General features: G+C 36.2%; 3 protein-coding genes across 4 annotated transcripts in view; 2 read left to right on the top strand and 1 right to left on the bottom strand.

The window, feature by feature from the left end:
• The window catches only part of LOC110458034 (SCO-spondin-like), a 16,628-nt gene extending 4,165 nt beyond the window's left edge, over nucleotides 1–12,463 (bottom strand). Inside the window, exons 1-12 of the mRNA XM_021509577.1 lie at nucleotides 12,438–12,463; nucleotides 10,479–10,535; nucleotides 8,306–9,576; nucleotides 7,545–7,644; nucleotides 5,317–5,367; nucleotides 4,844–5,038; nucleotides 3,256–3,426; nucleotides 2,430–2,600; nucleotides 1,446–1,616; nucleotides 811–1,002; nucleotides 457–627; nucleotides 1–143 (exon numbers count right to left, since the gene is read on the bottom strand). The exon at nucleotides 1–143 is cut by the window's left edge and continues 28 nt beyond it. Coding sequence (XP_021365252.1) covers nucleotides 1–143; nucleotides 457–627; nucleotides 811–1,002; nucleotides 1,446–1,616; nucleotides 2,430–2,600; nucleotides 3,256–3,426; nucleotides 4,844–5,038; nucleotides 5,317–5,367; nucleotides 7,545–7,644; nucleotides 8,306–9,576; nucleotides 10,479–10,535; nucleotides 12,438–12,441 — 2,697 coding nt within the window. The 5' untranslated portion in view covers nucleotides 12,442–12,463. The remainder of the gene's footprint in view (nucleotides 144–456; nucleotides 628–810; nucleotides 1,003–1,445; nucleotides 1,617–2,429; nucleotides 2,601–3,255; nucleotides 3,427–4,843; nucleotides 5,039–5,316; nucleotides 5,368–7,544; nucleotides 7,645–8,305; nucleotides 9,577–10,478; nucleotides 10,536–12,437) is intronic.
• Nucleotides 12,464–18,659: 6,196 nt separating this feature from the next.
• Nucleotides 18,660–47,334, top strand: LOC110458032. Its single transcript, XM_021509575.1, is given in 26 exon segments — nucleotides 18,660–18,678; nucleotides 19,607–19,654; nucleotides 20,092–21,362; nucleotides 22,187–22,286; nucleotides 23,347–23,397; nucleotides 23,900–24,094; nucleotides 24,576–24,746; nucleotides 25,943–26,113; nucleotides 26,369–26,565; nucleotides 29,001–29,166; nucleotides 33,285–33,406; nucleotides 33,524–34,555; nucleotides 35,172–35,271; nucleotides 35,471–35,521; nucleotides 36,234–36,428; nucleotides 38,265–38,435; nucleotides 40,035–40,205; nucleotides 40,785–40,955; nucleotides 42,716–42,886; nucleotides 43,907–44,054; nucleotides 44,056–44,102; nucleotides 44,520–44,690; nucleotides 45,158–45,328; nucleotides 45,803–45,999; nucleotides 46,112–46,277; nucleotides 46,642–47,334. Coding segments are annotated over 26 exon segments (5,541 nt in total). The 3' UTR covers nucleotides 46,710–47,334.
• A 12,959-nt stretch (nucleotides 47,335–60,293) lies between these two features.
• Nucleotides 60,294–70,823, top strand: LOC110458039 (amine sulfotransferase-like). 2 transcript variants are annotated; one of them, XM_021509584.1, is made up of 5 exons: nucleotides 60,294–60,505; nucleotides 65,773–66,084; nucleotides 68,236–68,339; nucleotides 69,191–69,377; nucleotides 70,346–70,823. In XM_021509584.1, the coding sequence occupies exons 1-5, from the start codon at nucleotides 60,331–60,333 to the stop codon at nucleotides 70,453–70,455; spliced, it is 888 nt and encodes a 295-aa protein (XP_021365259.1). In that variant the 5' UTR covers nucleotides 60,294–60,330; the 3' UTR covers nucleotides 70,456–70,823. The 2 variants fall into 2 exon arrangements, with proteins under 2 accessions (XP_021365259.1, XP_021365258.1); XM_021509583.1 differs by lacking the exon at nucleotides 60,294–60,505 and adding an exon at nucleotides 62,413–62,700.
• The last annotated feature ends 1,266 nt before the right edge of the window (nucleotides 70,824–72,089 follow it).

Here is a 72,089-nt window from a genome sequence, read left to right as displayed (position 1 = left end):
TGTATCCGAGCCTGTACTCGGACAGTTAGCCCCGCCATACTGTGGGGAGGGGTTGGTACACGTGCGTGTCCTGGTGGAGGTTCCACCACCACAGGTAACGGTACACGTGCCCCAGCTTGCCCAAGAAGTCCACTCGCCGTCAACTAAGAATAAGTAGTTGTAATCGTTTTAATGTAAGAAATTATAATTTATTTTTCAGGAAGAGTTACCATTATTTGTAACGTGCTTATTGAAGCACGCATTAAATAATTCACAGAGGCAATATAGTAGAAACGAAAACAAAGTTGAAGTCTAGAAATCTGCAGGAACCGAGTGATATCAACGTAGTTAATATTTGAAAGATATCGAAATTTCCAATAGAAATGCAACAGCTTATATACGGAATAAAACGCAAATAGAGCCTAGAGGAAATGTTGCAACGTTTTAAAGTCTTACAAATACGTATTTCAAACATACTTGGACAGGGAGAAAGTGTACATCCTTTTGTCTGGTCCACAGCTCCGGTACAGGCACTTCCACCAAACTGGGGTGTTGGGCTCGTACAGGTTCTGCTTCTCTCCTGTGTACCGGAAGCACACGTCACGGAACACGTCGTCCATGTTGTCCATGAAGTAAATCCACCATTAACTACAATTCAAAACAATATTAGAAAACAAAAGAGAGTTTTTTTTCTAATGTCAGGCAATTAAAAACGGCTAAAATGGTAAAAAACAATCAGCACACGTACATGTTTTTAAATAACTTCGTATGTTATTATAAAAAACGAAAAAAATCAATTCCACCGAGTTTACATTTGGTACTTTTACTTACTCGGGCAGTAGGTTGAGGTAGTGCAAGATGCAGAGTCAGAGGCCGATCCCGGACAATTGGCGCCATTGTACTGCGGGCTAGGGTTATTACAAGAACGGGTTCTGCTCTTTGTTCCGGTCTGTGTCGTTCCATAGTCCTTACAAGTAAGTGAGCAAGATGTGTAGCTACTCCAAGACCCCCACGCTCCGTCAACTAAAATGTTCATATCATTTAGTTATATTAGAAGTAAACGTGTTTTTTGAGCAAGAACCGTAACTACCCCAGCTGGACCATTCACCATCGACTACAAGGGAGCAGGAATTTACCGATGTACGTTATCATTAATATGACTTACAGTAAGGGTGTATTACTTTGTTTAGGTAGTAGGGTACTGGTTGTGTGTGCGTGCGTGTAACAGCATACAACTGTTATATGGTCGCGGAATTTGTCACAAAACAGAAATGTGTGTTGTTGTTACTGTATAATAGCAAACAAAAAATCCTGCACTGCATTGAAATAGTTGGATATTTGATAGGATAAAAATATACAAATTCATCAGTTTATATTGGAAATATTATTAATACAAAAAAATGGACATATGGACATATATATTTTTTCTAAAGATTAACATTTAAAGTATAAACAGGGAAACTAACTTGGACAGGCATTTGTGTTGCATGATTCGCTATCTAGGTTGGAGTTTGGACAGCTGTTTCCACCGTGGGCTGGGGCTGGGTTAGTACATGTGCGATATCGATTTTTCAAGCCTCCTCCGCAGGTGGTCGAACACGTGCCAAAGCTTCCCCAGCTTGACCATTGGCCGTGAACTAGAAACGTAAACACATCATAAAAACAATGAAGAAAATAGACCCACATCGGCTTTAACTCGCCAACAATTCAAAAAGATAACAGATAACATTGTATATTTTATATGCATGATGAGTGTCTGACCAAGTAAAGATATAACCACTCAGATAGCATAGTTTTAAGATAAATACTCTTAGTAATACGCATCCGACGGACATTTGTTTGTTCGTATCCAGTGTCCATATTGGATAAAACTGTCGTTATCACCTATGAGACCTTTATATATACATATAATTTTTAACGGGTCATATATCTTACTGATAAGGACAGCCTCCCAAAAACATATTTTCGATGTTTGCTTCATGCAATGGCGATCTTAAAACTGACTATCATCATTATCCAATAATATGTTCTGCAGAAATTATATTTTTACATTATCTATTAATTGTTTGTTCCAGTCAAGTGTTGAAAGATAGAAAAGCTATCATTTTAGGAATGTTTTAAAACATGAAGGTTATCATGAATTGTTACCCTCTATATTCTCAAATATATTTGATTTTTATTCTGTCTTTCCGTTCTGAATCGCTAACGACAATTTGTAGAAAGAATCTTATTTCTTGAAATAGGCAAAACAGTGTAAACATGTTTTAAAATGTGCTTTTTAAAGCAAAAACCAACCATTGAAAAATATCAAAATACTTCCTTTATATCTGAACCTCTTCCGCTATATTTTCTTTCAAAATCCCCTTTGTCTTATTTTGACATGACGCACAGGGGTATTTCAAAATGCTAGTGAAAAAATAATTGTCTGTAAGTTTGGTTTGTTAAATTACCTGCGCAACTTTGCGTGTTACATGATGTTTGGTCGCTTCCGCTTCCAGCACAGTCTGCCCCGCCATTAGCCCTTGCCGGGTTGGAACATGTCCTCGTTCTCGTCTTTGTTCCACCGCCACAGGTGTTTGTACAGGACGTCCATGAACCCCAACTAGCCCAATTACCATCAACTACATCACAAAATGCAAATCATGAAACATTTATCGGTAAACAGAAGGGAATGTTGCTAACTACCGAAACAAGATCAAAAATGATGTTGTCGGGGTATTTTCATGGAACACATTCGTGAGTTTAAAATACCTCATAACATCATGACTAATTGATTACATGTAGTTCCTGCTAACTTTTTAGTGTAAATCAATATATTCAAAGACTTGTTTTTTTTTTCTGGTTGCACTGAGATCAAAACGAACCCCAATGATACATAAGCTGTTTGCAAAGAAATTTAAATAAAATGTTCAAGACTTTAACTTTTGTAATTGTGACGCACAATGTAAATGAGTTATTCAGAGGAAGTTTAACGAAATGTTCATAAACAGTAACACAGCCGTTATATTACTTAAAGTGTATGAGCATTTCTTCCTTCTTTTGTTCTTCCATTGCTTTTGGAATGTACATTGTAGTAGATATATGCAGTTTTGATATAAAATCTAATGCCATAAGGTATAGAAATTAGAATATGTCATAATACTTTACTGCATCGTTTCATTGCATTCCTCACTTCTGATTTAACAAATCGTGAAATGGTAAAAAAGCAAAAATCATGAATTTCCAATATATATAAATTATTCATGTTTTATTTTCTATTCGTTTTTTATCTATTACCTGGACATGCGCTCTTCGTGCAAGACTTCGTTACAGAACTACTTCCGGAACAACTTTGTCCGCCATGTTGAGGTGTTGGGTTGTCACATGCGCGGGTCCTGGTCTGGCTACCGCTGGCACAAGTTACGGAACACGCACCCCAACTTCCCCAGCTGGAGTAGCCACCATCAACTAGTAACAATGATTAAATATTTATAATGATCAGTGATCAACCATAATAAAGTTTAGTTAGGGATTATCATAATATTAAAATGATTGATTTTCATATTCAATGTTCAATTTCGCCTTTCATTTCTTCATCCGTTCGTCATTATAATCCATAAAGCTATTTATGTGGTAATTATATATGGCCCTTGATTAATTCTTTAAAGAATTTATATCGCGATATTTACCATCGTATGGTATTGCCACTATCTAACCCTACCAAATTCAGTTGGCATTCATTAAGGTAATAAATGCCATGGGCCGATTGTTAACGTCATCATTATTATGACGTCATAATTGTTAAGTTGGATACCACTGACCCTCCCCGGGCGATGGCTGTTCTATTCATTGAACAAGCATGCACGATACATACAGTATTTGAACTAAATGATGAATAATAATAAGAGATATTTTATTAGATGAAAAGATTCAAAAAAAGGTCAATATATGTATTGAACTGCTTTAAGTTGGCATTTATATGCAATATGAATTCCAACTGGGCAAAGGCAACTCCAACATGCTTCATTGATTTTGCCTTTGACTAGTTGGCATTTATATTGGCTATGAATGCCAACTGAAAGCAGCTCAATACTTAAATGTAAATTTTCTAAAGGATAAGACTAATCGAGTCCAAAACAGAAAACGCTATATATTAAAAAAATAAATCTTTTTTGGATTTCTTGTAATGTAATTTTTTAAAGGATTTCTTGTGATAATATTATTCAGTAGGGTAATGTACTACATGCTGTGCTCATTACGGCACCTCATAGGTTCAGTAACTTCTAGCTCAACTTAAAGAAAATAATAATGAATAGTTTGATGGGATAGATTCATTAAAACACTACTCACTCTTTAAGCCAACTCCTCTGAGGTTTGGATTATCTGCCTAAATCAAATCATGTTTTGCACAATAGACATTTATCTTTTACATTATCATGACAAAGAGAATTATAAGCTTATTTAAGGAATGACCAATATTTTGTTTTGGTATATACGGTATATACCAAAACAAAATCTTGGGCATTATTTATAATTTAATTTTAAAAACTAGACAAACACGTTGTAAATGCACAGTTAAAGATTTATCTAATTTTTACGTAAACTAAACAATTGCGCTAAAAAAAAAGCTGCGTTGTAATTTTGCATTCTGAAGTGTAAAAAGTAGTTCCGTCATCAGTTGTTTTTCTTTTTAGGTATATACGATATATACTAAAAAAAATGTTATTGGGGAGATGGGCAAAATTAAATTATTTAAAAATCTATATCATCTGCACTGAAGCTTGATGAGCAAATAAGTCATATTCTCATTTAATAAGCTATCACACTTGACTGATAGTTTAGTGGACTAAACTCTGGCTATGAAGTAATACACTGTATGTCTTACCCGGACAATAGTTTGTGGGAGTGCATGATTTGGACTCTGTTCCAGTACCGTCACATTGCTTTCCATCATACTTTGGTTCCGGGTTGTTACACGACCTCGTTTTGGTAGTTGTTCCGCTTGTAGTGCCCCCTGTTGACGACTTGCAGGATACTGAACATGTGGCGTATGATCCCCACGATCCCCAGTTACCGTCAACTGAAGGGAGATATATGAGTGTATCTTAAGAAGAGTAACTAACTAGCCAAGCACTAAGGACCAAATTCCAAATGATAAAAGGTTATTTCATTATTGGAAGAACATTATTTTATCTAATGATTAACAGTATACATATGATAGTAACAGCGAACATATATCGAATTTTATTATCATTGTAAAAGTACTACTAAAATAGTTATTTGTGTAAATCGCAATATTTGGAATAAATTATTCTTCTATAATGCTATTAATAATCATTTTTTTACATCAATACTTACTCGGTGGAGGAGTCGCACAGTCTTCTTCCGACTGTCCATCGCCATCGTCATCTGCAGAAACAAGTGTTTTCATAAATATATAAGTTTAGAAAAAATATCTCACAAAAACAAAATACAAATAAAATAACTCATTTAAAATGCTGCGACAATATATGTCTAGGATGTGAACTTGTTTCCTACAGTACAAGGATGTATCCCATTTATATAAAGGTAGAATGTAAGTCACCGAAGACAGAACCTCATGACCACGTAAGTATTAAAATTTGAATGCCGCCCTGCATATATTTCTTAAACAATACAATGTTTGCATTCTTGGATGTGCTTACTTTATCTTCGTCACGTTCTCAATATCAGAAAAATATTAGAAGAGAATAAAGCAATTATGCGTTCGTCATTTTACTCTTCTATGAGTTGACAAAACACAAAAAGGTATGTGAAATGTAGCTAAGTGGCTATTTTCAAAAGAATGCGTATTTCAGAATAGTATGGTCAGAGGAAACTTCCTCAAACATTTCCTTTCGATCGTGTCTCTGCTGGGTAGTCTCATGCCCCTCTCGGTACATCTGATTCTGAACAGATTATGTTCCTCTGCCGTGGCTGATGTATAAAATTCGGCATTACTTGTGTTGTATAAATACCATTGTTTACTTATTTATTGAAATACGTGCCTTTACACTGAATCCCTGTAGTACATAACCCCTCATCTTACTGACTGTTACAATCAGTCATACATACCTTTACCATACTTCCCCGTGGTAGACAACCCCTCATCTTACTGACTGTTACAATCAGTCATTCATACCTTTACCCTGGTTCTCTATGGAAGACCCCCCCCCACCCCCCCACCCCCCCTTCCATCTTACAGACTGTTACAATCAGTCATACATACCTTAACCATGCTTCCCCGTGGCAGACAACTCCTCATCTTACAGACTGTTACAATCAGTCATACATACCTTCACCATGGTTCCCCGTGGTAGACACCTCCTCATCTTACTGACTGTTACAATCAGTTATACATACCTTAACCATGCTTCCCCGTGGTAGACAACTCCTCATCTTACTGACTGTTACAATCAGTCATACCCTCTCGGTACATCTGATTCTGAACAGATTATGTTCCTCTGCCGTGGCTGATGTATAAAATTCGGCATTACTTATGTTGTATAAATACATTGTTTACTTATTTATTGAAATACGTGCCTTTACACTGAATCCCTGTACTACATAACCCCTCATCTTACTGACTGTTACAATCAGTTATACATACATTTACCATGCTTCCCCGTGGTAGACAACCCCTCATCTTACTGACTGTAACAATCAGTCATACATACCTTAACCATGCTTCCCCGTGGTAGACAACTCCTCATCTTACAGACTGTAACAATCAGTCATACAGACCTTTACCATGCTTCCCCGTGGTAGACAACCCCTCATCTTACTGACTGTTACAATCAGTCATTCATACCTTTACCCTGGTTCTCTATGGAAGACCCCCCCCCACCCCCCCACCCCCCCTTCCATCTTACAGACTGTTACAATCAGTCATACATACCTTCACCATGGTTCACCGTGGTAGACACCTCCTCATCTTACTGACTGTTACAATCAGTTATACATACATTTACCATGCTTCCCCGTGGTAGACATCCCCTCATCTTACTGACTGTAACAATCAGTCATACATACCTTAACCATGCTTCCCCGTGGTAGACAACTCCTCATCTTACAGACTGTAACAATCAGTCATACAGACCTTTACCATGCTTCCCCGTGGTAGACAACTCCTCATCTTACTGACTGTTACGATCAGTCATACATACCTTTACCATGCTTCCCTGTGGTAGAAAACTCCTCATCATGCAGACTGTTACAATCATTCATACATACCTTCACCATGGTTCCCCGTGGTAGACACCTCCTCATCTTACTGACTGTTACAATCAGTCATACATACCTTTACCATGCTTCCCTGTGGTAGACAACTCCTCATCTTACAGACTGTTACAATCAGTCATACATACCTTAACCATGCTTCCCCGTGGTAGACACCTCCTCATCTTACTGACTGTTACAATCAGTTATACATACCTTAACCATGCTTCCCCGTGGTAGACAACCCCTCATCTTACTGACTGTTACAATCAGTTATTTATACCTTTACCATGCTTCTCCGTGGTAGACAACTCCTCATCTTACAGACTGTTACAATCAGTTATACATACCTCTACCCTGATTTTCTGTAGTACACAACTCCTCGTCGATCAGGCCATCACAGTCATTGTCCACACCGTCACCAACCACAGTAGCTGTCGGCACACAAATCTTTCGGAAAACGTAAGAAATATTTCTTAAACAAGACACACTTTTTTATTCTTATCGATAGCTTTAAATGAGAAAATGTCATGTTAAAATAAACAGATGTTTATTCAAAATTGCAATTGGCTGTTTATATACAAATATAGACATTATTGTTATCTGCAAAGAACATTATAGTCTATAACAACTGATAAACGGCTTAATGTGTATATACGACTGCAACAAACGGCGTTCGTTATTGACACAAAACATTCAGTTAAGCCTGAATTATGCTAATTGCTTTTTTAATTTAATTTTTTACACCAGAACAAGTTAGTCCCGGGAAAAATACAGTGTGTCCATTTAAATAAGTTTATATTGATCACCGACTGGGACGACACGACGTCACTATGTCATAAGACATGGTACATTATCTGTCATTTATATGTCCTGTGAAAAAAACACCGAAACAGTGGCTCTCCATCAATAACCGTATTTAATGGAATCAGTGTTTCTGGTTAAGTAGAATTTTTATCACACTGGTATTACATACCAATAACCAGCATAATGCTCTTTCGAACTTATCACCGCTTCGGCATTCCTCATGGATATGTTCACATTAGTACAGGAACAAAATGACAGAGATTTGTTTTATTAACTAATTTGAAACTGTTGGTTTGATACTTACAGTATTGATGCCAGCCATACGCATTCCTGTAGTAAAGCCGTACGTCTCGTATCTGGCTTGACCGTACAGGTACCCACCGAAGACGGAGATGGGAGATGTGTGACGTACAGAGTGGGACCCCTCGGACACGCTGATGTAACCACCTACATAGTCTGTACCGCTGATTCTGTTATATACAGTATTGGATGGAAAGGCATTGCCATCGACTCGGAGTCCAGACTTATCAGATTCCTTGATGATAAACATGAAGTAGTTGCTATAAGATCCAAGAGAGTACTTTGGTGTGGCAAATGTATAATCGGCTCCAAACTGTTCCACTGGTGGAATGATCATCATCATAGGATCAGATTCTTCATTTGAAGACTGCTGGCTGAGACAGAACTGTACTACAAGGATTGGTTTGTCCGACACAACAAGACAATGTGCATTGGAAGAGATTGACTTCTGTACCATGTTCCCTTCTTTTGTAAGGGTGAATGAGGTGGAATATCCGCCACTTATTGTAACCCTGGTGTTACTTTCGCTAGCAATAAACTTAAAGTAGTCTCCGACTGATCTCTTTGGAACAGGAACAGTAACAAATCGCTTACCCCATGTATCAACATTTGTCAGATGTTCAACTAAATGATCAGAACTGCCTCCGCTGCCAATATTTGTTTTCATATTTCCACTAAAGGCGGATACCGGCTTAGATGATTCAATGTATGTTCCTGTGAGGTCTCCGTAAGTGACAAGTTGGAATGTATCAAATCTGTTCATAGTGACAGTGAGCGTGTTTCCTTTATAGTAGTTTTGTCCTCCCCAAGTGATGTACCGACTACCAATGGCCTCCCCTACTTTGATATTGACGGTAGTACTATCGTTCACACCAACAATTAAAAGCTCGCACTGTCTGGACGGCGGATAGTACGTCACGGCGTAGTACTCGGTTCCCATAACATCTGTCGGTAGTCCAAGGAAGGCATCGCATGAGTATGTCTCCTTGTTTACACCGTAGATAACCACTTCATCGTCAGCAGTTACCAGGACAGCCTTAGAACTCATCTCGTTGCTATACAGACGGATGCTAGGGTCAAAGAACAGTTGTTTAACAGTTCCTGCTGTTACAGTGAAGGCCTCGTTGATACCTGCGGCGCTGTATCTAGGAGCGGTTACTTTTACATTTACTGTTGTTGTTCTCATTGTCGTGACAAAAAGCTCGACATCGTAGCTCGCAGCAATATTCTGCATAAAGCCGATGATGAACTCTGTACCTCGATTATCCGGAGCCCCTAGTGTGACAGAAGAGAAGTAATTCATATTCAGAAAATAAATTTAAATCTACCGGTGGAGTTATATCTGCTTCCAATCTGATTTCTGCTGTCATTGGCTGTCTAGTTCTATTTGATGACTAATTGTTTATCAAGCGCGCGCCTCATTTCTTCAACGAGCACATTAAAAGGTGTGGTATACTCACTTATTACTTAAAAAGAATATATCTTGTTTGATTTAGTTAGAAGATTTATCGACTAATATGTGAAATTATGTATTATTAGAGTCCATCCCTGATGTGAGGTATGGATAAGGTGATTCAAACCCAAGGGATACAATATTGCTCAATTTTTGATCCCGAGAGTTTAAATTACCTTATCCATACCTAACATCAGGAATTGATTCTATTTTCTGCTTTTACCTAAAACCCGTGAAAAACAGCTGCTCTTCTAGTGAAGTTGTAAACTGTCCGCACATTTCTCATTTTCATATTAATCCTGGATGGCAATTTGCTTATGACGTCTTCGACCCTGATTGTCCCCAAGACTCATAAAATGACGTCACGAACAATAGCATGACCCCGAAAGGTCACTAAAGTTCCCCCGTCAATCTAAGCGTGTAGGCGATCCAGACCCGTTGGTCGGATAGAATTTTCCAGCACTGCCAGAAATGTGGATATCTCGGTCTAGTATGCAAGAAAACCTAACCGATATATAATTATTTTTGTAATTTCGTAAACGCAATTTAATGACCGATTTTGTGATTCTGTCACAAAGGGAGCAGAATATATTGAATTGAAGTTTAAGTGATTTGTAGCGAATACTAAAGGGTTATAGTTGAGCGTGTTTCATCAAAAACCGACTATCACATTTGTAACCACAGAAACTATCGATAAAAGGTTGGAACGTGATGTTAGACTTACCTTCGATACCGGGGGCCTTTAAACAGGCCAGGGCCAACAGCACTACAGCCACACTTTCTGTAACCAATCAAATTCTAGTGAATAGTGATTCATACTATTTCAATGGATATTAAAACTTCATAAAAAGATCAATATAATTACAAACATAAATCAAATCGAACTTAAAATAAGTAGCTTCCTCCAGTATACACTTTAGGTAGGTCTAAAATTTTGTATTTCGTAAATATCGCAGCCAAACCTTAACGGTAAGGCTGATGTCAATTAACTGATTGTTTTTGTTTTTCGTTTTCGTGTTTTCTATAAATTCTAATTGCATTTTTATCAAATGATTGCAGAGATAATATATTCTTTTTAGAGTATCACTACCAAATGTGTTTAATCAAATCCTGTATGAGGTAAACGAATGTGAACTTTGTCTTTCGGTTGTTTTTTTTAAATATTTATTCTTTTTTGTCGCTTATGATCAGTAATTGAATAATTTAAGGTGAACTTTAGATCCACACATGTAATTGCATCTATTAGATTTATTAGTAAATACATTATGCCAAAACTGAATCAATTTCTTTGCACCATACCCATGTTTCGTCCTTATATAGTAGTATAAAAAATGAAGATTCTCACCGTTATCTCTTTGTTAACGGGAGAACCGGATGTTGAGTTGTTTATTTTCCTTGTCTAGTGACGACCGGTTTTAAAAAAAATGCATTTTTATTTTTGATCCTATTTGCAGAAAATAGGCATATCAGACATACTGTTTTAACTTGAAGATAATTAAACCGTTGCTATACATGTATGTTAAAAGCAATGCAATTTGGTAACGAGGTATGACTAATAACTCTGGGTCTATGTGTTATGTTCCATATATGTATAGATTACCAATATCAGGAACATCAATGATGTGAGATATCACTCTCAACTTCTAAGCAACAATCAATGTTTGTTTCAAGTATGATTCAATAACACAATAGTACATACAACGCATTCAAACATTCTAACTTGTCATTTGGTTTGCTTTGTTCTTAAAACAAGCAAAACACTGGGAGTTTCAGGATGCATGTTATTTTTCAATTTTGAATACAATTATCAATTCATTCAACGTATATTTGGCTTCTCTTTTTTTAACGTTTCCGGAATGTTGTCCTATTACTAGACGGCCTGTTTGGTATCAAGAAATTCTACGAAAATCTTCATCTGCGTAATTTCCTTATATATATGCATTTTCAAAAAATGATATGATGTTAACTGTTGTACCTTAGAGGAGAATTATGTAAGGTTGAAATGATTGTATTACTTGAAAGAATAATCTGTTAATTTTCAATTAAATTTTAAGGTGTTTTTTCTCGGAAATCCCGCGACTGATGTAGCATACAAAAGATTCATTTATGCTATACAGTAAATTCGGAGGGCACTAAGACGCGGAATTCAATAACGTTGTATTCGAACGGCGGGTAATTTCAATATAAACAAGTTAAATGTATGAGGATAGTTTGAGGAATTTATTATGAAAATGCCATTGACATTCGGACAAATAAACATACAAAAACAATTTGAGTACAAACTAGTTGAACAATGGAAAAATCATCCGCAAAAAATATGTTTTAAAGAAACAAAATTGAGTTTTAACGTTAATATTTCAACTTAATTCATGTATCTTTATATTACGAACTGACCATTTTAGACCTGTTAATCCTACACATATCTTGCGCACATTGTCGGAATAAATGTGCGTATAGTACTGGTTCTATCATTCTAGAAATAAATATTGCACATAAAATGATTTTCCGTCAATAAATACATTAAAAGTATTTTTCTTTATATAGGAAAAAGACTGCAAAAACAATATCGTTTCCAGAATACATGTATTATAAATACATTTTCTATACTTGTTCATTCATAAGAGCATAAATGAAAATGAAACATTAAATATGAAAAAACATTGATAATAAGTATTATACGAACTCATGATGGCAGCAGGTTAATGGTCCTATGGCTCGGTCAGAATGTCGCTGCTATGGTGTTATTAGGTCCTTATAATAGAGGTTTAGATACCAAGTTGGCACTCCTCTAGACCCATACAAAGTAGATTAAGGTAAGCGGATGCACATAATTACAGCGATTATGTGTTTGTAGTTCTAGGTCATGCATATATAAAGATCACAATCAATACGTCGGAAGTAAAAACGAGATTTGCTAAATATTGTAAATAATAATATTTTGATGAAAGCTTTTCCTCGTTAAGTATATTATTAAAAAGGAACAAGCTATTTTGCTTCATAGTAAAGTAAATGTACAGAACAGTAAGGCTATGATTTAAAAGGAAACTTTTCTTTCGTTCGTGTAAAATGATGATAAGTAATATTTTTAATTTGTCAGATATTTCAATTGATTAATTTGTTCGTTTAGATTAGGTCGAGTTATTAACTCCGCGGTCTTTACCACAGGCCGCTGGGACCCAGATGGGATTTACGTAATACACACACAGGTGATTGCAGTTGAAGTCATTTTTAATAGATAGAGTGTGACTTACACTGCACAATACAGCTGTTTCATTCTTAAGGACTCATTGTTGATGGCAGAGTATAAAAAGGTAGAATACCAAATCGAAGTTAACCTACTGCTGACACAGGTTGGGAGATCGGTAAATCCCTTTAATCTTATCATTTTTAACAATTAAAGAAGAACTGGTTAACTTCAAGTTAAAAGTGAGTACAGTCAGTATTTAATGTTTATTGCGTTTTTATTTAAAAAAAAATGTTTTGGAAGTAACCCAGCTGGAATACAGAGGTGACACTAAGGGACACATTTCGATAGACGTACGGACTAACAGACGGACGGACTAACAGACGTACGAACTAACAGACTCTCCTATCAAACACACATACACACAATCATAGGGAGTATCAGGTCAAGATACCTATTTCAGAAGACGAACACATGTGGCACTTCTTCAAAATAGCCGATACCAAAGACAACATTTTATGATGTCGTCATGATCTTATTTGGGTATGAAGGTTGTCAGTGATGGTTGTTGTCACGGCTCCGGTTATCTCCCTTTAAGGACGTTACATGTTTTACGTTCAGCATTTTGGGTATTCGCAACATCTTGTTTTCTCATTGTCTGTATAATGTGACCGGGTGGAATGCTATGTTGGTTGCCTTCGTGATGGCATTTTAGTGAGGTAACACTATAAAGCTAGCATCAGATACGCCCTATCACATACCCCCTTTAGCACACATACACACATGAACTTACGTGACATACAGATGCACGTCCTTGAATTACCTTAGCTGATATTAGAACGTTAAACAAAATAAACCAAACCATACCAAACATGGCGACGAAGCAGAAGACGTTCCTGGTCTTATTCTGCTTCAACTAAGGTACCATGTTAATCTTTCCTGAGATGATATGTTAAAATTAAACCTAGTTTAATCGGGTTTGGGTTCGAATTAATCATAAACGTACGACAAATATTAACATGTAATTAAGGTATCGGTCAGATAACGCTAGTATGTCAGCCAATAATCATGCAAAATATATATTACTTAAGGAATGAATTTTGCTTTGGTCGATTTCTTAGGGTGATGAATTGAGTTAGTCTTGAAATAAATTCAACATGTCTACGTATTGACGTAATAAAAAAATATAGTCCGTCAGTTTTGTTTCAAGACCAACTCAATTCATCACCCCAAAACAGTTCATCTTGAATTTGTTTCATGACCAACTCAATTCATCACCCCATTAAATCGCCCGAAGCAAGATTGAATCCTTAAATGAATGCTATAAAACTCAAATAGCTCTACCCGTAGCTTAAGAAGATTACTTATGACATTAACAATGTTCGTGAGCAAATATATATTTATTACTAGTCGTTCTAAGGCTTACATCATGTCTTTGTTTTATCGGTTATGAATATGAATTACACAGAACAATTACTTAAGAACAAAATAGGAACAAAACACCATGGGCAAAACATGGAAGAAACCTGATGTTTCAGGAGAAATTTGAAAGTTTAAGATATTAAACGAGTTAAACCAATAATATATTACAGAATTGAACAAAAATACACCCAAGTATATGACAAACAATTGTGTATATAATCTCAACTATTTATAACTTTCTTGTGTATAGAAGGACATCGAGGGTCAGTATTACTCGGTCGACGGTAACCTACAGTTTAATTTCATAACTTAGTTGTAAGACTAATCCCATACTGATCGACCGTTAATTTATTTTAATCGGATCAGGTCACCTTCTCTGTACTTAATCACATATAGCTAAGCTAAGGTCATAGACATTATTAAATAAACCGACAAATATTGAAAATTATTTATAAAATATGTAACAAACACTTTGATGCTGATTCAAACATATGACATATCCACAAATTATTAAAAGAAAATCAATTCTTATATACGCATATTTTGTCTAAGTGCACACCTTTTATAAGACTTTGACCATATGTTGCATAATAAAATGATCTGTTTTATATCTGTATATGCTTTACCTTATACATAAATAAATTATAACAAACGGAACCCATAAAAACATTTTGTTCTTTAATGATCACAAAACGTGAAATAATGCACGATGTTGAAAACGAACAAAATGAACAAAAAATAACAAGTAGGTATCCAGGTAACATTTTTTAAATATGGTAAATGATAACAAAACATTGGAAAAGTATATTCACTTGAAAACAAATCACATCACATATCTACTCATTAAATACATGTATCTATTTGTAGGTTACCATTGCATGGCACAGTTGGCAGTGTCTGATTCAGGTATGAAAAGGTATTTGGTTATTTGCCCAGCCACCTGTTTGTTCTCCGGGCAATACGGATTTCCTATCTCATTAAAACACCGCTGCGTTCTATCATATATATGCTTTTAGTTAATATTAGTTGGTAAAACTTGTTTCATAATTGTTCTTGTAAGATATAGTTTAGTTATAAAAGCTGCTTCGTTTATCCATATTATGTCTGGATACACTGCACTGGGTATTCAGTGTCTTAGAGTGACGTTGATATTAGAAAAAAAATGTGATCGTATGCTCCATAATATTCAGGGTTCGGGATTAGAAATGTCAATCGATAAGAAACATGCACATCACGTTAACATTTTTCAGCAAATTTGAACATGGCGTCATTTCTTACTTTGGTTTCGTGCTCAAATATCTTTAAGTCTGATAGTTACTTGTATCAATCGGTATTCTAATACATTTGATTGAGAAATGTATAAATGTGAATCAGAAAAGAGTTAAATTAGTTGTTTTTATCATACAAAACAATGCACTAGTCCAACATTACACCCAGAAACTTTAAGAGTAGCCTAATTCAAGACGTGTATACATGTACATAATTTAGTTCAACGATTAAAGTATGGCCATTCTGGGGTCAATCTGTGGTACAATTTCGTCATCAGGGTGCAACATGTGGCATAGCCAACTAAGGTTCAAGGAACCCAGTTTATTATACATTGCAGGTCAAATTCGGAATCCTTATTTAAATTCAATTGTATATGAAAAATTAATATGAGAAATCTCTTTAATGATATATTTCTAGTATTATTTAGGCCTCATGATGGTTTCAGTTTACTTATATACTTTCCAATTGTTGTGACATCGTGTCGACATTGACCGAGTTCCAACTTAAATCTTGTCTTTTAAGACTGTGTTATATATGTCTTATGTTTACACTAGCTAAGTAACGTTTATGAATACATTTAGGAACAAAGAAGTCAGTTAAGTTATTTATAAATTGAAATTTACATTTTGTCATTTTTCGTGTATGTAATACTTTCAATATGTGCAACTAAACAAAAGTATGCACATGCAGTTCATAAAACACTCAAACACTGAAAAAAATAAAAAGGAATCGTTGAACAATAACGTGGGGACTAATAGTATTAATTATTATAAAGGCGATGTCTATCTGTGTTTTACCATTATTGCATGACATGCATTTTTTGTTTATTATTTATATACGATGAAATAATAAAAAAAAGTTGATAGAGACTGTTTGGAGAACGCTAGTGTTCTAACAAATTTTCCCAGAAGAATGACATACACAAACAACAATAAAAATCAAAGGTTTGATTTTATAATGTTACGTACAATATTGGCTGACGTTCCGAAAAGTGATGTCATTTTAATGAGATATATGACGTCATTCAATTAACGTTTAGTATGTGAACAGTCGGCAACTGATTTAACCTTGATCAATTAAAACAATACGAAATGTTTTTACTGTTTTTTTCGAACAACCCCTTTTTGTAGTACATACCGGTTTGCCATACTTTTTCTTACTCTCTCCAAACATATGCTTTGGTTTACTTGTATGTTTTATAGAACAACTATGTCTTTGGTTGCATTTGCAGTGTTATTATCGATATTTACCGATCTCCCTTGTAAGAAGTTAGAAAAAAAGTGACCATTACCATGTAGATATGGGCATTTGGAACCTTTCTCGTGTGTAGCATTTGGGCTTAAAACCTTGGCTCAAAATCTACACCTTCAGAGAATTACATAATCCCTCTGCCTACATATGATAGGCTTTATTAAGTAACTGATTGAGGGGTCGGCTATTTTTAGTAGATATCATATTTCTGATAGTATGCTCAATTTTAAGACTAAAAAAAAAATCCTCTGGACACCTAAGTTTTAATATTCCTTCGTCAATCTATATCTTAAACATGATGTTGAATATCTAAACTACTAGTTTAATCTGTATCTGTCTTCCTTTGATAAATTATTTATGCATCAGGGTTTTGCCCTTGCTCAAATCAAAGTGTTGGATTCTCGATCTTGCGTATCAGGAATACCAGACAACGTATATTTTGCGGTACTCTGTCAAAAAATACCGGATATTTATGTTGTATACAGTGCGATTTTTGTTGGAGATGCAAGCGCTTTGTATCAATATTGCCTTGAGACACATTCAGAAGTTTCCGCTAAACCTAATTAATGTCGGATATATAAATACATTTGATCAATAAATGCTGAAACTAATATGACGTTAGGAAAGTTGTATAGTTTCAAGAACTATCGTTGGCGTTGACAGGTTGACTTGGAAGGGGTATTTAGTAATTGGTGCTCACATATCAGTGGTTTGAAGGGTGACTGTTTTGACAACACCTTTTTACGGGATTCGTGACAGTGAGTAACATATTGGTGTTGAATATGAGTTTCCATTGACGATGATGAGCTAATGGGTTGTTTTTAAAGTAAAATTGGTTGTTTGTGGAATTTCAATTAATTTTTTCGCAATTTAAACTGGGTTGCGGCAGTTAGTTCTTAACACTTGGAACTTAATTGAATAACAGTGTATATATCTTTTTTTGATTAATGTATTTAGTACGAAATTTTAAAGATGCGTACTGTATCGAAAATCGTTCACAACAGTTAACTATTTCTACTTTGTTAAAACATTTCTGTTTATGATATATTTTTAAAAATAGGTACTTGAAGAACACATGTTTGTTCAGACCAGTTGCCAAAGTTCAAACTACACTCTAAAGGTATAAGGGGTCCAGCAAGAACATTTGCGGGCTTTTCTGAATATCTGAAATTCACAATTGAGAATAGAAAACAACTGAACACTTTTAATCTGCTAAAATGTATATCTGTTGTTTAAATTTATCGCTGATTATGCAAAATTTAATGAAGCTTGTCATTGCATGTCATCTTAAGTACAGCGTTCATAGTCCATGCCTGAATCGAAATTATTTTTGACAAAAAATAAGCCTCACAATTGAAACAAAAGCGTACTGAAAATAAGTTATTGCGGTTCATAGAAATATCAATTTGAAGTTCAACATTTAAATATTATCTCATGCCGTCATCGACAAAACTCGGTACAACTAGACTAATTGTGATCATTAATCTAAGTAATGCTTTTATATAAGGGTTTAATGCGCATGTTCAAATAACGAAGGATTAAGATGAAGTTTTATTAAAGAGATTAAATCATAATATAATCTGATATAATATATATAAATACTAACGACACAGAAACTATGTCGCTAGTATTTATATATATTATATCAGATTATATTATGATTTAATCTCTTTAATAAAACTTCATCTTAATCCTTCGTTATTTGAACATGCGCATTAAACCCTTATATAAAAGCATTACTTAGATTAATGATCACAATTAGTATAGGTTAGTCTAGACATGGGGCGGACAGTATTCGGTAACGTATAGTTTTATTTTGTAACATTTAGTTATATAGTAATTGAATTTTTAAAACAAAGATAATAACGAGATATAAAATTATAGGTGATGATGAAAATAACAATATATGTTATGTGAGATATTTGATAAAATATGTTCGTTTTTTAAGTTATAGCAAAACTAAAAACTTACTTAAGATGGCTTTAAACAAAAATGTTCTCAACAGAAAAATCACTAATTTAAATTGAATGATATGCATATTTGATTTTGTATTTATAATACTTTGTTCATTTGCAAACAACTTCATCCAAAAGATTGTAAAACATTCGTTATTAAAAACATTCTACATTTATTTATAAATCAGTTTGTAACAACAATAAATCAAACATCTTTATCAAACCAAGGTTATCATATTGGGAAAGAATTCAAATAGTTACCATACACCATGTGTGGTTAACGAAAATATTTTGCAATCTGCATTTATATTTTCGGAATAACATTCATCAGTTTGGTATGAATAATAAAGACTAAGTTTGTTTTGAACACAAACAAGAATAAAAAAACTTATTTTGTGAGCTTTCGAATTCGTCCATTAGTTATAATATTTATAGTTGTCTTTTCATTATCAAGTGAACTTTTTAAAATATTATTTAATCTATATACGTCTTTGTCATGTATAAGGTTTCCTATATCATCAATATTATTTTAGGTGTTTTGGAACAGTTAAGATATAGACAATACCTTATACAACTCCATTGATATGTCTTAAATAGAAATCAATTATTATATGAAGCAGTATATCATAACTTTGTTTGGTTTTTCGTCCCGAAAAAACTGGGTTTGAAAAAAAAGTGTTTCCGTTTAGAAGGATCTTACACCAGATGTTGATATTAAACAATACAATTTATCGCACATTCAATTAAATAATTTTGAACCTTTTTACACAGATGTTTTGACGCTGGTTTATCTTGTGTGCCAGTTTGGTGGCACCCTGGGTAAGTAAAATATATAAGGTATTGCATAATAAATATGGTAGATATGTTATAACTATCTAATGTATGTAAATAATATCAATAATTTACTGTGATAGGTACTTTCTAATTCATTAAGAAAAAGAATGAAAAGAGAACATACATGCTCAAACACTTATAAAACGTCAATATTATTTGACAGATTTTACAAATAGTTCTTCTGAACTATGTCTGTAACATGTTATCTATTAGGAAAAATAACATGGAGCGCTACTTTTAAAGTTATACTTAAAAATTGAAACTAAAGCAGTTGATTTTATGATTTAAGTATTCTGAATTTCTTTATTTATTATAAATGAAACAAACCAATGTACAAATATCTAAAACCATGATGTATTGAATTCCTCTCGCAACCTATTACAAAGAATGTGGCCACTTAACTTTACCAATACCATTTAAAGGTGCGCCCGACAATCGTGGTACAGAGTTTATCATCGGATATATGCAGAACATTGCTCAGAGCATGAATGTTGAGCTCTTCGTAACAACGATGCGCACGACAACAGTAAATGTTCAGGTGACTGCTCCAAGATACAGTTCGGCGGGAATTAACGAGGCCTTCACTGTAACAGCAGGAACTGTTAAACAACTGTTCTTTAACCCCAGTATCCGTCTGTACGGCAACGAGATGAGTTCTAAAGCCGTCTTTGTCACTGCTGATGATGAGGTAGTTATATATGGTGTAAACAAGGAAACATATTCGTGTGACGCATTCCTGGGCCTACCGACTGACGTACTTGGAACTGAATACTATGCGGTCACATATTACCCTCCGTCCAGACAATGCGAACTTTTAATTGTTGGTGTGAACGACAGCACAACTGTAAATATAAAAGTCGGAGATGCCATTGGTAGTCGTTACATCACTTGGGGAGGAACAAATTATTACCAAGGGAACACTCTAACCGTCACAATGAACAGATTTGACACATTTCAGTTAGTCACCTACGGCGATCTATCTGGAACATATATCACTTCTAGTAAAGCGGTGTCAGTCTTCAGTGGAAACATGAAAACAAATATTGGCAGCGGAGGAAGTTCTGACCATTTAGTCGAACATCTTACAAATGTTGATACGTGGGGAAAGCGTTTTGTTACCGTTCCCGTCCCACGAAGAACTGTTGGTGATTATTTCAAGTTCATAGCTAGCGAGAGCAGTACCCAAGTTACAATTAGTGGTGGGTATTCCACCTCATTTTCTTTAAGTAATGCAGGAACTGTGGTTCAGAAGACAATCTCTTCCAATGCACATTGTCTTGTTGTGTCGGACAAACCAATCCTTGTAGTACAGTTCTGTCTCAGCCAGCAGTCTTCAAATGAAGCATCTGATCCTATGATGATGATTATTCCCCCAGTGGAACAGTACGGAGCCGATTATACATTTACAACACCAAAGTACTCTCTAGGTTCCTATAGCAACTACTTCATGTTTATCATAAAGGAATCTGATAAGTCAGGGCTTCGACTCGATGGCAATGCCTTTCCATCCAATACTGTATATAACACGATTAGCGGTACCGACTATGTAGGGGGTTACATCAGCGTGTCCGAGGGGTCCCACACTGTACGTCACACGTCTCCCATCTCCATCTTCGGTGGGTACCTGTACGGTCAGGCTAACTACGAGACGTACGGTTTTACTACAGGAATGCGTATGGCTGGCATTAACACGGTGAGACTTCTGGTTTGATTTTTTCGAGTTACGTCATCAGCAGAGGTAGATGGAGGTTAAATAAAGACGAGTGGGACATCATTGAATGAAAATATAGATGTCCAGGTTGTGGTAGTGCGGCAGTAGTACATTGTAATTGTATTCATGTCCCAAATTCGCAGAATAAAACCCCCTGTTTTACAGCGAGCTTAACATAACTATCTGTACAAATGCATGTATATGAAAAGGTGGAATCTATTACCAAACCTGCAGTTTATTTCAAGTGCGAAATGTCTGATTATTATAAGTTCTTTATATATAATTAGGTTGCTCATTTCCTGTCTTCTTCATACAACTTCCATATGCAAGGAACTTCAAAACATATTTGAATATTTTATTCAAAACCAAATATGTGCGTCTAAATCTATCAACAAAACACGTATTCAAATTGAGATCAGTATAAAACAGTAACTAGCTCGTTAATATAGATTCAGCTAATTTCAACTGGGAATATATCAAAGGTATGTTAAGCACTATTGTAATTTTGTTTTAAAAAAGTTTTATTTCACACAAATTAATAGTGATGATAACGACGTCAATTGTATCATACATTTGTTTGTTATGAGTTAAACCTCACAGCGAAACAACAGCCAATATTTGACCCGATTGATATCACAAACGCTCACTTGAAACAATTCATGTCGTCTCTTTACGACTATTAATCATTATCATAGTCAAACCAACTGCTGTCAATCATAAACAATTAAAAGTTTAAAATATATACAATCATTTAAACGCAACAAAACTGTAAGACCACATGTGCATAAATGTTTTCTCTTGTATAGATTTGTGTGCCGAGCACTACCGTGGTTGGAGATGGTATTGACAATGACTGTGACGGTCTGATTGATGAAGAGTTGTGTAATGCAGAGAATCTGGGAAACGGTATGATTTACCAATAGTTATATAATGTTTGATGAGTTTTGTAGTGGGGATGTGCATTACTGACTATAATAAAGTATTTAGTCCTACAGAAAACTGGGTAATGTTATCGTTAGCTGATACAGTACTGAGAGTGAAGGTGCATGTATATATAACTGACTCTGATAGCCGATTGGTAAGGAAGTAGACACTACTGAGAATGAGAGTAAAAGTATATATTATTGACTATGTCAGCCTTATTTATAAGGAGTTTATCACTACTGAGAATGAAGGTGGAGATATATATTATTAAATATGCCAGCCTGATTCAAAAGGCGTTTTTCACTACTGATAATGAGGATGGGGTATGTGAATTACTGATAACGATGATTTGATTGATACTGCGAATGAAAGTGGAGGTATATAGTATTGACGATGCCAGCTTGACTTGTGAGGTGTTGTACACTACTTACAGTGATAGTGGAGGTATATATTATTAAATATGCCAGCCTGATTTATAAGGATTTATTCACTACTGAGAATGAGGGTAGAAATATATATTATTGGATATGGAGTTTTTCCACTACTGATAATGAGGATGGGGTATGTGAATTACTGATAACGATGAACTGCGAATGAGAGTAGAGGTATATAGTATTGACGATGCCAGCTTGATTTGTGAGGAGTTGTACACTACTTACACTGATGGTGGAGGTATATATTACTGACCATGCCAGCTTCATTTATAAGGATTTGGTGACTACTCGGAATGAAGGTGGAGGTTTTATAACTGTTTACGACATTTGGATTGATGAGGAGGTGTAGATCAATGAGACTAAGCTTGGAGATATATATCATTGACTAGGCCAGCCTGATTTTTGTGGGGTTGTACTTCTGCAAATGGGACCAATGACAGTTTATTGATGATGGGGATTGCGTAATAACCATGCGAGTTATGTAGACTTTGTCTGCCGTCATAATCAGTAGATTCCGGATTAAACGGAGACGAAATACTATTTTTATGCATATACTGCAATACGTCGCAATCAATATGTTTTACATTTATCTTTCGTTTGTTCTTTAGATGATGACGGTGATGGAACGGCCGAGGAAGATTGTGCCACACCTCCACCGAGTAAGTAGAAAATTATGGAGCTATAGAGATATAGAGCTATACATGCTATCACAAAAAATTGAAATTCCGAAAATACCACTTGTTAATTATAGAAAGTACGACTGGCCCGAGCTTGATATAACTGGGGAAACCTGTCGCTTCCAATGGCGCCACAGCCACAGAAGCATTTGTGATATTACATTAATGAATTGTTCATGTTGTTTGTTATGACGTACAAATTAAAATCATTTCCATACTGCTGTACTGATATTACTCGTTTACATGTATATATTTTTTTAAATCCTTTTTTTATTGATTCAGTGTTTTCTTTTCGAGATTTGTCTTTTTCCTGCTACTTTGATTGTTACTATTTTATGAAATTCACATTGCCGAAAGAGTAGCGGAATGACATTGGTTCAGAGATGGAAAGGTAGTAAATTAGATTGAAACGGTGTTGTTGTAAAGTAGAGGTGGCTATTTAACCTTCAAATGTCAATGTTTAACACAAAGGTTGTCGTTCTAGTTAACGGAGGGTGGAGTTCCTATGGAGCGTATGGAGCATGCTCGATCACCTGTCAATCGACAACAGGTGGCGCTACCTCGGGGACCAAGACTAAGACCCGGTATTGCAATAATCCTACACCCAAGTATGACGGTCAACAATGTTCCGGAAGTGACACATTAACCGCCTCTTGTACCCCATCAACCTACTGTCCAGGTAGGTTTTTCCATTTCAGATTAACAGTAATATGCATGACTTTAATTGATAACCTTAATCTAGAAATATAATGCTATTATATATATACTTTTTAGAAGATCAGTCAAAATGCTGTTTGATTCGCTTTTGCGAGTATTCTGGATTGCACATGCTTGTGTACATAACAATATTTTCAAAAAGAAGGATAATATCAAAAAAAAAAAACCAATACTGCGCAAGACATATTTTTGCATTTTGCACTGTGAACAAAAGAAGTCTTAATGTGTTAACTTCAAAAGAAATTTCTTGACCAAGGAATCTCCTGAACACACTCTATTGAATACGCTTGGTTATACACATTTTTTATGGTGTATTTAAAAAGCACTATGATAACGTCAACTTTTATTTTGAAATTGACATTTTCTAAGATTACGATAATTATGGAACCATAGGATTCAATTTGTTCTTAATGACCTCCCTTACGTCTCTTTCTTTCGTCCAGTTCATGGCGGCTGGGGAAGCTGGGGGTCGTATGGATCTTGCTCCGTGACGTGTGCAAGTGGGACGAAGACGAGGACACGGTCATGTAATAATCCAACGCCATTATACAATGGAAATAACTGCAGTGGTTCCAGTACCGATACCGCTAGTTGTACATTGAGCCCTTGTCCAAGTACGTATTATCATGTTCTTATGTCGGAACAGTATTTCTTTAATAACTTTTGTTTGATGTTATAGACTCTCTTGTAAAACAAAGTAATGTTGTTGATTTATAATATGAGAGAAGAAGGCCTCTTTTTTAAAATATTTGAATGTAAATATACACAGTTAATGCCTTGAAAGGGGGAAACTCTAGGGCATATTGATGGAATGTATGGATTCGTCCATTGTTATTTAAATTAGTATATCATTGTGCGTTTACATAGTCATTAAAGAAACTATATATTTTCAATAGCGTATCTTTCATTTTCGTTTACATGTATCAAGCTAGGATATTGATAATGTGTATAGCCTATAATGATACCTAATGCCATATAAGCGAGTTGATATACATTGTAAATTGTTGTTCCTAGCTCACCGTTCATGAACAAAATATTCATACCTTGCTAATAAATATGAAGTATTACGGGGCAGCCTTTAACACGTTATAAAACAACCCTCATAAAACAACTTGATATAACTCTATCGTTTGAAATTGAATAGTCTGGTTCCTAAAACTATCAAACATTTATCATGGGATTTTTAACTATTTCCTATATTTTGAGTGCCTCCAAGCCCAACAATAGAAACGTATTATCTGATCTAGACATAACTGTCTATATACATATACATATATATATATACGTGTTATGTCCTATTGGAAAAAAAACTGACTTGAAAAACATGTTCTTTAAATTGATCAAATGATACAACAATGTACATATTTGCAATGTCGTGATATTACAATGTAAGCGAAAAGTCAATGGTTTCCCGTATTACATATTTCATCGTAAGCGAATAGTCAATGGTTTTCCGTATTACATATTTCAGCGTAAGCGAATAGTCAATGTTTTCCGTATTACATATTTCAGCGTAAGCGAATAGTCAATGGTTTCCCGTCTTACAGAAGTCAATGTAAGCGAATGGTCCATGGTTTCCCGTATTACATAAGTCAATGTAAGCGGATAGTCAATGGCTTCCCGCTCAAGATGTTACCCACTAGTGGGTTACCAAATATGCCTACCATCTCCTAGCAAATTTTCCTAATGAGTTGGGTGTGAGGAAACTTATAGTAGTTGTGGGAGAAAAAAAGTTCAGCCATTTTATATTTTCACTTTTGTTGTTATTTGTATAGCAGTATCTGTATTCATGTCTGTTAACCGTTTTAAGTTGACGGCGCCTGGACGAGCTGGGCTGCCTGGAGTACCTGTACGGTCACGTGTGGAGGAGGAACGTCAACAAGAGATCGTACGTGTACTGATCCATCCCCACAACATGGCGGCGCTTCCTGCCCCGGCAATGATACGGCAACCATGGACTGTAACACGCAAGTTTGTATAAGTAAGTTGACCATTTTTCATTTCCAATACATTTCTTAAATACTCATTTGGCTATAAAACGTTTGAAAAAAAAAGATTCGTCATTGTAATGTGTGTTATAATATTGACAGGTTCTTGTCATCAACACGCGTATTTTCATTAATACACTGACATTTTTAAGATGATGAATCATTAAACGTGTGTTAAACTAAAACCAACAACATATATTTTATCAATAATTATGTATTTTCATTTAAGCATTGTACTATATTTTCAGTCGATGGCGAATGGGCTGCATGGAATGCCTGGGGCACTTGTACTCTCACATGTGGTAACGGGACGCAGTCAAGAAGTAGGAGCTGTTCTGATCCACTGCCTCTCAATGGTGGGCTTCAATGTCCCGGATCTTCCGGGGATTTCCTTGAATGTAACACACAAGCCTGCCCTGCCCCAATAGCTGGAGTTTACCAACAGGTTGGAACATATAAAATCTAATTTTATGTCAATGTGAATCATTATATACATGTATATCAATAACCTATTAATATCAGTGATATCAGTTTAATTTATTAATTTATCTGAAAATTGGGAATTTGAAAATACTCTACAATGGGAGGATATATACTGAACAAAAAAAGAAACGCACAAAGTTCCCCCCTGCAGTACACCTTAGCTGTAAGGAAATAATGGAATATTTGGTCAGGTATTACATCAAGAACGATCTCCCTTCTCAACAATCTACCCTAAAATCAGCCAAGCGTGACGATGTCATTGTGTGACTTTGTGAGCTTCTTTAGTCCAAATCACGCGGCGTGATCAAGCCAAGCCGGAGTTTTTCAAACAAATAATCTCAACGGATACTCTAAGTTCAGCCACATTAATTTTCCACGTTGGCATTTTGATTTCGCCATTGACTGAGATGCCACGCTTAACGCAAATTCAGAGGGGTAGAGCAATTGCGATGTTGATGGATGGTCATAGCCAAACTGCTGTCGCACGGCAGTTTGGTGTTGGCCCGTGTACAATTAACCGTCTCTGTACACGTTTCCGTGCTACTGGGTTAGTTTCCGATCGTCCCAGGAGCGGTCGTCCGCGTGTAACGACCGCACGACAAGACAGGGCGATTCGATTGTCGCACTTGCGCAACAGATTCAAGACTGCTGTAGAGACTGCGTTGCATATCTTAGGAACTCATGGCAGACCCATTAGTCCTCAAACTGCCAGGAACCGCATGCGTGCCGAGAGAATCATTGCGCGCCGACCTTATGTCGGGCCACCTCTGACACCACGGAGGCGGCAAGTGCGTTTTGACTGGATACGCAGACATGGTCCGAATAGGTTTGGGATGCGTCGATGGAGGTGTGTGATGTTCACCGACGAGTCTAGATTCTGTCTGTATCGCTCAGACGGAAGAAAAAGGGTATATCGCAGACGCGGTGAGCGTTTCGCCGACGCATGCGTGGCTGAACGCGATAAATTCGGTGGGGCTTCTGTAATGGTTTGGGGAGGCATCTCCCATTGAGTAAAATCCCCCTTAGTGGTCCTGGATGAAAACCTCAATGCCGTTCGATACAGAGACCAGATCCTCCAACCACATGTCCTTCCACTTCTCAGACGTCATAACCTAATTTTCCAGCAAGACAATGCTCGACCGCATGTTGCCAGAGTCTGTCGTGATTTTCTCACGGCAAACAACGTTCAATCTCTGGAATGGCCCCCATATAGCCCCGACATGTCTCCCATTGAGCATATGTGGGATGAGCTGGACAGGCGTATTAGGAAACGTCAAAAAAAACCAACTAACCGCGCCCAGTTGATCGCAGCATTGACACAAGAATGGAACAACATTCCCTTAAGGCGATTAAATGTTCTCATGAATTCAATGCATAGGAGAATCCGTGCAGGGATTCGTGCAAAAGGTGCCCACACCAGGTACTGAAGTGTCATTTTGTTTTTCGCGGGCATCCCACTTTGAGTAACTGATGACACGAGTGACGTCACACAGACGTTTCTTCTACAGTATTGTAGAGTAGACTTGTCCCTTCATATTGATTTAAAAATTTGTACAAATTTCCCAAAATATGATAGGCGATTGATTGCATAATTTAATTGTGCATTTCTTTTTTTGTTCAGTATATGTTTGTAAGTACAAAAACAAACATGCATTTGTGTCAGAAGGCGGAGAAAGGTCTATCATATGTAGCAACAAAGCAAGTTTGATACATAATTGTTTATATTCGTGCGACGATGTCAAAATGTCAAGCTATTACTGCTCGCCGAAATAATGAAACATCAGCTGATACGGTACTTAACATTTTGAACTCAAATATTTGTGAAAATGCAAAACTTTATAAAGTTTTTGAACAAAAAAAGTATTTCTTGTGCTACCGTCTGCATCTTTAAGTATGTTGGATAAAGTTATCCAACATGAGGGTTTCGTGTGCGACAGGTTTATCTTGCATACACAGAGGTGAGTGAAAAAAAGGCTTATAGTCGAAAGAATAATTAACAGGGTTTTCCGCTACAATAAGAAGAAATTTATGAAATTCCTGAATATTGAAGACTAATATCCTTTGAGCCTTAACCGGTAGTAATGTTTGCTGTCATGCCAAGAAAAAAAATGTATGAGTCAGCACTGAAGCTGGCAGCAGCCGTGTATACTCTGACTATAGTGAAAACAGTCTAATCTGACAGTTTGTGGACATAAAATGTTAGACGTAATATACAATATGTCGGAATACACAAAGGTGCCAGCATATCTTGATAATAGCACTATGTTGGCTTTTCAAAATAAAGGTAGGTTGATGAAATGTTCAGGGTTGGTATTAAACAGATTTTTTTGTCTATATATGTATCATACATTTAATTTATTATTTATATTATTACATTATTTTCCTGTCATTCTATAGTTGTGCCCAGTGAACTGGTTTACCTGTGAGAGCGGTCAGATTACCTGTATAGAAAAGATACTCATGTGTGACTGTGACAGCGACTGTGACGACGGAAGTGACGAAACAGAGGGATATGCTGGGTGCAATTCCTACCTGCTGCAGTCATGTGGGAACGGAGCAAACGGTAAGTTAATCCCCGACACGAAATAAGATAATAAACGATATATATAAATCAAGATAATTTTTCGTTTTATTGTTTTTTTAACAATTAGATGAGAAAAAGTCAACATCGCACGAGTTTCGAATTTATTCTTTTTTCCATTTTAATGGTATTTGGACAGAATATTACCGGGTGTACAACGTGATTCACCATGAGAAATAATACTTTAAATTAACCATCATGTATGAATATAACAACTCAATATACCTTTTGCGATTCCATTACATGATACCAAATGTCTTGTATTTATATTTGTATAGAGTAATTGGTTTGAAATAAGATACCTATTCTGATATCTCAATGAGTTTTTCTTCCCATTTTTGTAGGGTTCTTGAAGATATCTAAGTGACTGATTACGCTTACCTTTTCCACTGTCTGGTTGCTGCGACGATGGCAGGAGTGCTTGGGCTGATGATGTCATCATATGACATACACCTAGTCTCGGGATTATATTTGTAGAAGCACACACATTTCATCGCACAGCCAGTGAAACGACACCACCATCAGCTCTTGTATAGGACTCAAGAACCTCTGTGGAAAGGAACTCTGTATTCATAGTTCCCTGTGTAACACACCAGTGTTACCACAATCATCATTTTGACCAAATGATCATAACGAGACAATTTAAAAGATTATTATGAAATAAATTGATCGTGCAAAGTATGATGAATCTGTCTTTAACACCATCCATGTACTATACATGATGTCATACATTTCATGACGTCATCATTAGTAATGTCTGCAATCAAAAAGGGACATATCGTATACATAGATGTAGATTACTTTTATGCCAGTGACACCGCTGAAACAGAAGAAGGACTGATGTCCGAGAACTTTCTTTCGGAGTTTTTCTCCAGAATCATTAAGAGTCTCCTGATCATTCAATTGTAATTGATCACCTCACTAATGTATAAGTTATTGGATTATGTTAACACCACGTTGGGTACTCACCACTATTTGATTTGTCTATATCCATATCCATGGCAAGTTGAATGTTTCAGAGTTATATGAATAAAACACTGTTAAATGATCAAAACAAAAAAAATGAATAAAATTTGTGATACGGCTCTGCTATTTTGTTTCTGTCATTTGTCATTTCACATAAACAAGAGTATAAACAGACTCAAACTATCCCCATCTTATTTTGGAGGTAGATATAAGTTCACACAAAGAGAATAAATTATATATCTTTTTTCATTTACCGTAGGTATGCAAAAACAATTGATTCATCATATCTCAAAAATGATGTTTACGACTGGTCATACTTTAAAACTTCCAATGTTTTAACGCTCGCTTGTTAAATATAACACTTAGGACAAGAGGCCCAGAGGGCCTGTATCGCTCACCTGAATATGTTTAAAATAATTGGTATGAAGTAAAGATATAGCACTCCATGGTAGGTGCTGTAAGTACATATGAAATTTCAGAAAGATCCATCCAGTACTTAGGATATAGCGAGGACTTCAAACAGAGCACCACCCCTATGCCCCTAGTGGGTCATACCCACCGTTTATACAAATTTGAGTCCTTCGTAAAGAAGACAAGGTATTTGAAGAATTTGCTTTGTTTCCCCTATAGGGCCCCGTCCTTCTGCTCCAGGGGGGCCAGACTCACTGTATATACAAAATTGCGTCCCTTTTGCCCAAGATCCTCCAGACGAAATTGGGAAGAAAGCCCTTCATCCCTATGGTACAGGAAGGATTTTAAAGGTTTGCCTCTATTTCCCTTATTGGGCCCCGCTCTTCTGTCCCTTGGAGACCACACCCACTGCTTATACAAAATTGAGTCCCCTTGGCTCAAGGATGCTCTAGACTAAATTAGGATAAAATTCCTTAATCCCTATGGTAGAAGAAGGATGTTAAAGGTTTTACCTCTATTTCCCCTATTGGGCCCCGCCTCTGTGCCCCAGAAGGGCTGGGCCCATGGTTTATACAAAATTGGTTCCACTTCACCCAAGGATGTTTCATACCAAATTTTGACAAAATCCTGTCATTCCTACAGAAAAAGAAGGATTTTAAAGAATTTGCTATATTTCCCCTATTAGGCCCCTACCTTCTGCCCCCAGGGGGGCCACACTCGCTGTTTATACGAAATTGAGTCCATTTTTCCCAAGGATGCTCCAGATTAAATTAGGATAGGAACATCATGATATTGAATTATGAAAGTGTTTTTTTTTTTAAAGAACTGGTCTTTAACAATCGACTGTTAAAAACATAAAATCAGAAAGGTTGAGTACGAAAGGATATGAAAATATCTTGATCGTTGACCTAATAACCACCATCAAATGCTTATGTGTGTGTTACAAGGGCAGATAAAAACAAAGGATTAAGATTACGCGTTAGAAATTAAATCATATATAATCTGAAATGTACGACTTATATTTATGGCACAGTGGGTTAATAGGTTAGTTCAGACATGGCGTCGGCGATATTCGGTAACGTATACTATATTTATTGTAATTTCACACATGTTTATCTTGTTTGTTTAATTTTATATACATATTATTCATAAATCCGATAATTGATGCTAGACATAATGAATATTATAAAATACAATATGAAATTTAACAAAAAAATATTTGAAACGGGTATTAATGTAGGTGTATCGACCAACAGTAAATGCTATTCATTACTTTGTAACATTGATAATGATAAGCCAATAGAAATCCATCTGCAGTTTGATGAAAAACTTAGTTTTTGTAAGTCTTTACAGTTTCAGATCGTGAAGTGACCATCGTATCATATGTTATTATAGTTACACTTTGATAAAGCAGTGTTTGTTTTTTAAAAAACAATACATTAGTTGTGTACGTTTTATCTGTGATATATAACTTGGTTGACTTGCTGATCAAAACTTTACAAAAATGTGCAGTTATTGACTAATCGTTATATAGCACTATACATGATTTAAATTGTTTATAAATGTATCTGTTTTAAAGAATATTAATATAATGTGTCAGTTTGGTGTAAAATTAAAAAGCAGGTTACCGAAGTTAACCTATACCAACCACCGAGATTGTGTAAAGTAGCTCTAACCCATACAGTTGTTGTATGATTGTATATCCTAGAGACTGCTAAAGTAGCATTATTGTCAGATTTAATAACTTTTAATATCAGGTTTGAACGGTGTTATTTTTAATTTTTATACTTATATAAACACCCTGCAATTATTGTATTTACATTCTTAATTTTACTTATTATCGACCTTAATGTTGATATTTCCGATATTGAAGTGTCTATGTCGTCAGTGTAAACGAGATTCCAGTAGTGGCCTAACGTCATCCCAATCTTTGCTTCTACATGTAGCAGTTGTCGAATGTTTTTCGAGGTAGGAAGAGAAGCTTCGAAATGACAAAGATACAATCGCGCATATATAACGAATTTTCTCATGGTGATGTTCACAGAAGAACTTGCGGTGGAAATGTAAACAAACACTTCTGTTTTTTCGCCATTCCATTCTATGAGAACTATTCAAGAGGTACACTACATCTGTGTGCAATATTCTACGTCATGTAACAGTCTGTTAAGGATGATGATTGGTGCAATTAAGGTACCGTATTTTATGTTATAATAAAGTAAAAAAGGACAAAGTATATAAAAGTATTTTTTTAACGTTTATACAGGTGTTTTGACTTTGGTGTGCCTTGCGTGCCAATTTAGCGGCACCCTTGGTAAGTGATATATTAAAAATTATAAAACAAAACATTTAATAATAATTTGAAATTAATTAAATATACATTTTATGGTGGGTTTTTTAAAATCAAAAAACATTTTTTTTACAAGAGGCAATGTAAATATATGTTAAATTTGATGAGGTTTGCACAGGAGATACACGTACTATTTCTTTGTCAATGTATAACCAGTATATTTAAATTTATATTTTTATTTATTCTCTTTATCATGACCATTGTATCGTATAGGATTTTTGCTAATATACATACTTATGACCTGCCACTAAAGCCACTGCAATTAAACAATCTGTAATTTGTCTCTCTGTTTTTATAACGGTAACATTCAATGTATACTGCATTTCTTCACTCAACATTCATTGCATGGCTTTGACAATACCAATGCCTTTTTAAGGTGCGCCCGACAATCGTGGTACAGAGTTCATTATTGGATACATGCAGAACATTGCTGAGAGCCTTAATGTCGAACTCTTCGTCACAACAATGAGGACAACTACAGTCAACGTGCGAATAACTGCTCCGAGATACAGTGACGCAGGTATCAACGAGGCCTTCACTGTAACAGCAGGAACTGTTAAACAACTGTTCTTTCACCCCCGTATCCGTCTGTACGGCAACGAGATGAGTTCTAAGGCTGTCCTGGTAACTGCTGACGATGAAGTGGTTATCTACGGTGTAAACAAGGAGACATACTCATGTGATGCCTTCCTTGGACTACCGACAGATGTTATGGGAACCGAGTACTACGCCATGACGTACTACCCGCCGTCCAGACAGTGCGAGCTTTTAATTGTTGGTGTGAACGACAGTACTACAGTCAACATCAAAGTAGGGGACGCTATTGGAAGTCGATACATCTCCTGGGGTGGGAGCAATTACTATAGGGGTAACACGCTCACTGTTACCATGGACAGATTTGATACATTTCAGTTAGTCACCTACGGCGACCTGTCTGGGACATATATCACTTCTAGTAAACCGATCTCTGTGTTCAGTGGTAACAGGAAAACAAATATTGGCAGTGGTGGAAGTTCTGACCATTTGGTTGAACATCTGACAAATGTTGATACATGGGGTAAGCGCTTTGTCACCGTTCCTGTTCCAAAGAGGACTGTTGGTGACTATTTCAAGTTCATAGCCAGCGAGAGCAATACCCGAGTTACAATAAGCGGCGGTTATTCAAATTCATTCACATTAAGTAGCGCAGGGACTGTGGTTCAGAAGTCAATCTCGTCCAATGCACATTGTCTTGTTGTGTCGGACAAACCAATCCTTGTAGTACAGTTCTGTCTCAGCCAGCAGTCTTCAAATGAAGAATCGGATCCTATGATGATGATTATTCCACCAGTGGAACAGTTTGGAGCCGATTATACATTTGCCACACCAAAGTACTCTCTTGGATCTTATAGCAACTACTTCATGTTTATCATCAAGGAATCTGATAAGTCTGGACTCCGAGTCGATGGCAATGCCTTTCCATCCAATACTGTATATAACAGGATCAGCGGTACCGACTATGTAGGGGGTTACATCAGCGTGTCCGAGGGGTCCCACACTGTACGTCACACGTCTCCCATCTCCATCTTCGGTGGGTACCTGTACGGTCAAGCCAGATACGAGACGTACGGATTTACTACAGGAATGCGTATGGCTGGCATCAACACAGTATGTTTGTTTGTTGTTGTATTTAGGGGTTTAAGTCTTTGCAGTACTTATGGTCATATATTGTCTAGAGGAACTCCATTGAGTATATTTAAGGGAGTGAAAAAAGTATTGTGGTTTCTATAAGTTCTAGTCATAATCTCTGTTATTATAAGGTCTAGATTTCATTATTTTGAATCACATGTGTTGTGTTGTTTAAATTATGATAACGTATCTTCTGATTACACTTTTCTATTATTTTAAGTCCAAAATATTCAAGGTTTAGTGTAAAAGATATTACGATTTAATTCCTCTCTGAAGTACATGGAAGAGTAGATAGATGTCGTTTATTTAAATACTGCCTTATATATATATATGATCATATACAACAATTGTAAATTCAAATGTGGACATTCAGGATATTTTTGATAGAATAAAGTGAACTTTGAAAATACCGTGATGCACATTACTACTCATTAATATATTTTTTTTAATATGCATGGTTCAATCACAGCCAATAATCAGATGGATATCATGTCTAGTCAGTAATTATAAATGCACATAAACTTTTCCAAACACGGAAGTAAATATATAAAACGTATTAACATAAATACATCTGTTTCATCTTTTCCTTTTACAGGTTTGTGTGCCGACAGCTACCGTGGTAGGTGACGGTGTAGACAATGACTGTGACGGCCTGATTGATGAGGAGTTGTGTACTACAGAGAATCAGGGCAGAGGTATGTATTAGTAACGGTCGGCCTGAATGCTTAATGTTGTTAACTGAAGAAAAAATATCTGTTCAATACATATATGATTGAGCATACCTATGCATTACAAAGAAAGTAACTATCAGTCGCACTGACGGCTTGAATAATGAACATAAAGTTTTTATACAAGGAATATCCATTAAACAATATTTTTGATATCTTTTTGTAGATGATGATGGTGATGGAACTGCTGAAGAAGATTGTGCGACACCTCCCCCGAGTAAGACTTAATTTGCCTCAAGCTACAAAGTTTTTTCACAAGCTATGTTAAAATGTGCCCGAAATGATACTGCATATGACATCACTTTGTGACGATACGCCAACGAAACCAACACATACGAAAATATCAGCTTTCAGAGAAACTGTCATTAGAAATACGATATAATGGTCTATTTAAAAACGAAATACGCCTAACAAAGTTAATTAATATTTTACTCAATCATAACGTCGTTTTGTCTATTCGTAGGTCAAATGAATGATGGGAAATATATGTAGAAACATATATTAAAAGAGCAATGGTCCTTATAAAACTCACACGTTATCCATCCTCTGCATATGCAATTATGTTCCTTTTATACCTTTCTGGTCTCAAGGTTTGCAAAAGATGATTTATTCATAGAAGTGTAGTATATACCCCAGAATCGGCTATAGGTTTCGTTTACAATGTATTGCATTTAATTAAAAATTCGTGGGGTAAATTGTCTATATAGAGGAAGTGGAAAACGTTATCGGAATGTTTTCCTGATATGTACTGAAACTTGAAAATGAAGTTAAAAAGTAAATTAACTGTTTGATTACATAAGAATGGTAAACAGTTTGTCTAGTGTTACTAAGTATATTTATTATCTTATTTATTACGTATTGCATTGTCTTTTTATTTTGCAAATGTCGATGCATGTATAAGATACAAGAATGGATGTTTTTCGTTGTAGTTGACGGAGGATGGAGTTCCTATGGAGCGTACGGAGCATGTTCGGTCCCCTGCCAATCGACAACAGGTGGCAGTACCTCGGGGACCAAGACGCAGACCCGGTATTGCAATAATCCTACACCCAAGTATGACGGTAAACAGTGTTCCGGAAGTGCAACCTCAACCGCCTCCTGTACCCCAACCATCTACTGTCCTGGTAGGTTATCACTATGTACACAAACTATGTGTATTGTCAACACCTAAAACTACAAAGTAAACTACGTTCTTCAGGTTAATAAAACAAGAGATCCCAGAGGGATCTTGGCGCAAACCATTGCATCATCTTCATTAGTTCTTTGTCAGTTCGATCTTTTCTGTTCTTTCCTCTAATCTGTTTGATCGAGTCATGTTAACAGTAAATGCACCTTGAGGTAACTTTTGATCTAAACTTAATACTGATGTGTATGAAAGCCAACCTTCCAAGTAAGTTTGTCATAACACATATTTACTAGAACAGTACTTAATGTGAAAGAAATAGAATCGATCATTGTAATATGAGAGAGATCTGTTTAGTTCTTCCTTTAGCCATTTTGTTTTTATGAGCAGTCTCAAAATATAACCTGCACAGCGAGGGATCAAGGTGAACCTACATATCAAATTTGAGAAAGTTCCCTCAAGTTATTCCTGAGAAATAGTACAAACAAACCTTCAATGTCAAAAATCGAAGATGGCTGTCGGTAGGCCATTTTGTTTAACTGATCAGTTTCGAAAGTAAACAAGAACAATAAAGGATGGTGGGGAACCTGCATATAGAATTTCAGTACTTCCTCGGAATTAGCACTTACAAACCTTAACTGTCAAAATCAAAGATTTGTTTATTCGATCAGTCTCATAAGAAAATATGCATAACTTCATACCAAGGGGAACGTACATTAAGATTTAAGAAAGATCTCACCAATATTTCCTGAGTAATAGCCATAACATACCTTCACTGTCAAAATCGAAGATGTCTGCCTGTCTGCCATTTTGTTTTATCTGATCAGTGTCAAAGGTTTATATACACAAGCAAGGACCTAGGGAAACCTACATATAAGATGTGAGAAAGATCTCTCCACAACTTCCTGAGAAAAAGAGATAACAAACCTTCCATGTCAAAATCCAAGATGGCTGCATGTTGGCCATTTTGTTTTTCTACTCATTACCAAAATTAAATATGCACAACTACAGACCAAGGGAAACCTACATATAAAATCTGAGATGGACACCTTCCGTACTTCCTGAGTTCAGACGAAAGGGAACCTACATATAAAATTTGTGAAAGATCCCTCTGGTACTTCCTGAGAAATAGCGATAACAAACTTTCACTATCAAAATCCAAGATGGCTGCCTGTCGGCCATGTTGTTTATCCGATCAGTCTCAAAAGTTGCCTTGCACAACAAGGGAACAAGGGAAACCTACATATAAAATCTGAGATGGAAATCCCCCGTACTTCCTGAGTTCAGACGAAGGGGAACCTACATAAAAAAATTGAGAAAGATCCCGTAGGTCATTCCCAGAAATAGCGATAACAAACATGAACTGTCAAAATCCAAGATGGCTGCTTGTCGGGCATGTTGTTAATCCGATCAGTCTCAAAAGTTGCCCTGCACAGTTAGGGACCATGGGGAACCTACATTATATACATACAAAAATTGAGAAAGATCCCTATAGTACCTCCCGAGAAATAGCGATAACAAACTTTCAGTATCAAAATCCAAGACGGCTGCCTGTCGGCCATGTTGTTGATCCGATCAGTCTTTAAAGTTGCCCTGCACAGCTTAGGACCAAGGGAAACCTACATATAAAATATTTGAATAGAATCTACAACTCGATTTAAGAGATGTAAAGAGATTTATTTTATTAAGTGTGTATAGAATAGGCTGCGCCGTACTCGGGTCCTTTTAATGTCGGTTTCGTGTTGTTTTTGTATGAAAGTGGTCATATTTAAAAATATCTTTTTACTTTGAATGATTATGAAATTGAGGTTTCTAAGTTCTCCCTTATCACGTCCAGTTCACGGCGGCTGGGGTAGTTGGGGATCGTATGGATCCTGTTCAGTCACATGTGCCAGTGGAACGAAAACAAAGACACGGCCATGCAACAACCCTACCCCAGCACACAACGGCGATTATTGTAGCGGGTCCGGCTCTCAAACCACTAGCTGTACGCTGAGCTCCTGTCCAAGTAAGTACAATTTGTTTGTATATTTATTTATTTATTTATAAGGTAAATTTGTCAATTTGTTTGCTCTTTTTATGGTTTCCATCTGAAAGCATCAGCATTATCCTATGATACCGAAAAGAAGGTCTTTATGGGTGAGTAGAGTGAGTAAAATAATCCGAACAAAGAAAATAAATCCCTTTTATATACATTTTAAGCGAAAATGAACAATTTAAAAATATTCTTGGGATCCTGAGACATATTTAACAGTAAATGCTACTTTGTATTTTATTTGATCGAACGTTGTTTTAATGTGTTTTTTCTCCTCTTTTTGAATATTGTATCAATGTTATTTATATCATAATATCATTGTTTATTTATATTTAAATTGATAGTTTCCATATTTTCGTTAAATTCTGTTTTATCGTTACTTTCTATTTTCTATACCAGGATATTTTTTGTTGCAATTCCTGATATTTCATATAATATAAACATATTGATACATATTCAAAATTATCCTTCCTTACTCAATTTCACCTCAAGAAATAATGTTCATGTTCTTTCAAAATATAAAAGGTTTTCAGTAATCAACCTTTATATATCCTCTGAAACAAATCACATATGAAATGCATATTACTGAAATGGACCTGTAGATAACCTAGGGGTATACTTTGACAGTTCTCTGAACATGGAGAAACAAGTGAACGCGATTGCCAAATCCTGTTACTACCAGATCAGGAACATCGGCTGTATTCGGCAGTTTCTAACTGCAGATGCATGCAAGATTTTGGTGCATTCACTTGTTACCTCTCGGTTGGATTATGGTAACGCCCTGCTCTGTGGTATATCTGACAAACTAACTAGTCGTCTGCAGAGGGTTCAGAACACTGCAGCACGGCTAGTTACTCGTACTCGAAAGAGAGAGCACATCACACCTGCGCTTTATTCGTTGCACTGGTTACCTGTACGATACAGGTCGCAGTACAAAATTCTGGTATACACATACAAGGCACTGAATGGAACAGCTCCTCAGTACCTACAGGAACTTGTTACCCTGTATCAGCCGTCAAGATCACTGCGGTCGGAGTCAGAATCTTTGTTGTGTGTCCCAAAATCTCGTACTGTGACCTACGGAAACAGATGCTTTGGGAGGGTTTCGGCTACGTTGTGGAATAGCTTACCATCTGCTATTAGGAAGTCGAATACCCTGGCCAAGTTCAAGAGGGACATAAAAACTCACCTCTTCACGTCTGCATTTTAGAATCTTTGCAAAGACGTCATGTAAATACCACCCTTTTATTTGTTCAATTATGTGCACATTGCTTGTTAAATGTATGAAAGTGATTGCAAGCCTTTGTTGTTTGTTTTCACAATTATAACCATTACTATTATCCATATGTTGTAAAGCGCCTTAGAGTAATTTTATAAATTATATAGGGCGCTATATAAATGCTGTATATTATTATTATTATTATAGATGTAAACGTTATGCTAATGTAAACTGCCAAACTGTTTGTGTGTGTGCTTGTATACTGGATTTCGCAAAAAAGGTGAATTTGCCAAAATGCTTTTTGGGTATGGTTGCAGGTAGCGTTCAAGTGTTAACGTTCATGTATGTTTTAGTCGATGGTGGCTGGGGAGCCTATGGAAGCTGGGGATCGTGTTCAAAATCCTGCGGCACTGGATCGCGCTCAAAAACAAGGCAGTGTAATAATCCGGCCCCAGCAAACAACGGCGCCGACTGCTCCGGATCTACTACGAGCACTGACTCATGTAACACGCACGCATGTCCTAGTAAGTACTGAAGCATCGTGTTCATATGTGTTGAAATATGTATATTTTGATATATATTTCAAGAATTACGGAGGCAATTTCGACAAAGAGTGAATCAGTTTCAATTTATCAATAGAACTGAAAGAGGGAGATTTCTCTCGTAATTACATTCGAACAACCTGAGACTAAAACACGGTTCTGAAAGTTTAAACGTTTTAATTTCTCAAAAAGAATTTTTGATACAAAGCTAACGTTTTAATTTTCTGTAACAAAATGTTGACATTTATACATTAAACAAAACCAAACGCTATCATCAGTAATTGTATATAGAACATTTAATTCCTTAACAAAACAAATATTCCAAGATAAAGATGACCAGTAAATCAAAATATATTTATATGGAAACTTTTAAGTTCATGACACGTTTCTCAACTGTAACATATTTTAATGAAAGATTTCTAATTTTACATACATTGAAAATATTATGATGTAACCTGCACGAACATGCCACATTCTCCCGATAGCTCTGTTTGTTTCCGAATTTTCCAAATAATTTATAGCTTGCCATTTTGTAAATGCAATAAATGTCCTTACTTGTAGTCGATGGTGGATGGTCGTCTTGGGGGAGTTATGGTTCCTGTTCTGTGACATGCGCAGGGGGTTTGAAGTACCGGACACGTTCGTGTACAAATCCTAGTCCACAACATGGAGGCGCATCCTGTGGAACGGACGACACCAGCAGTGCGACATGTAACACAAACCCATGTCCGAGTAAGTATGACATGTCAATATGACATGTCATTGTCAGTAGCTTTACATCGGATTCATCTCTTCAAAGTTACTACCTCAAGTATTTATTAGCTCACCTGGCCCGAAGGGCCAAGTGAGCTTATGCCATGGCACAGCGTCCGTCGTCCGTCCCTCAACTTTTTCATTTAAAACGCTTCTAATCCTTAACGGCTCAAAGGATTTTGACCAAATTTGGTCTGGAGCATCATTGGACAAAGGGTTTTCAGTTTTGTATAAACGAACGGTATGGCCCCCATGGGGGCAGAGGGGCGGGGCCAAATAGAGGTTAAAATAGGTAAATATTTAAAAATCTTCGACCTCTTTACCAATAGAAGGATTTTGACCAAATTTGTTCGAGAGCATCTTTGGACAAAGGAGCCTCAAGTTTGTATAAACGGAGGATGTGGCCCCTCTGGTGGCAGAGGGGCGGGGCAATAGGGGAAATAGAGGGGTTTTCCCTACTATACAAGTGAAAGGATTTAAACCAAATGCAGTCTGAAGCATGCTTAGGGACAAAGAATCAATTTCGCATACACTGAGGTGTGTTGGCCCCCTTCTTTGGGGCAGATGGGTCGGGCCCATTAGGGGAAATAGAGGAAAACATTAAATATCCTTTTTCTTCTGTAACGATGAATGGATTTTGATTTAATTTGGTCTGGAGCATCATTGGCAAAAGGATTCTCAGTTTTGTATAAGCAGAGGGTATGACCCCCATGGGAGCAGAGGGGCGGGGCAAATTAGGGGTAAAATAGGTAAATCTTTGAAAAAAATCTTCTTCTTAACCAACAAAAGTATTTTGACCAAATTTGTTCTAGGGCATCTTAGGAAAAAGGAGCCTCAAGTTTGTTTAAAGAAGGGTGTGGCCCCTCTGGGGGCAGGGGGCGGGACCCAATAGGGGAAATAGAGGTATTTTTGGGACAAAAGAATCAATTTTGTATAAACTGAGGTGTGTGGACCCCTTTCTTTGGGGCAGATGGGTGGGGCCCATTAGGGGAAATAAAAGAAAACATTAAAGATCCTTTTCCTTCTGTACCGTGAAAGGATTTTGACCAAATTCTTTCTTCAGCATCATTGGTCAAAGGAGCCTCAAGTTTGTATAGACAGAGGGTATGGTCCCTCTGGGGCAGAGGAGTGGGGCCCAATAGGGGAAATAGAGGAAATGGTTTCTCCTACTGTACATGTGAAGGGATTTAAATCAAACGTGGTCTGAAGCATGCTTAGGTGGAAAAAAACTCATTTTGATAGATTTACATGTAGTTCTCCTTGCAACTCGACAGGAAGTATTCTCACAAACATGCCTTCCGTCCTCCATAAGCCATGGTTTACGCTCACTTTCGCTCACAGCATCCCTAGAATATGTCATATCTATTTGATTGGACCGGGAAAAGAGAACTTGTTCAATTGTTTGGCTTGTACATGTTCTTTAAAGATTACAGAAAGGAGCGACACCCACCTTTAAAGCCAGTCAATTGTACCGTAATGTGCCCGCAAGATTATTGCGGTGTATATCAAAGGATCAAACTAGTCTTCTTGTGTCATCCATAGGGTGGCGCACACTGAGCTTATAAAGTATGACTAAGATTAGTGGTACATCTTGGAACAGTTTATTCGAATGGCAGTATTAAAAAGGATTTATATTCAAGCAGTTTCCGGTTTAACACAGCTATAAATCTTAGTTAAATTTCTTGTAAAATGTTACAAGTGCGAATTTCTTTAATCTAATTATTTGTTTTTCTATTAAGTCGATGGTGGATGGTCCTCTTGGGGGAGTTATGGTTCCTGTTCAGTGACATGCGCAGGTGGAGTGAAATACCGAGAGCGTACATGTACAAATCCTAGCCCACAATACGGAGGAGCGTCGTGTGGAAATGATGACACCAGTAGTGCGACCTGTAACACCCATCACTGTCCAAGTTAGTGCAATTATTGATGTATCCATCAGGTATTTGACAGGCATGTTCTCTAATAGCGAATTGAATTTCTGTCTGCGAACAAGTGTACATATTTTTCATTACTTAATGTTAAAAGCGACAAGTGGTATTTTGCTATAAGCGTTATAACGACGTATAATCGATTTATCTTGAATTGTATTAAATAACCATTCAAAAAAGATATATAACTACTGTTCAATTGAGCATCAAACGGGGTTTTTTGGCGGCAAATCGTTCTTTAAATTTTGATGCACGTTCAAAACATTGCAATGTTTGAGTCGTGCCCTGAATCTGGGTTTCTGCCCTAAAGCAGGGTTTCAACGACTTACATTTTTACTACATTGAAAAAGAAAGAATATTCTATTCTTAACTTTATATTTAACGTTTTCAAACCGGCTCATCTGGCATCATGGTTTTTTTGTTTTACATTTTGGGTTGTTGGGTCCATCACAACGAAGCCAAAAAATCTAAATTCTCTAATCCTATGAATACTTGATAAATTGCATTTGCAGAACATACTTTGCATGTGCGTTTCTTATATTTTCTCTAAAGTTGATATGCTGAAATTTCTAGGAATGTAGTTGTGTTGTATTCTATAACTACATGTATCAGTATTTTATTTATTCTACTTCCTAACACATTAGATAAAAATCGACTTTCACATATAAAACAGAGTTTTTAATTAGTATGTTTTTGATTTGGCTCTATTTAATTATTTACTCATTTATAAATCAATCTATTTATTCATGGTTTCGTTTGGATGGGGGGAGGGGGGGTAACGTCCTTGCATATGCAGACGGATGCTTGAAACACCGCCGAAACGAAATACTAGGTTAGGGAGGAGAGACATGATAAAGTTCCCAAAGGCAGTGGATGATATCTTTTTCCATATCCCGAAAAACAAGAAATGTTCGGAAAGTCTCGCATTAGTTGCCTTTTACGATATATTGGAGAGGGACACATCATGTCTATTTTATGTTTGTTTGTTTTCTACGTATACAGTTGACGGAGTGTGGGGTTCTTGGGGAAGCTTCACATCCTGCTCATTAACCTGTAAAGACTACGGAACGTCACAAACCGGAACCAAGAGCCGGACCCGTTCCTGTGATAGCCCTACCCCGCAGTATAATGGCGCCTACTGTCCAAATTCTGATACGGACGTCGATACATGTACTACCTCCACTTACTGCCCAAGTATGTACGTCGAGTATAAATTCGCATACCATAAATTCTCTTTAGATATATTAATCGAATATTGGGTCATCTCCATTTGTCGTACGTTCCCGGGCTTCTAGTAAGCCATTATTAAGTACAGGGTGTGATTTTGTACATTTGCGAGATATCTTCCGTATTCACCGTTCGTCTAATGTTTCCCTCTATCATGAAGTAAGAAGTAGTGCTGGCGTTTATGCAAGCATTCATTAAGTGTTGTTCAAATTTCATTTATTCTAAACGCATACCTGTCGATATTCAAATGTATTAAAATGTCTTTGGTTATAAATATATATAACCTTGTATGTGTCTTACATCTTGAAGCGACCACCATCAGAACAGCACTCAAATCGTTTTAATATGAAACACTTATGACATGGTTTACTAAAATTCTATTAAACAGTCCACGGCGGATGGTCTGCATGGAGCAGCTGGAATACTTGTTCTGTCACGTGCGCTAGTGGAATTCAGCACCGCACGAGAACATGTACCAATCCACCAGCCCAGTATGGTGGCCTGACGTGCGGTGGCAGTGCCAATGACAGCCAAGTGTGCACTCTGTCGCCTTGTCCAAGTGTGTACATCTAGAAACTGAGGACAAAAGATTTAGTAACATTACTGTAGTACCAAAAGGAAATAACTGAGGATCCTTGTGTCTTTAATCGAGATAATTTATCATTTAAAAAAATGTTTAAATGTTAAGAATATCAAAATGGTTTCCCGTAATACAAATCTAGAGTATATACAATAATAAACATATACATGTAATGCATATCATTGATATTAGGGCACCGGTATCCCCTATACACTAGTGTTAGTCAAACATAATACCGGAAATCATAATCGCGTATGACTTTGGTATCGTAGCGTCACCAACATATTAATTCAGAAGTTTCTTCACAACAGTGGAACATTTTTCAATATTTTTGCTGCATTATAGATTTGTTCAAACTTCATAAGTAAAATATAAAATACAATCAATTTAAATTTGTAAATCTTTGATACATCATATCTGTATTTATGTCTGCTTACCGTTTTAAGTTGACGGCGCCTGGACGAGCTGGGCTGCCTGGAGTACCTGTACGGTCACGTGTGGAGGAGGAACGTCAACAAGAGATCGTACGTGTACGGATCCATCCCCGCAATATGGCGGCGCTTCCTGTGCTGGCAATGACACGGCAATAATGGACTGCAACATGCAAGTCTGTATAAGTAAGTTTGTTCAGTCAACGTTTTAATCATATTTATAAAAATATGAGAATCCATGCGCTACTTTCTAAGAGTGATATTAGAAAATAAATACTTGCAATTGTAATACCTACTTACAGCATTGTATACATCCGACGATAGTATCTCTATAAGTTAAGATAAAGAAATATTTTATCATTAGACATTATCCTTTATTATCATATTGTAGGTTTTTAATCTTTGGAATAGTGAAAAGTGTAATATTGAACATTTAAGCGGCATTTTTAAAAGACATTTATGAAATGTAAACATTCTACAATATGAATTTAAGTGAGTTAAATGAGTTGCGGTGTTAATAAGTCCTATTCATCACTACCAATTAAAATTATATACATGTATATGTGTTAACACATGCATTGTTTAATCCATCTAAAACATTACAACTTGAACATTTAATAACTCTATTTTTTCACTTAAATCCTTGTATTCATTCTCCAGTCGATGGCGCTTGGGCAGCATGGAACCAGTGGGGAACGTGTACTGTGACATGTGGTAACGGAACACGGTCAAGAAGTAGGAGCTGTTCTGATCCACTGCCTCTCAATGGCGGGCTTCAATGTCCCGGATCGTCCGGTGATTTCAGCGAGTGTAACACACAAGCCTGTCCTGTTCCTGTGGCTGGCGTATACCAACAGGTTAGAAAATATTAATGCATTTGTATTTATTAAAGAACCATACATATTTATTCAATTTAAATGATTAAATGACAGAAATTCCCGAACTTATTATGTTTGTATCGTTCTATAGTTGTGTCCGGTGAACTGGTTTACCTGTGAGAGTGGTCAGATTACCTGTATAGACAAGGCATACATGTGTGACTGTGACAGCGACTGTGACGACGGAAGTGACGAAACAGAGGGATATGCCGGGTGCAATTCCTACCTGCTGCAGTCCTGTGGAAACGGTGCTAACAGTAAGTTATCCCCTACATAAATTGAAAAACATATGTTAGAATATCAATTCTTCATATGCTGTCTTTATTTAAATCAATTCCAAATGATTCCGAGTAAATTGAGATCCCAATTTTTGACCTGAACAAATCGAAACGATCAATACCGGAACGTAATTTATTCAATGATGTTTGTAATATATATAATTATTTCTTGTTAGACAGTATTGTTCGCAATAAGACATAAGACATTTGAAGTAGGATGTAAATACTAAACTTCCATATACGCTTTTATTACTTAATCTTAAATATCTTGTATTTATTGTAAATTAATAAATAATCGAAATCGATCAGTTTTTATAAAAGATTTTATTTTCATTTTCTTTAGGTGTCTTGCAGTTGTCTAAGTGGCTCATTGCGTTGGTCTTGTCCTCTATATTGTTGCTGAGAAAGTGACGCGATTGCTTGTTAGACTGATGATAATGATGCCATAGTGTTACCTGACTTTTTCCTGGGATAAGAAGCGCATCAAGTGAATTAATATCGTCACTAGCTTGCTTATGGATTTTAAGGAATTAATGTCACAGCCGTTTCAGCTCTTTTACTGCAGACATTTAGTTCAATTGAGTATTTTACCGAATGTGATACTCCCAGTTTAAGGCCAAAATGTCGTCCAATAAAACAAAACCCTTAGCGTAAGAGGTGTTTATTTCTAAATAGAGTTATCATTCATCATGAGTTTTTATCATCAAGTTACATTCGGTGATGATTATTATTATGTTATTGTGCTTTATGATTTTCAAATGGCAATGTTTCAATAGAATGCTTCCAATGACGTCAATGTTCTTCTTGTAAAGCTATGTCTTTAATGTTCAGAAATGCAACCCTGATAATTTACCTGGTTGAATATCAGTGAAAAAAAGATAACAATCCTTAAATGTATGACCTTGATTCAAGGACAAACAAGGTTACATAGGATAGTCTCGCAGTCTGAACGCCTTCTCCACTGTCCACGTTTTGTATGTCGTTAGAATATTTAATGTCAAAAACTATGATTAATCCTTTTCAAAATCATGAATTAAAAAATACCTCTGTATAAAAAGTTTATTTCTGTTTTTTCTCCACTATATTTCATTCAGCCATGTTATTGCATATATTTCGTTTTATTTTGACAAATCACACTTTTGTTATTTTGACACAACACCAACCAATCAGAGAGCAAGCCTTAGTTTGAAACTGTGATGACAAAATGGTCCTAATCGCAATACGGCATTCCTTTTCCTTATCTTTGGAGAGGTGGAAGACAACTTTATCTACGGAAGGTCAGATTAAAAATGTTACAAATTAGGATTTCAAGAACGTGTCTCCATCTTTGCGATGTATGCTGATGTAGTGGTGTAGAGACGTTGGTGTATTTGCCTCCTTACGATAGCGCAGATCTGATGCCACCTTTATATATAATAATACTCTAAGTTTCCTGATTAATTACAGTTATATTTCATACAAGATTTGAACATATTTATCAATTATAGGCTTTTGTTGAAGTGAGTTTGTGGTTACATGGTCCTTAGAAACCAATATTTACCGCGGATAAGTTGTTTCAGAGCGATATATGTAAAGGAAACACAAATTAACCGTACAGATGTCCTGAATTGTTGTATTATATATGAAACTATCATTTTGTATCATTAAAAAAGGCGGAACGTCAGTAGATTGTCCAGAGATCTACAAATGAGATTCATTTTTGCAGAGAGTATTGTGATGTCAATAACAAAAAGTACTGCCCTCCGCCTGATTTTAATTCAACCGATGAGGACGTAGGAACAAGTATATTGTCTACGTGAAATATTTCGTAAAAGCAAGATTATCGTCTATATAAAAGTATATCAACTTAAAAAGATATCTCATTGACACACCAATGGTTGGGTGTAAAATATCAGTCTGATTGCTGAATAATGTTTATGGCAGATAGTACTTATTACATTATTTATTATCGTTATTAGCATATCAACTAAATGGTGGTCAGTCAAACTTAAGACATTTGTACTGTATTCAACAAACTGCTATTAATATCATCTTAACCATGTATACAACACCTATTGTCTTACAATGATGGCATAATGTATGATTTTTATATTTATTTTCATGGACCATCACTGTCTTTGTGCAAACAGTTCTCGATATGACTCATCAAGTACATCGGAGATATTGACAATATACAATGTAGTCTCATTTAAACTATTACATTACACCTTAACAGTCACCTAAATAGTAAGCATCGACACCATGTTACCGCCCAATTGGCTTTAGATTTCGTCATGTTGAATAAAAAGAAGATTAGGATAATCGGATGGTAGAATATAGTAAAGAACAGCAACAGCAACTGAGGAGGTATCATTGCAAGACATTGTAAACTCTCTCACATATTTGAAGGCGAAAGAGGAAAAATCCGTAAGGGTAAACGTTTCCTACATCAAATGTGACTTACAGCATCAGGTCAAGTGTCAAACCAAGCACAGAAAACAAACAATATCAACAAATACATTTTATAAAGGTAAATTATCAATACGAATTATGAGCAATTTAAAAAAAATCAACAGTTTTAATGTTATAACGAGATATTGATATATAGGGAAAAAATTACCGGTTTCATACTATTTAAAACAGTCTTTTTGGCAATCGGCATTGTTAAGAATACCTATAGACGATTATATCTTTCCATTTAACCGATTTAATAGGTTTATTAAAACAGGGGAATGACTCACCCGCTGTAAATCCTTTCAAAATGCAGCAGTTCAATGAAACATGTATTACAATATTATTGATTAGCCCTAAATTCCTATACCTATAATCGTTACAAAATTAGTGCATACTAAAGTCGAGTTACGCTTCAACAATGCTTAAATTTTGACTTAATCCAACTTATTATTAAGGTCAACTATGGATGAACGCTTTTTAAACATTCAACTTTTACCTTACCAGCTCAATCAACGACTCAAAAAGGACACCAAATCAGATTATATGTGAAATATTAACAGAACAAGTGTAATTTGTATAAGCTGTTTTGTTTTGCGATTAATACATTAAGTAAACCAGAGGGTTGTCATGCCTATTAAGTAGCAAATGTTTCCTTGTTACAATAAATCTGTCGTCGCGAATTTGTAACATACTTTTTAAAGGTATTGGTAGTCTGGAACTACTGCACCTGATTGTATATATATTACCGGTATTAACTATAGTAATGAGAAGATTTAACTTGTAGGTCAGAAAACAATGGTTCTTTAAATCCAGTTAAATGTCTAGTCGTGTCAAAAACATATCTGAGTTACTGGTATTCGGATTCAACCGTTGTAAAGTAGCAAATGTAGGTATAACTTGTCAACGCTATGGTACACTATATATTTTCACGGTGAAAAATTTGAGAGCAATGATTTAAAACGCTGTTCATTTGTATTTACATACAATTGCATTGTAGATTGTCACCGTGGTAAAATATAAGCTTCTTTATTCCTACTCAGATAGGAAAAATATGTCTTCAGCTCAATTAGAAGCCAGACTAGTAAACCGGAAGTCCTAGGCTTGATCCCTAGCGAACGCGTATTTTATCTGCACTTCACAAAGAAGTCGACTTTGCTTGCTGACTAACATTTTGACACGTTTCCTTAAATCTGTTTTACTTTAATATATGTTTTTATTGTGTATATTTTATTCGATACGTTGTAATACTATAATGTTTAATTTAAGAGTCATGAACACAGCAAGGGTTTTCAAAAAACGCCTGTGTAAAAATTAATCCATGACCCGCCTTTCATAATTTAATCATTATCTTGTCGATCAATCATGATCAATAATTACATCTCGTTCAAAGCAATAAAATATCAAAGATATCCAGTGTAGTAATGTTACAATGAAACCATATTGGATAAACAAGAATTTGCTTAGTAGATAGTAAACTACAATGTTTATATAATATGATATAAAACGTTATTCGGAGTCATTAACAAATAAGTCCTTTTCCTGAAGTCATTAATCGTCTTATTACCGAACGTTCAGAGGGTAACTGTTTAACAAAATAAAATGCCATATTGAGCATGACAGACGTTGAACTGCATTCGTCCAGTCATATAAATTATTTTCAAAATCAGTTGTATACTTGGAACCACTATTTCCATGTTCATCTCTGTAATTAGGATCAACCGGTTATCACACAAATAACAATTATTCTAATAAATGTCCATGCTATGTGTAATATCTACAATAGGCTTTTCCGAGTGAATGAAAAAACTTTGAGACAATTCTATATGAGATGAGAAATATACATGATTTACAGTTCCTTTTATTATCGTATTACCAGGAATCCCTGTGATATTCGAAAATTAGTTTTTTGATCATTGTTGTAGTTATTCAAAGTAACCATCTAAAAGTCATGTCTAGTGTCTCAATTTAAATTGAAACGAAACGTTGACCTACTTTAGGAAGCGGTATCGTGTATGGAGGCGTTCCCAGTTGGTTTCCTTTTTGAAGATGTGAAAAGAAGTGTCATGTGCATATAGGCCTTAATTGCTTAACAGACAATGCATACGAGGGATAAATACTCCCTTACTGACACACCATCTATCAGTGATGCATTAAATGTATAAACTCTTGACGCGCTCAATATTTTAGAAAATTACAGCATAGGCGATGGCAAGATATGTGCCCGCACGTTACACTTGGGGGCAACGTCATGACCATGGTGTACCGCCTTTGGCCATTGAAAGTATAGACTGGCCCCGTCTCTAGAATATTGAATTATTTAAGGAATGATTTTTATTTTTTCAACATTTATGAGGTCATAACAACAATGGGTTTTTGGACATATTGAATGAATCGCGTTAGCGATTCATGTAAAATATGTCCAAAAACCCATTGTTGTTATGACCTCATAAATGTTGAAAAAATAAATATCATTCCTTATATTTACATTGACGAATCCTTTCAGTGGATCGATATAACAACGAATAAAACAAATAAACAGGGTTTGTTCCTGCTTATACACGGGTGCAACGCAGTGGCGAGAACAGTGTTTTTTCGCGGGGAAATGTGACACTATCGTGAGAGATCTTAGCAACCGTCAACAACAATAACACAACAAAATGTAGTTCCATATTCAATGTTTATTTGTAGCACAGGACACGTGAATACGTGGATATTTCACCAAGCACAGTTCAATAATATTTTAAGATGTAAGAATTAAGCATCTAGGTCGGTCGTTCCGAGTGAGTTGTTTTTGTAGTGTATTACTACGCAGTGTGATCAGGTTACTATCAGTTCCCACGTGCTGAGATTCTATGAACACCTGTGTTATGCATTTATGAACGTAATTTTTGTCAATGGGTCTAAGCATACAGAATGTAAATATTAAGAAATAAACTAACTCTTGTATTGTTTATCACTACGGGTATCTGATTCTTGAATAGGGGGAGATAAGCTAGTAGCAAAATGCAGTTGAGAAATCTTGATATAAATGCTAGTAGACAGTCTAGTGAAATAACATTGGTATACAAGGAAGAACCAATGCCAAGTCCTAGAACTAGATTTATAGGAGGGGGTTGGGGGCTTTGATATAACAGCCAAGGAATAAGAGGGGGAAATATTGCACTACTTGCCAGCTAGATTTCAGCGCTGCGGTAACACCCTGCTAACCAAGGTCTCGCTAGTTCAATAACGTCGATCTTTGTCAGTAGGCCGATCAGTGCTCTCCCGCACCTTTCACTAGAAGGTCTAAAACACCTTACAAACACTTACCCTATCAGGTCAACCAACGACGCTTATAGAGCGACAGAGAGATTTCCAGATTATCCCTTTAAACTCTTACATTGCAAGTGTATATATAGAAGTTTTATTGTGTTTTCATTAGTGTGCCAAAGTATTACAGACTAATATTATTGGTAAACGGTTAATTCTGTCAGGTTCTAAAACGTTTATAAATAAACGAATAACTTGGTGGACGTGAACTTGTGACATACCGGTAATATAGGTTTCATAAAAAGGAGGATTGAATAAAATGTGTAGGAAAACCGTGGTTTTATTAACTCTTTCCGATATGTAGGAGAACATGACCATATTGAAGGTGCTTCTTTTATTCTTTAACTTTTGAAATTATATTTATTATATATTAATATTATTATATTTTTTCTCCCACCCTTCACAGGTGTGTCTCCCGTTTTAGCCGGGAAAGGTCAGCTTGTCACCCCCTAAGGGGAGATAGCCTCGTTCAGATAAGCACGCGTTCAGTTGTAACGTCATTAGAATGCGTAACCGGTAATTTTGACGTCATCAAAAGTGTGTTTTTGTTTACACTACTGTCGATTGTGTTGTGACTGAAATAATAGGATGGGAGAAAAACAATCATCCCCTACCTTGAGGGCGTGACAGAGTAATTTCCAACCCTCGGGGTGGTTTGTTTGGTTGTCTAAGGCAGAGCCTCGGGCTAGACAACCAAAAAAAACATCACCCCTCGGGTTGGAGATTTCTCTATCACACCCTCAAGGTAGGGGAAGATTCTATTAATCCACGTTTTACATTCCTGTCACCTTCAGTGATTTTCTATAACATTATCTACACAGCTATACCATTTCCCCTTCACTGTAGGGGTATACATGTACAATATCGTTTGGTGCAGTTTCGTGTTTCGAAAGATAAACGTCACCCACACAAGGGCGATTGCACCTTTGCAATTTGGTAATAAATATAGTCATACAGCTGTCATTTTAGTACTTATCGGTGATGCTGGGGGCAAAAAGGTTTGAAATTCATGTTTGTCTTAACTATTGTTGAAACAGAGGAGCAGGTGTGTAAAAAAACTAATCTTTGAATAATAAAGAAATAATAATAGTTAAAGAATAATAGGGGAATCAGGAGAGTGTGTATACAATGAACCGCGCAACTACTCAAAAGAGTTAAACCGTTTCTGTGTATGTATATGTTGTATTGATATAGCAATAACTTCTGCCATTGTGGAACAAAATATTCCCGATGTTTAAGTCTCAACTTCCTCATATATAAATACATTGATACAATAAAATAACCATAAAGCATATAACGAAAGCCACTCTAAAGAGTAACGAGAGAATAAAGTAATATAAATGCATGTTAAAGCACTCCACTTTAAAAGGAACCTGCCTTTAAATTGATATAAGAGAAATAAGATAGTATATGCCACAAAGTTATATTATTATACCAAAATTCAATATACAGTAATCAGCGATATATTAGATTATTCCGACGTTTAAAGATAGCCGCTATGACACTATATTTAACACGGTTTTCCTAGGATTACACAAAGTATAGCCTCATAACTAAAATTCATAAAATCACTATCATTGTCTGTAGGTTATCACATACATGTCACGGATATCGTCATAAAATGCACATCTGGTATGTATGTGCTCCTCATCCAGAATCGACATTTTCTATGTGTAAGAGTATGCATCACTCGTAGGTTCTCGTACATTCAAGTTTAAATATGGCGTGGAATATGCTTAATAATATTTGTATTTTGATAATTAACACTTCCAAGTTGTCAAAACATAATATATTTCGACGACTGGGTCACGGAGGCCGAGTGGTTAAGGCGTCCGACTATCTACGACCACCAGATCTCCTCCACTGTGTCGCGGATCGTCAGCTACGGGCATCAGGTCGGTGGTTTTTCTCCGGGCACTCCGGTTAATACATGTAGGACGTAAAACACCAACAACATAAAGTATTCTGAAATTATCTGGTCTGCTCTGAATACAAAAAATAGAAAGATTTTTGTGCAGTCGATCTTGTTCTGAAGATTCGTCATGCATTTTTAGCTAACTGAATATACATTCAATAAGAATGCTTTACGACCAATCAACGACCTAATACCAGGTAGGACAGAAGTTAGTGGTAACCGGGTAATGGTGTTTCACGGCAGAAATACTGCCGAATAGAAAAAAGAAAGGATACCTGGCATAGCAATACGTGAACAGGTCGTCTTTGTTTTCTTAGCAGACAATACAGAAGACAATAAACGAATCTACCGGGGCTTAGATTCATCGCGTCAGACGATAATGCAATATTGCAATCCCCCAGGTATTGTTTATCTAATTTACCACGGCAATGAAATGATGTCACAGTTGTACGTTTTACAACACAACAAAGACTTAGACCGGTCATCAGAGTTACTTGCCAAAACGCTAACTATCAGAGGGATAGATTACGTAAAGCCATGTAGTGGCCTACTCACCCGTCCTTAACCTAAAGGGGATAAGTCGCTTTGGTGGTGGACCGTTACGAAATCACGTCCTAGCCAAGTATAACACCACGTACTTTCACCTACATTACATAAAGTCCGGTCATATACAAAAGTTGCCAAATCAGTGTACTGGTTTTCATAAATGTAATGGGAACACTAAACGAATTTTCATTTCACATGTTAGTTTTACCGAGAGTAACCTTGCATATCGGTAATCGAGAAAAAATACACCTGTTGATATCATTGCGTGTATAATAAAAGACGAGTAATGTGGGAACCCTTGCATAATTGGGGATTTGTTTGTGTCATCTACTTATGGACACTCAAGCAACCAAAATAAATATGTTGCACCCATTGCAATATTGGGTCTCCTTATATTTCTTTCTTCGTCTAACTACCTTTTATTTCCTAGCGTCTTGCTTGACAACACCTCACTTTTGGCTTTAATCTTGAGCGTTCGCCCAGGTGAGGAAGGTAAAGGGCTCTGTCCTAAGGCCGTGACGTACTCAGGTCCTAAACATGTTAGTTGCTCTTCCCTGCTTAACGTTCAGCAATTAGAGGAATGGCATCAACTGGTTCACCCGTTGTCAGTATTATGTGATTGGGCAAAATGCCGTGCTAGGTGCCTTCGCGGTTGTATTTCATGGAGATAGCACTGTAAGTTGGCATCAGATCTGCGCTATCACATTGAGGCACATGGAGGTACGTCCAGAAATTATCTTAGCTGTTGATAGGACGTTAAACAAAATTAAACCAAACCAACTTTACCAAGAGTCTAGAAATATTCATTTTAGCTAGGGTCTGTCGAGCTTAAAGGAAAATTTCGGGAGAAATAAGATACTATAGCCGAAAAATATTAAGTTTGCGAGTTTCAATTATGTTTAATGTCTTCAATACGAACACTGGCGGAACAAGTGGAGGCTGACCGGGTAATACAATGGGTATTATAACACAGAATGATAGGCAAAACGTTGTATTTCCTATGTTCATTCAAGTAAAGTCGTGTTAACAAACGAAGGGGGATAACTCAAAAATAGCACTCATCAAGGAACTTGCGGGAAAGTATAGAATGGGCGATGTTTTGTGACAAATAATAGATCATATTTGGTATATGTTTTACTTTACAACATTTATAACATCTTAACATCAGACACGCCGTACACACTCTCATATAACTGCATTTGAGTTATTGTTTATATTACATGCACAATTACACCACACTAGATTCTGAACCTGGTTCTCGATCTAACAAAGCCACTAAAAGAAAACACAGTATCGTACACCTGCTTAATATTTCCCAAGCTTAGCAAATATCCAACGACAGCAAACTTCAGGTAAATTTCAATTTCATGTCCCAACATCATGACCAAGTGCTACATACCCATTTCTACTTCAAACTTATCATCTTCAGTCATCTCCCTCTCTCCAATATTTGAAGATTTCCATTAGCGTTCTTAACAATAGGTCCGCTTGAGCTGGGTTAGCGGGCTGCTCGTGCTCCCGGCCAACATGTTGATATGCATCTTGAGACATCCTTTGACCTTTGATCACTTCTCAATCAACATTACATGAAATAGATCAAGTTCGCATACCGGACCCAAAGATAGAAAAAGAAAAGAATATCAGAAGCCACTATGGTACCACTTTTGTCGAGTTTGTTTGTTTCTGGTCTGTTAGCTTAGTTCCTCGCCTATTCAATACACTAAGTGCTGAATATGTTACAGCGCTGAACATCCTTTTTTCTCTTATGATATTGTCTTTGGTTCCTCATATGATAATATGCTGACTTTGTACAAAATAAAGAGCAATTATAAGGGAGATTTATAAAGATATGAAACAGGTGGCTTTCGATACATTCATAAAAAAAACCGGCATCCCATATGTTGAAGTTGGTAGAAGACTTTTTATCAAACCTCTAACATATCATCTGTTTTAATGAAATTGGATACAAAGTACAAAACCGATCTTGCCGAGTTTATTTAACACGTGGCACACAGGGCGGTATCATTGCCCTTTTCAAAGCAATATTACGCTTTGCGTTGTAGATCTATCTAATAGATATGCAGTATCAGATAGTGTTACGTTAAAGTGGCTTGGTTGATAAGCTTTAACGTCATATCAACAGCTACTGTCAGTTAAGGATGTGCCTCCACATGTATGCGTACAAGTGTATATGTGTGCCGTTGGCAGTGTAAGCTGTAACACAGAATCCTAGCTTATGAACCATTAACTAAAACGTAAGGCAAACACATCAACAACCAAAGTCATCAGTAAACATACTATATGGCTATAAATAAAGGTATGATGTACAATTTATGACAAAAATCAGCACAATGTAGACCCAGGTTTGACTCTAAACAGACATTTGGTGACCACCCAGTTGCTCAATCAATTATTTGTAGCTTTTGCATTCATGGATGATGCGACGCTTGTCACCTAGCCAAACGTTTGCATTGAACAGTAAATCCTGGTATGATTCTCCTTCGTAACAGGAAGCTACAGAGATCGGTCAGTGACGAACTAACAAATGTGTAATCATGAGTATACTCATCTGTCAAATCCAGATACACACCGGCAAAATAAGGTCAAGCCAAACTGACACATACCGAGACACCGGGAATAAGGTGAAACGAAATCGGGTCTCATTTTGATCTTGTGAAACATGTTTTTGTAATATTTAAGAACGTGTGATCAATTTTAAAAGCAACCACGCATCTAAAAATGTCTCGAAAAACTATATTCCTGTTGTTTGTATAACGATTTGAACAATAAATAAAAAAATGACGAATTCAGCGACCATTTTGAAAACGTGCATTTCTTGCGTTTTACGAAAGGCAAACATTGTACCTTTTATGACACTAGGTAGGTAATTTCAATCGTCATGGTGTCGCTATTTATAATTGTAGACTGGTATTTTTTGCTGTACAACTTTATAATGTTAAAGTATTATGCAACAAAGTGGAAAATGCCAAAATGGTACATTATTAATATTTTAGTGCGAGCCGACCGATCGCACTATTTAATTTGTCTCACTCTGTGTATCTGTGTTCTGTTTCCGTAATGCGCAAAAAGCCACTGCGCATATGGTACCGGATATGAAGGTCTGCGTTGCTAGCAAACGTTTCCAGCAAAAATTACCTTTATGCATTCACGTCATCAGCAATAGAATAATCTACAACGTATAAATACTTCTTACCAAAGTTCTACTCATTGTGGATAGGCAATAAAACAAATTTTACCTCAAACAGTCCGGTCGAACACGCTATGTCATGATAAGATGAAGCGGTAGATCACACCGGCGCTTATATCGGCCACGATTTTTAAGCGCCTCGATGACTTTTACCTCAAGTTGCATTATTTACATAAAGGTGCATACCGTACCAACTTCACACAATAACTGTGCACAATAAGTAATAATCTTGGCAAAGCGGGCGGGTATACTTGTCAACTATCTGTCACAGCTGAGTTTCGGCAAGTATACTGATTTTTGGCCATATTATTTCAGATATTCCTTTCTTCAATATCACACATTAGACATCATGGCCGATTTTAACCCAACATGACTATAATACCGTAACTTTATACATGTATGTATACAAATGAAACTTATTACATGTGGCGACATTCAGATACATGAATTTATAGTCCGTTGTGAAATAACCAGTATTGTGATCTACAATATTTACATATTAAGAGTAACGTTTGATTGTTGACCTCAAAAAGGATGAAAAATAACACAAAAATAACAGAAAAATAACAGGAAAAAAAAACGAAGCACACGGACCCCATCATTTATGTGGCTGTTTTTGAAAGAGAAACACATTTTCTTTTGATTCATTAAATATTAAAAAAGTTCAATAGCAGAACTGCTTATATCAAGCGTTAAATCTACAAACAATGTTTAAAAAATAAAGGGAAGGGTTAAAACTTAAATCGCATTTCTGAATAAAATTGATAACTTTAAGAATTAATTTTGTCCTCCTTTTTTAAAAGAGAATACTATTTTTATCAATCTTGCAAACATTCATACATGTTTGATAACACAGCTGGAAGATATTGTACATGTAATTTTTTTTCGTCAACTGGTCAAAACCAACAAAATCACCTGGAATCAAATATACTGTTTAGTTGGTATCTTTGACCGATCATATCACCAATACGAACACTCGGACATATATATATATATATATTTCCAAAAATGAATACACGGGGAAAAAAATTAAAACATGATTTGTTTTTTTCATCTCGGAGGAGTACATCCTTAATAGCTAATGTCATTTAAGGACGTGCTTCTATATGTGTGTAATGTATGCGCTATTGTGTGCTTATGTGCTAGAAGCAGGGTATGTTGATGCATTTGCCTCCTTGCAATAAGGCGGATCTGATGTCGACTTTAGAGTGCTTCGACACTGAAACATCATGCCGGAAGCACATTATTTCAACCGGTCACATTTAACTGACAACATGTAGACCAGTTGTTGCCATTCCCCTAAATGCTGAACGTTCTTAGGAGAGTAACACTTACCTTTTCAAAGGACTTTTGTATTTCCTAGCCTATGGGCAGAACCCATTGCCTTCTCCACTTGAGCGATCGCGCAACACTAAGACTAAAGCCAAACGTGAGGTATTATGAAGCACGACCCTACGAAACATTTTTTTTTTTTATAAAGTAGAGAGAATATTATTAGATTTCAAATGTTGCAATCGGGGCAGCAGATCAATGCTGGTTTCCTCGGTGTCCTCTTAGAAGAAGACTCAGACGAAAGACTTTGATTCTGCGGGGAGGGGGGCCTAACATTAGTCGCCTTTTACGAGGCGCCCTTTTACGACACATATAGTAAGGTACAACTTGTTCTAACGCCGATACCGGGACAACGGGAATAAGATCGAACGCGATAAGAAGGTCGAACGAAAAAAATATAACAGGACACCGAGAATAAGGTCAAACGGGTTCAAATATAACGGGACACCGGGAATAAGGTCGAACGAAATTTAAATATATAAGAATAAGGAATGGCTTGTCTGAAACATCAATCGAATGTATTAGCATGGACAAAAACATGTAATTATACGTCAACCAAATTATGTACCAACTATTGTAAGAGAAAACCTCAAAAATCAAATAATCTTATATAATTTCACTCATAGAGTTCTATATTCACGGTAAGCATGCAAACTCCATTTACACAAGCCTCGTGTAATTTAAAAATATGTTAATCACCAAAATGGCGCAGTGTACAGTAACAATGGTGGACTATATACTTCACCGTATTTACATGTATATATCCGTTCCATGTACACAAGTTAAGTAGTGCAATGCCCTAAATGACAAAAATCATTACGGCTTATCCATCATTCGACTGAGTATTTTTGCATACATGTAAAACATTTCTAAACGTTGCTTTTTAAGAACAATTGTATTCCCCGAAAAAGACCTCCTTTAAAATTTAACGTAAGCGTATTAAACCGTATAAGTTTAAATATCAATAAGCAATTTTTCATTAAATTTGGTTTGGTTTGGTTTATTACGTTTAACATCCTATTAACAGCCAGTGTAATTTAAGGACGTGCCTTCGTGTATGTTGTGGATGCACATGCGTGTATGTGTATTGGTGTGCTGGAGACAGGACATGTTTGTGTACTTGCCTCCTTGTGATAGCGCGTGCTAGATCACTTCCTAGTGCCATTATTATGCCAGCCAATCGGTGCGTCGCTCACTAAAATGTTACAAGGTCATTTCCCCTACATGTTATCTACTAGGGTTAGTTGTATTAGTAGCCTGAAGACTCGAATACGTGTTGTAATAAGACGATGGCAGAATCAGTTGAGGTACGAGACGAGGATGGAAACCTTTTACAAACAAAGAAGTACGATGGGAAATACTACGTCAGCCATTTCATTGGAAATGTTAAAGATCATCTGGCTGCAATAGACGATATGGCTGTCAGGGATGATGATACGTTCATAATGTCCTACCCTAAGTCAGGTTTGTTGTCGAGTTAACGAAACGTTGTTGTTTATTAATTTTTCTTCATTTCATAGATATTTGATATATACAGATCGTGGTCTAGATGAATCAATAGCGAGCGGTTACATTTATAATCGATGACATTACTCACAATCATAAAGATTAATCTCGATCCTTACGTCATATGTCTTATGTAGCATACGCAATTACTTACAGTATTATACAATCGTGCACACTAACATTCATTTGCAGCAGGTTTATTCCGTCTTTGCGTATTGCAGAGTTATCTACTCTTATGAGCAGGTATTGCTTGTTACGTCATTGGTTTATGTGAGACAATTACGTCGTTTCTCAAAAAGTATTGACGTTACTCTCACAAACATAAGTTCAGACGAACACGTTGGCACTAGCAATAAAAGAATAGTAAAAACGTATAGCTACATGTGTTTGAAATACTGATTGTTGTTGTTGACGATTGCACCAGATCACTGGCAAAACTAGAGTATGATGAGTTGGATTCAGTTCCAGAAATGGGTGTTTCGTTTTAAAAATTAGAAGTTCGAAAATCAACATCAGAATTCCTGCATAATCGTTTATTTACGGTGTAATCTGCTACAGGACATTTCAGGATCCTATAAACAGTCTTGTTTCATTATACCTCGCCGGGTAATGCCGCGCTTTTGTCCGTTTGCCTACAACACACATACATACATATATGCTCTCACACTTGTACATTAACACAAAGTTACACAACCCATAGGACCTTAACTGTAAATAAAACTTTACCCTATACCATCAAACCAAACGTTCTCCTCGGCTTCAACAGCGGAGCACCATACTAGCAAGCACGTGATCCTGAACAGAGTTCGATCCCTTAGCGTAGGTTTAAGAATTAATAAACTCTCTTTTACATTGCAATTAGTGCGTTAAATCTACTGTATTGTGCACAATTAATATGGATTGATGTACTCCTCGTACTGGTGTGTCAGCGTTTCAGTTGACAAACGGAATGGAATGAAAACGCATTGAAACATGGCATTAACGAAACGGAACGAAAATATGTTCACTGTTTGGAACGAAACGCGAATAAGACGGAACGAAACATGCTTTTCTCACAGGAACGGAATGGATTGAAATTAGGCGAAACGAAACGCGAGGAATGATTGAAAACGAAATGGAATGAAACGATCTGAGAAGATAAACTATTCTAATCGAGATTTCCGTTGTAATAGATAAAGGCTAGATATGATAAACTAGCAGTAGATCGTACAAGTTAGAAAGTTGAGATTATTTTTCTGTGAAAACTATGTTTGCAAATACGGAGTATGCTTAATCTTAATTCGTTATTGTCAATAAGGCTAAAGAAAAAAGTTGATTTATTCAAAATAGTAGCCAGTCCTAACGCATTTTCAGGGTTTTCCAAGCTTATTTTAATAGCTGGAATGCGATGTAAAAATATCCCTTCATACACAGCGGTGTAGCATAAAGAAACTCTACCTTCGGGATTCTCAAAGTTACCCAATTTGAAAACCCATCTGATGGAATTTCTCTATCATACACCCCTGGGCATGAAACAATATTATAGTCTTAAAAAAGCAAATAAGAACAATAGGACAATACGTCACATTCTTCGTTAGGTTTGTGGTGAAACCTTCGTATTTTCATCAGGGTGTGTCAACGTTTTGATCATTCCGTTAGATAAAATAGGTATTCATGAGGTATCGACAACAGTTTGTTACAATTTTGTAATTTGTTAGTTAGGAGAAATTATGCCGTATTGGGTTAAACGCAATCGTTTTTATCACATCACCCTGTAAATCAATTTCAGGACGTGTCCTTATGATTGAGTAGTATAATCTGGCAGCTTAATCGTAAAATCATACATTGACCTTTCAACACCTCCTGCTATTGACGTCGTCAGTTATAATATACATGTGACCTAATTGACTTCACCCACTATCTCTGTGAAGGCGATTTTGTATTATCTGTTGGGTTGAATGTAATAGTAATCTAATAAGCTCGAATACATAAAAACACAATGGCAGAATGGGTCGAGGAACGAGATGAGGATGGAAACGTTTTGAAAACAAAGAAGTACGATGGGAAATACTACGTTAGCCATTTCATCGGAAATGTTAAAGATCATCTGGATGCTATAGACGATATGGCTGTCAGGGAGGATGATACGTTCGTAATTTCTTACCCTAAGTCAGGTTTGTAGACAAGTCCACGAAAAACTCTTATTGTGCTAACCTTTTGGTTTTTCCACATATCTTTAATATAAACAGGACGTGGTCTAGATAAATAGAAAGCCGCTAGCTAAGTTTACAATTGTTGAAATTGCTCACGCAAATATACATCAATCTCGGTGTGTACATACACGATCATTGATCAGAATCGTTATGTTTAAAAGCATACGCGCTAACGTGCATTAATAGAAAACGTGCACAAATACATGTACCTACATTTGCAACAGGTTTATACTACTTTATATTATGCATGCAATAGGGTTACTGCCACGTTGTTCTACTGTAACAGCAAATTTTAGATGACCTTGAAATATCCAGCTTGAGCTTGTTCCCGTTTTCGTGTCTATACTCGTATGATTCTGCCGGCCATGTAGTACACTCAACTGGCAATGAATATATATGATCAAAAATGTTATTTATAGCACGACACGTATTGCTTCTGTTTAAGTTAACACCAGAAAATAAGCAAATTGAGGTTATCCCAATCTGGGTTCACTTACAGACTAGGTTTATCTGTGGTGTGCATACTAGGAACAATAATCAGTAAAATATCTACCACAAAAGTTAAACACTGTGTGGATTTTAAGGTCACCTGAGCTTTAGCTCAAGTGACCTACACTTTGCTATCCGTCTTCGTCCGTCGTCTTCCGTCAGCTTTCAACTTAAGTTGAATTACTGTTAAAGGGATTTCATTGATTGTTCATGGGAATGTTACTGACTACTCCTTGACCAAGTTAAGTTATTTTTCGGGGAGATTAAAAATCATATATGGCCGCCACTGCCGCCATTTTGAAAAACTATTTCAAGCTTAAAGTCAAGTTCTACTGCGACGATTTAATTGAAACCTGGTAGGAATGATCGACTCATAGTCCTGACAAAGTGTTGTTATTTTTCGAGTCAATCAGAAATCAAATATGGCCGCTACGGCCGCTATTTTGAAAAAAACTATTTAAAACTTAAGATCAAGTTCTAATAGGCCTATTTAACTGAAACTCAGTCTAGGAATGATCAACTTATTGTTCTGACTAACTTTACTTAACTATTTTTTACTCAAGTTTTGGTAGGGATGATTGACATCATTATCTCCACTCCATATTTCAACAAGTAAAATGTATACTGTAGGACTCAGGTGACCGTTAAGGCCGATGGGCCTCTTGTTGTTTTAATCAAAGTCCCTGTATTAGATGATCTGTGGTTTTTACTTTTTTGTCAACAGACATAATTTCTCATAACTTGGCCCTTGTCTACAAACACTGCTTGAAAAAGGGGTTGTCTTAATGATTATGAAAACTTTAATTATAGATCTTCCATTTTGTTAGAGACTAGCATGTGATTCTTCTTTATTTCAATCATATCGAAAACCAATTAATGACAATGATAGGGCATACCTTATTTATACTAAATTCCGAAACTGGATATATATATATATATAAACAACGTTTTATCAATGCGTATACCATACTTATCACCATTAAATTAAAACTTACATTCTAAGTTTGATACGGTATACACCAGAAATGGAATGAATTTAGTGTAAATTTGGAAGATGACAAAAGATTCTTTGATTAATATTGATAATTTTTTCCACCACCTTTCCCTATGAGGCATGGTATTCTAGTGATAGGACGCCAGGCTTGTGACCCAAGGTGTGCGTCACGTCACGGCACTGTGTTGAATCCTTGAACAAGATACTTTATTCCGCGTGTTCCAGTCTACTCAGCTGTAAATGAGTACGTGGCTGAGCAGTGCTGGAATTGCAACCTGCTGGCTGTGAAAGCCGAAATGGCAGCACCAGCGTTTTGTTCCCCAATAACCACGGATGATAATTTGTGAACCGCTTTGAGACGACCTACATGTAAGACCTATTTTGTGATAAAACGGTATATAAGAACCTCGAGTTATTATAATCATTATTTACCAATCTGAAAGAACGCCTTCGTGTATCTGTCTTTAAAGCTTCCCTGTCCAAAAGAAGCTGAACGATGATAATAATTCATGGTTGTGTATCAATGTGAAAAATATCCCTGAAAAGGACATGTATTACATGTTTTATGGCCGTAAAATTGTTACCACTGACGAGTTCTAAATAGCCGAAAAAGACCCTTTGTTTTTTGCCTTTGTTTGATTCCTGAGACTTCCTTCATCGTCATTAATACCTTATCAAATGGATTCTTCGTTAAATCATATTTCCAATGATTATTTTAGAATTACGTAACAAGTAGGAAAGTCATTGCTTCATTTGTTTAGCTACATAGACCTGAGACTTTAATAAACCCTCAGATTTGCATGAACCATGTAACAAGTTGACACGAGTCAACGAGCAAGATTTCCAATAGACTACATATATTCAAATTAGAATAAAATATGCTCCTCTCCTGGCCGACATGTTTTTGTTTATTTAATTGCAGAGCTTATCATGGCTGGTATCAGACACCTTGCCAAGTCATTCACTCTAACTTTAAGAGATATTCAAGATATAATGCCTGAAAAAAGTCGATATAAAATACTTCTTTTTATTTGCTTAAACTCAGACACTTCTACAGCAGCTGCTAACTCGATCTTTCCTAGAAAAAGGACCAACAGGGATGGTTAACTACAAAGTTGTATGTGCCAATTTTGATTTATTTTTCTGTCGTGAACTTTCCTTTTATTGATAGTAACTTCGCTATTTCACACAAACTTCAACGTGTATATATCGCAGTTGATACGGTATTTAAATGCTTGCTCCGAAAATTTTCAATTTTCGAAATAGATCACAAATCAGAGATATACGTAGATAAAGACTATGGGTAAGTTATGATGTTGCTTTCATTATCTTCATTGACAATGGTATTGTTCGTGTGCGAAGGGAAGTTCATTTGTTTACCTTGTGTTTACCTTGTGTTTTCACAAGCACAGTTCTACATTTCAGGATATAACTACGCGGTATTAATCAACTTCAAGGGACAAACAAACTATTTCGACGTAAACGGGTCATTTGAGACATCCCCCGTAGGTAATAACCCAGTTAGTCTGTATTATTTGTATTCCCTGCAGGAACACATTGGATGTTTACCTTAGCCAAAATGTTACGTACCGGAGATACCTCATACCACGGTTCGCCGACGTTTCTGGATTTCAATGAAATGGAGAAACTGAACAATATGCCATCCCCCCGAATATTTGCAACTCACATGATCTTTGACCGCCTGCCTCGACAAGCCAGGGAAGGGAAGGGAAAGATCCTGGTTATATTTAGGAACCCAAAGGATGTAGTTGCATCCCTCCATGAGTTTATCAAAAAACTTGATCATTCTGACGTCATCGCAAGTTGGCCTGGGCTCCTGAAATTCTACATGGAAGGGAAAAGTATGTATGACGTCCTTCTTAAGAATCTTGGCTTCTTTACCGTGACATTATTTGCTTGTTCAAATTATTTTCTAGTTATGTTAACCTGTAAAATGTCATATACGAATGAAATGTTGGCTAGATAATAACAACATAATCAAAATCTACACAAACTATATGCAATTATGTCTCTTCGGTGAGTAAGCAATAATAAAAAAGATGTTGAAGGGAAATGCCGCTCGTACGATTTGTGCGGTAGCTTATACATGTATATTTACTAACAGTCAAATTTTTATTACTTAAAATCTTGTTTTTGAGAATTGTTTCTATAACCTTGAGCTTCATTTACCTAAATTTGACATAAATGCTGTCCCGTTGGTTCTTGACTGAGACATATTTTATTCTACTGGTGCAGTAGGATATACAATTAATTTCGTCCGGTAAGGCCTGTAACAGCCTATTGTAACAAGTGACTATGACCGTTTATTCCTGTCAGCCGTTATCAAAGGGTTCACGGTATGACCTGTCATAAATATGTAGACTAGATGAAAGTTCAAGTATCATACGCTAGCGATGTTATCTAATTGACACGTGCAGTTTATATCAGCTATTTATATATGATCTACGTTAATGCCAACAAAGTTAAATATTTGTTCATATCACTAAATCAGCTGCATAGCACACGGCAATCCCAAGTACGTCTAGGGTCGGGCAAATATGAGTCGCTGTATTTTGTATATGGGAACCTGTTATCTAAAATTTATGAGTATCACAGAACACGTATATGATTCATAGCATGATATCAACAGAGGCCGTATACGTGACTTACTGACAAATGCTAGTATACACTGACTGTGGATACATGTACAAGAGACTTCGGGGAAAACTGGATGGGGTCGGTAGGGGAATTTGAAGTATTATATAATTGATATATACAAGTACACAGGGGCCGGACATCTTAGACATGGGTTTATGTAAGTAAAGCGAATGTAATGGTGATTAACACAGGGGCCTAATGATATAAGTGTATGTAAGTTATAGAAACGTAGTACAAACAGAGGCGAAGTATGTGGGTCGTCGAATCATTTGTACAGAGGCAGAAGAAATAAAATATGGGTTTTACAATTTTGTTAGTAGAGGGCAAGTAGGGATACAGGGACCATTTATGGGATGATCCTATTAAAAATACACCGGTCCAGACAGAGGATCTACAAGAATAAGGTGCTTTACACTACCTGTACAGATACAGGATTGACCTTTATGTAGTACAATCGAGAGAGACCTGAAAATATAGACTTGTAGGGATTATCAATAGATAAGTTAGAGGGGTTATATCAACACTCGGTCAGTATATCATCCACCAGTCATCGTGTTTAATGTCACGTGTTTTGTAGTCAGTTCTTATGTTTTATATCAAATGTTTAACACACTCAACAAAGGAAATTTCCATTGTAATATACAACTACAAAAGAAAAAATAATCATTAAAGAAACTGTCAGAAAAGGTGATTTTTTTTACTGAGCTGTAATTTCTCACAATAGGCTGTCATCTTATTAACATTTAAGTAGATCAACTTCAGGAGTCGAGTAACTGTTGTAACGTAATAGAATGAAACTATTTATCACTTGAAGAACACAACTTATTGTGTCACTCTAGCTGCCGGGGTGTGTACAAAAGCACGTGCGAAGGGAGATAACTCAAACTAGAACAATGATGACGACACACTTGAGCGTTCGAGGCTTGCAAGATAAAATATCCTACAAGCAATCTCAAAGGGCATCGAATCAAACGAAACAGGCAATGATGGGGCCGCTAAGGGTGCTTATTACAAAGGTGGTTGTATATTATTCGAGATATTGTCGAAAAGGTGTCTAATAGAGGCTATTTTGGTAGCAATCAAATAATATTACCACTCAAACTCACAATGTGACTTATAATTTTGCAGAAAAATTGTAGTAAAAGATTGTCAGGGTGACAAATTCGTTTTCTCTTGGTTAGGAGGGGTATACAGGTTCATTTACCCCTTTGATCGTTATAGACCAGACGGGGTCTATGAGTCCGTAGACTCCTCCGAAACTAGAGATAACTTATATTGTCACCCTACATGTTTTGTCCATGAATAGTGCTTTGTGATTAATTATAGAAATGTGTCTCTTCATGTTTTTACGTTAGTGACCTACGGTTCCTGGTTTGACCATATACAGGCTTGGGACAAAACGAAGAAGGAATACAAGGGAGACAACATCATGTATCTCATCTACGAAGACATGAAAAAGGTCGCTTTTTTTGATGTATTATTTATTATTTGGTATTATCCAATTCACATCGCTTGCGAGACAATCATTGATTGTTCTGTTTACCGTCACTTATCAGATATCCAGGTTTATAACTTCTTATCTACATTACCATTTAGCATGTCAATTGTGAATATAATAGGTGAAGCGTATACGTATGCGCGAGTTAAGTTGACGTAATAAATCGCGTAAACTGTTAATAGTAATACACAGCTGTCATGAAGCATATGCAGCTTGATATTAGTTCATGTGCACGTGCACAAGGAATGTGTTTTTTCCTGTGATTCGTTGTGATTCTCTTTTATACATAGTCATCTACAGCGAAGCCTACAGAAGCAGTTTGGGGCATAAATTTGTCCTGATACATACTTTTTTCTAAAACATACCTTTTCAGACCATGCCACAGAGGGCCCTGTATTTCACACTGTGCTAATGCAATATTGTAGATACCCCACAAACCGATCCCATTAATGATGCAAGAATGGGTTCCGAACATTTCAGTGTCAGTTTACGCTTTAATAATGTGACATACTGATTCCTCAAGAAGAACAGGCCCTGATCGATGTATACATTCATATATCATGCATACCATACATGCATGTGTTCGACTTCGCTTTGTCCGCCATTGTTTCTCGATTCAAGTTTGGGTAATGATAAGCTATGCTATTTTTGGAAATATCATACGCAAATTACTAATAATTGAAGGTACAGTATGTAAATAAATGCAACATCACTCATAAATATTACTCTGACATTCTAATAATGCATAAGATATGTATAAATGTTTCAATTGGAATGTGCCATACATAAATATTATATGTTGATGGGTTTAGGATCTTCGATCGCACGTGGGAGAGATAGCGCCGTTCCTTGGAGCCAATACAGAAACAGATTTTCTGGACAAGGTGACGGATAAGTGTACATTCCGAAATATGGTTTCAGAAGCCACGAAGACGTTCACACCAGATGATCAGTGGAAGGAGGTTACATCCACCAAGACACTCCCTATATACAGGAAAGGTATGTAATGGCAATACACGTAAAGGGAAGCACTGTCTGGAACTGTGTAAAGACCGACAGTGGTAAGATGATACGTAGAGAGCAATGCTTATGTATGTATGTCAATTGTAAAATGTACACAAAGAGCAATAGTTGTGTAATTGTATTTGAAAGGTATGTAAAATACCCTGTTTCTGCTCGAAAGGTGCATGAGACCAGCAATAAAATAGTTGTTCTGTTGCAATTGTATATACATAGACGGCACATCTAACCTGTGTTTACCCCCAAAGATACGCGAGTATAACATTAGCTTATTTCTTACGAACGAAACGTGAGAAGGCTAAAGTTGATATTTTTACAGAAAACGGAAGGTTGAAGGCACAATTTGTTTACTTGTACTAAAAAGTGCTAGAGGGGAACACTAATGCAGTTGTATTGCCATTGAAAAGAATCATCTAACTAAGCTATATTTACACTGAAAGATACATGGAACGAATCGCTTATGTATTGCTACTCACTGAGAGATACGCAAAACTAAGGAATGAATTTCTCCTGGAAAGATAAACATTATTGTAAATACATGCGTACTGTTATTGCCATAACGATACAGGTCTATCAGAAAGGTATCTACAGGTGAAAAACTGGTATATTTCTACTTTGAAATGTTGCCTTTGAAGTACTAGTATATACGTAGGTAGAGGGTATGAATAATGATCTTAATAGAAGGAACTCGTCTTTACACAAAAACTTCTTTAAGAAAATACAAAGTTCCCTGTCCTCGCTATTGTTTCATTTCCCTAACCACTGACCAATTATTTGACAACACTAACACTACTCTTTCGTGTTAATATTCTGTATGGAAGATGTACATTGTATATTGGAGCTGATAACAGCATTTGCCACCACTAACATTTTCAAAATCTATACGAGAGAACTTCATAATATCATTGTTTTTATATTATCACAAAAGGTTTTTGTTTTTGTTACAGGAGAAATAGGCGACTGGAAAAATCACTTCACGGTTGCGCAAAATGAATATTTTAACAAAGTATATGAGGAGAAGATGGCAAATAACAGTTTTCATTTCCGATTTGAATAGACTTCAGCGGTGTGTTATCAATACTTCATAAAACGGTGCAATATGGAACAAAATGTATAAGGTCGCCAAGAAATATGTTCATAAGCAGTTAACATTGTTATGTGAACTAATTAACTTTGTTACCTTGCATAATTAGATGTTTTGTTCTGACCAAATCAGTTGTGATTGTATATTCTCAATTGTGACATTTTGATACTTAATTGAGACATTTCATACTTATTTCGTTAATATTTGTTGAGATAAATTCAACAATGTTTGAATAGAAAACAATAATTAAGGATAATAAAACCTACATTGAATACAAGTCGAGTGAATGTTTAACGTTGGTGGATCAATATGAAATCAATATTAAAATCAAATAACATGTATGCTAGTAGTCTTTGCGTTCTTGACATATGTTACTTACGAGGGCTCTTTCTATCTTAGAGACATATAGCGATGGTAACCATGGTGTCAGCCTTCAGGTAATGGACAGAAATACCAGGGCATCGTACAACTCCTGAATTTCTTCAACAAAGAATATCACCTATTTTTATTCATTGGAACATACTGAATGGTATAAGCTATAGTTCAATCACCGACACTTTTGTACTGAAATATCAAATTAACGATACTTTTTTTTGCATGAATATTCTCCCCTGATTACCTCTCCTATTATTGCGACCCTTTGCAGTGTATCGTATGTGTACAGGGATATATCCATCGATAATTGAGTATTATTAACTTCACTTCAAGAAAATACTTTGTAAGACGAAGAGATGTTCCGCACCTTACAGCCATTTAGGACTTACAAATGATTTCAAAAGTCAACAGAATGCAAGTAAATGAATGCAACGTTCCGAAACATATGTACAAATACAGAATTACAATATTACAATCTAGTACCTTTGCAAGGATATTCATGTGAGTATGCAATTTGTTCCTATTTTACTACGACCAGAAGATAGAAGACTGGAGCTGACCTTGCATAACGGTGAAAACTTAATAATATAAGATATTCCCTGTTATGAAAACAATTTACATTACATCTTGTAAGGTGAATAAAAATCATGAGTAAAACGTGTAAAAAGAATTTAATTATCTACTGAAACGAAGCTTTAAACAGATTATTGCCAATCTAGAGGCATCAATATACCACATTGACACATGTACACATACTATGACTTAAACAAAAGACATAAAATGACCTTGTCTAGAGCTTATCAAAAAACAATTAACCAAAGTTTTGCTTGATATTTGGCAATAACAAAAAATATTTAGATGACAATATCTGTATTTACAGAGGACTTTAGGATATTAATATATGTTTTATATCAGTATAACATTGGTGTCACCATATATCATTGATATTCAATGATATTTATTAACCGATGAATAGAACAGATCTCCGCCGATTCATTGATAGATGGCGGTGATACATTATCTTTCAAAAATGCAACCCAATTATGATAAGAATATATTCAAACTATATTGGGAAAAAAGAAATGTGTCACATTCTACAACAACAAGGTCAATTCAGTACAAGATCTGACCTTTTCTCATATCATGCTGGCTCATTTCGGCGAGAAAGTTTCAGTAACAGTCTTTCATCTTCACTTTCATGTATATAGAAAAACAAATTGGTTACGTCGATC

This window comes from Mizuhopecten yessoensis, unplaced genomic scaffold (assembly GCF_002113885.1).
Source record: "Mizuhopecten yessoensis strain PY_sf001 unplaced genomic scaffold, ASM211388v2 scaffold9409, whole genome shotgun sequence".
NCBI lineage: Eukaryota > Metazoa > Mollusca > Bivalvia > Pectinida > Pectinidae > Mizuhopecten > Mizuhopecten yessoensis.
The sequence above is the reverse complement of the archived record's forward strand: the minus strand, read 5'-3'. Positions and strand labels throughout refer to the sequence as shown.

Bases quoted from the DNA above. Each gene is read 5' to 3' on its own strand.
- LOC110458039 (XM_021509584.1), top strand. From the start codon at position 60,331: ATGGCAGAATCAGTTGAGGTACGAGACGAGGATGGAAACCTTTTACAA. The intron at 60,506-65,772 runs GTTTGTTGTCGA...TATTCCCTGCAG, and splicing joins AATGTCCTACCCTAAGTCAG to GAACACATTGGATGTTTACC. The intron at 66,085-68,235 runs GTATGTATGACG...TTTTTACGTTAG, and splicing joins ATTCTACATGGAAGGGAAAA to TGACCTACGGTTCCTGGTTT.